Genomic DNA, 71,635 nt, shown 5'->3' with positions numbered 1-71,635 from the left:
CCAAGTGATCAAATCCTCTCCCAATTCCACAAAAGCTTTAGTGTTAAGTGAGAGTGATTTGTTGTGTTCTTTTGAGCTCTTGCGCCTGGATTGCTTTCTTTCTCATTCTTTTTTGAGATCAAACTCACTTGTAATTGAGGCAAGAGACACCAATCATGTGGTGATCCTTGTGGGAACTTTGTGTTCCAAGTGATTGAGAAGAAAAGCTCACTCGGTCCGAGGGACCGTTTGAGAGAGGGAAAGGGTTGAAAGAGACCATGTCTTTGTGACCACCTCAACGGGGAGTAGGTTTGCAAGAACCGAACCTCGGTAAAACAAATCCGCGTGTCACACTCTTCATTCGCTTGCGATTTTTTTGTGCCCTCTCTCTCGGACTCGTTTCTATTTCTAACGCTAACCCGACTTGTAGTTGTGATTAATTTTGTGAATTTCAGTTTCGCCCTATTCACCCCCCTCTAGGCGACTTTCAAAAGTCCTCTGGCAACTTGGGCCCGCGAGACACCTGGAGGAGATAGGTAATGTATACCCTGTAAGAACCCTCCTTCAGACAAACCTCGTGGCACCGAGCCCGGGGTCAGGTGTGACGGAACCTAGCAGGGGGCTGTGCGTGCCGAAGGGAAACCATTCGAGTGGATCCCGCGCTTGGTCCGAGACCAACCCGTCATAATTGAATAAAATATGGTAACACCTGAATAAAATATGGTATTCTTTTCTATCCCATTTCGAACTCTAGTGCGATCACAAATTAAATGAGTACTCATCAAGCAAAAGAAATAAAATATGAGTATGTCATAATGCAACATTCATCACTCCCATAGGGTTTTATTATTACATGTGATCAACAAAACTTTGTCTACTCACTTGAGAAAAAATAAAATGAGAGAAGAGGAAGGAGAGAAGAGGGTAACACCTGAATTTTTGAGTATAGAGAAAAAAATTCATACTCCAAAATTCAGAGTGTTACAACAACACACTTGTGTCATGCGTAGAACCGTACCGGACACATATGTGAATCTCATGTTAAAGTCACAAACCGCTAAGATATTTTGAGTAGGGATTCCTGTTAACGTACCTCACTTTCTCGTTAGGATGTAGCGCCACTCTAACATGTGTCCTATCTAGTGCATCAATGAAAAGGAAAGACATTATATACACAAACATGCTACTCAAAACCGAGATGATCATAGTAAGAACCCACTTACAGACATGTGCTTAGCTTTCTAACTATTGAGTCTTTTTTCAAAGCGTTTCTCAACATGTTTTCGTTCTATATTCGACAACCTACTAAAATGTACAAGTATGCCCAAAATTCATCAAGGGTTAGTTTGTGAACTCTATTTTCTCAAAGGATTACTATTTTACCAAGAAAAAATGAACAATTTTCACTTGAAAAAAATATGAATTCATTGGAAAAATGAGGTTCCCAAACTAGCTCTAAGTGTTGTGGATCATATTAGACAAAAAAATGGTGAGGTCTACTGGTAGGATAGATTACGCTCGAGCATTAGAAGAAATAAATTTATCGACATTTAATTTTACTAGTTAAATTTTGCAAAACTAGATATCTAATTCTTTTGGATGTCATGAATGATAAACTTCTCGTTGTCCCTAAATTTTAACTAGTAATTTGCTCGCGCATTGCGCGAGCGTTTAGTCAATACATGTGATTTTTTGCTGGCACCGTATGGTTGCACGAATGTTTATTCAATATTCAATATGTGTGAATTTTTGCGGGGCACCGTGTGTATGTGTAAGCAACCACTAATCTGGTGGACTGAACTGATCCATTATAGGACATGCTCAACTTACAACTTCTTGCATGAGGGTAGTTATGTCGCTAAAGTCGAGCGGGCTCACAGTCACAAGCTCGATAAAGAGGAGTCGATGCCAAAAAATAGTGAAATTCGTAGGACTTTCGAAAGGTGGATGAATCCCACGGCACATGATTAGCTTCGAACGGACTATACTACTTGCCTCAAACTGTTGTTACAGTGATTGCACGTAGAGCATTAGTGCCTTGTTGATCACCTGAACTGGCAACATCTCAGCAGAAGGATTCTGTAAGCCTTGTGGCTAGTCAAGGGATAGATCAACTTCTACCGCTTCTTGATTTTCCTGCTTCCTCATTCATAAACCAGACCACCGACATCCTGGCGACATCCTGGCATCGGGTCTTGAAGAATCTTCATCCTTTGGTCGATCATTAGTTGTTGGTTTGGTGTTCCCTTGTCTACAAAAATTATAGAATGTTGGCTTCTTCTTGTTGGTGTGGAATCACCTTCCCTACAAAAAAGCTATGTTATTGGCCTTCCGTTCTCACCTGTCATAAGACATGAGTCACATGACATAATTGAGCAACACATGGAGAGGCTAAGTGGGCGCAAAGCATACCATAGAAGTGATATGTGCTGTTAGTAGTCTGCCCTCTCCTGTCCTAGACATGGCGTAGTCCTTGGGGGACTCTACCCGTATTATATTCTTCCCCTTGCCTGATGGCTTCTGGTTTTGCCCGTCGTTCTCGCCGGAGCTATCGATGTCGGCCTGCTCTAGTGTGGGATTTTGGTTTAGGTTCCCCTCGCCTCCCTCCGTCTTGCACCTCTTGGCACCCAGTTACATCTACTCCCCTACCTCGGCATCTAGATCCATCCGCTCCCCTACTTGGATGAACATAGACATGACGAAATTTTAGTGACATCAGACGCGGGGTAGGAGCGAGGTCCTGGGCAGTAGGTCAGTAGTTCAAGGTTGAGCAGAGATAAAGTTCATGCACCTAGACAATAGACTCCTAACCTTCTCCCTTTGTCGTTGTGGTCGTCTTGTCCTCTTGGCACTGACATCCTTAAGCGCGGACGCCAGGTCCGACACCAATGAAGCCACATGGGAGCCGGTGAACTCGACGCAGCTGGCGGTGGACACCGACGGAGGCAGCCCGAAGAGGTCGATGAAGCGGTGTCCGCTGAAGCTGGATAGCCGCGTCGAGCGCGCCACGAACCAAGGCTACAAAACGAGTTATTATCGAAGAAGAGAGGAGGGACACAGTGGGTTGAGCGACGACACTGTCGTTGTCGCCGCTTCCTTCGCCATGTATCATGTCACTTTGTCGAACGTGGAGAAGGCGACACCTGTGTTCTAGAATAATCCAGTAACATACATGATAGAGTCGTCCATTTCTGCTACATGAAATAAAATGTAAAGCATCTTTGGCCACTGGAACGTGATTGTGCGACCGGGGAAAAGATCCAAGTGTCGCCTCTCCCTCCCACATCTATGGAGCCAAACACGCGCTCAGCCTTTAGAACCATCGCGACGTCGACATGGAGAGTTACCGAGAGGCTAGACAAGATAATGTCCACTCGATGTTTATCGTATGACTGCCAAAAAATAGCGAATTGAATACTCTAGCGGGCGAGCTCTGCTCCCTTATATATATATATATATATATATATATATATATATATATATATATATATATATATATATATATATATATATATATATATATATATATATATATATATATATATATATATATATATATATATATATATATATATACTAGTCGATTGCCCGTGCGTTGCGACGACTTACAACAACACCCATGAAAACTATCCACCAAAAAGATTTCAAAAAGTTTATTGATTGTCTTCGCTCTCCGTATAATATTTTTTTGATTTGGCTAACTGATGTTATTATTTACGTCATTCAATATGTCTTGGTACAACACGGCCAATGAAGTGGGCGATTAGAAGAGAGTTCACAAAGACTGACCGAACGAACAAAGATTATAAAGTGACATAATTCTACCATACAGAGACCAAATAAGAGAAAGTTTGTGAGCTCAAGTTTCTAAAATAAGTTACAAAAACTAAAATTTATAAAAAAGATAGATCAAAATATGAAATGATTGTTAAAGTCATGCATCAATAAAAAACTGGATGTGCTCCATATAAATTATGTTACTTCGTAATAATTACTAACGTTTAAAACCAACAAATAACCTTTCATTTTACTGTTAGTGTGACAAATCATTGTTGCTCCATCCAATTTAGCAACCTCAAACACCATGGAGTCCATTGCGCCAATGTGGCTTCAGAAACAACCTAATGCTTACAAGAGCCAAAAACGTCGTGTCGTGCTTGGGCTGTAGCCTCACCACGTAGTGCTGGTCCGGCCTCACACGATTATATATTTTTATTTTACAAAAAAACATATATACATATATATAATTTATATTCAATATTAGAAATATCTGGGCATGATGTTTTACTGGTTAGACAGTTTTATCCAGTGTCTCCTGCCCTTCTTCCATCAGGGCATGGATTCGAACCCCACATCCTCCACCGTTTTTAACATTTTACGTTGATTTAATCAAATGGGCCGATGGGCTAATGAAAGTCGTCTAGAGGGGGGTGAATAGGCAAATCTGAAATTTATAAACTTTAAGCACAATCTACAAGTCGGGTTAGCGTTAGAAATAAAAGTGAGTCCGAAAGAGAGGGCGACAACAAATCACAAGCAAATGAAGAGTGTGACACGGTGATTTGTTTTACCGAGGTTCGGTTCTTGCAAACCTACTCCCCGTTGAGGTGGTCACAAAGACCGAGTCTCTTTCAACCCTTTCCCTCTCTCAAACGGTCACCTAGACCGACTGAGATTTTCTCCTCAATCAATTGGATCACTTAGACCCCACAAGGACCACCACAACTTGGTGTCTCTTACTTTGATTACAAAGGTGTTGTGAACAAGAAATGGGGAAGAAGAAAAGCGATCCAAGCGACAAGAACTCAAATGAACACAAATATATCTCTCTCACTAGTCACTAATTGTTTGGAGTGATTCCGGACTTGGGAGAGGGTTTGATCTCTTGTTTGTGTCTTGGAGTGAAGTCTAGAGCTCTTGTATTGAATGCAATGGCTGAAAACTTAGATGCCTTGAAGTGTGGTGGTTGGGAGGGTATTTATAGCCCCACCCACCAAAATGGTCGTTGGGGAGGCTGTCTGTCGATGGGCGCACCGGACAGTCCGGTGCGCCAGCCACGTCACCCAACCGTTAGGGTTCGACAGTTGGGGCTCTGACAACTGGGACCACCGGACAGTCCGATGGTGCACCGGACAGGTACTGTTCACTATCCGGTGCGTCTTCTGGCGCGTGCTCTGACTCTGCGCGAACTATCCGCGCACTGTAGTTGTGTTAGCCAACCGTTGAACTCGACCGTTGCGCTGGCGACCGTTGCTCCGCTTGGCACACCGGACAGTCCGGTGCTACACCGGACAGTCCGGTGAATTATAGCGGAGTGGCTCTCCAAAAACCCGAAGCTGAGCAGTTCGGAGTTGATCTCCCTGGTGCACCAGACAGTCCGGTGCGCCAGACCAGGGCAGCCTTCGGTTGGTTTTGCTCCTTTCTTTTTGAACTCTATCTTGGACTTTTTATTGGTTAGTGTTGAACCTTTGGCACATGTAGAACTTATAATCTAGAGCAAACTAGTTACTCCAATTATTTGTATTGGGCAATTCAACCACCAAAATCATTTAGGAAAAGGTTTGACCCTATTTCCCTTTCAATCTCCCTCTTTTTGGTGATTGATGCCAACTCAAACCAAAGCAAATATATAAGTGCATAATTGAACTAGTTTGCATAAGGCAAGTGCAAAGGTTGCTTGGAATTAAACCAATTAATACTTTCATAAGATATGCATGGATTGCTCTTTTTCTTTTAATATTTTGGACCACGCTTGCACCACTTATTTTGTTTTTGCAAAAAAATTTGGAAATTCTTTTCAAAGTCTTTTTGCAAGTAATCAAAGGTATATGAATAAGATTTCGAGAAGCATTTTCAAGATTTGAAATTTTCTCGCCCTGTTTCAAATGCTTTTCCTTTGACTAAACAAAACTCCCCTTAATGAAATTCTCCTCTTAGTGTTCAAGAGGGTTTTATCAATTGAAAGAAGATCAAATATTTTAGATACCAATTTTTTGAAAAACTCCTCCTTAGAATATAGTTATCAATTGAGATAGAATTTCTTAGAGGAATACTTCTTTCAAAGACACCAATAGAAAAACATTTAAAATCTTTAAACTTGTTTCGAAAAATTTTGAAATTGGTGTGGTGGTGCGGTCCTTTTGATTTGGGCTAATACTCTCTCCCCTTTGGCATTAATCGCCAAAAACAGAGTCTTTAGAGCCCTTTTACTTTCTCCCCAATGGTATAAATGAATATGAGTGAAGATTATACCAAAGTGGAGAGCGGTTGCGGAGTGACGGCGAAGGGTAAATGATACCGGTAGAGTGGAGTGGAAGCCTTGTCTTCGCCGAAGACTCCATTTCCCTTTCAATCTATGACTTAGCATGAAATACACTTGAAAACCACATTAGTCATAGCACATGAAAGAGATATAATCAAAGGTATATAAGTGAGCTATGTGTGCAACGTATCAATCAAAATTCTTAGAATCAAGAATGTTTAACTCATTCCTAAGTTTGGTAGAGGTTTTCTCATCTAGTGGTTTGGTAAAGATATCAACTAATTGTTCTTTGGTGCTAACATAAGCAATCTCGATATCCCCCCTTTGTTAGTGATCCCTCAAAAAGTGATACCGAATGGGTATGTGCTTAGTGCGGCTGTGCTCAACGGGATTATCCGCCATGCGGATTGCACTCTCATTATCACATAGGAGAGGAACTTTGGTTAATTTGTAACCATAGTCCCTAAGGGTTTTCCTCATCCAAATCAATTGCGCGCAACAATGGCCTACGGTAATGTACTCGGCTTCAGCGGTAGAAAGAGCTATTGAATTTTGTTTCTTTGAAGCCCAAGACACTAAGGATCTTCCCAAGAACTGACAAGTCCCTGATGTGCACTTCCTATCAATTTTACACCATGCCCAATCAACATCTGAATATCCTATTAAATCAAAGGTGGATCCCTTGGGGTACCAAAGACCAAACTTAGGTGTATGAACTAAATATCGCAAGATTCTTTTCACGACCCTAAGGTGAACTTCCTTAGGATCGGCTTGGAATCTTGCACACATGCATACGGAAAGCATAATATCCGGTCGAGATGCACATAAATAGAGTAAGGATCCTATCATCGACCGGTATACCTTTTGATCTACGGATTTACCTCCCGTGTCGAGGTTGAGATGCCCATTTGTTCCCATGGGTGTCTTGATGGGCTTGACATCCTTCATTCCAAACTTGGTGAGTATGTCTTGAATGTACTTAGTTTGGCTGATGAAGGTGCCCTCTTGGAGTTGCTTCACTTGAAATCCTAAGAAATACTTCAACTCCCCCAACATAAACATCTCGAATTTTTGAATCATAATCCTACTAAACTCTTCACAAGTAGATTTGTTAGTAGACCCAAATCATTTGTAATAGTTTTAGTAAAGAGAGTAGGATCGGCTTTACCGACTTTGAAGCCATTAGTGATAAGGAAATCTCTTAGGCATTCATACCATGCTCTTGGAGCTTGCTTGAGCCCATAAAGCGCCTTAGAGAGTTTATAAACATGATTAGGGAACTCACTATCTTCAAAGCTGGGAGGTTGCTCAACATAGACCTCTTCCTTGATTGGTCCATTGGGGAAGGCACTTTTCACGTCCATTTGGTAAAGCTTAAAGCCATGGTAAGTAGCATAGGCAAGTAATATACGAATTGACTCAAGCCTAGCTACGGGTGCATAGGTTTCACCGAAATCCAAACCTTCGACTTGTGAATATCCCTTGGCTATAAGTCGGGCTTTGTTCCTTGTTACCACACCATGCTCATCTTGCTTGTTGCGGAAGACCCACTTGGTTCCTACAACATTTTGGTTAGAACGTGGAACTAAATGCCATACCTCATTCCTCGTGAAGTTGTTGAGTTCCTCTTGCATTGCCAACACCTAATCCGAGACTCTTAATGCGTCTTCCACCCTGTATGGCTCAATAGAAGACACAAAAGAGTAATGTTCACAGAAATGAGTGACACGAGATCAAGTGGTTACCCCCTTATGAATATCGCCGAGGATGGAGTTCACGGGGTGATCTCTTTGTATCGCTTGGTGCACTCTTGGGTGTGGCGGCCTTGGACCCTCATCATCTTCCTTGTCTTGATCACTGGCATCTCCCCCTTGATCATTGTCCTCCTCTTGAGGTGGCTCTTCTTCTTGATCTTCATTTTCATCATCTTGAGCTTGATCCTCATCTTGGGTTGGTGGAGATGCTTGCATGGAAGATGAAGGTTGATCTTGTGCTTGTCGAGGCTCTTCGGATTCCTTAGGACACACATCCCCAATGGATATGTTCCTTAGCGCGACGCATGGGGCCTCTTCATCATCTAGCTCATCAAGATCATCTTGCTCTACTTGAGAGCCATTAGTCTCATCAAACACAATGTCACAAGAAACTTCAACTAGTCCAGTGGACTTGTTAAAGACTCTATATGCCCTTGTGTTTGAGTTATAACCAAGTAAAAAGCCTTCTACAGCCTTAGGAGCAAATTTAGATTTTCTACCTCTTTTAACAAGAATAAAACATTTGCTACCAAAGAATCTAAAGTATGAAACATTGAGCTTTTTACCGGTTAGGAGTTCATAAGATGTCTTCTTGAGGATTCGGTGAAGGTAGAGACGGTTGATGGCGTAGCAAGCGGTGTTGATTGCTTCCGCCCAAAACCGGTCCGAAGTCTTGTACTCATCAAGCATGGTCCTCGCCATGTCAAGTAGAGTTCTATTCTTCCTCTCCACTACACCATTTTTTGTGGTGTGTAGGGGGAAGAGAACTCATGCTTGATGCCCTCCTCCTCAAGAAAGCCTTCTATTTGAGAGTTCTTGAACTCCATTCTATTGTCGCTTCTAATCTTTTTGATCCTTAAGCCGAACTCGTTTTGAGCCCGTCTCAAGAATCCCTTTAAGCTCTCTTGGGTTTGAGATTTATCCTGCAAAAGAACACCCAAGTGAAGCGAGAATAATCATCCACAATAACTAGACAGTACTTACTCCCGCCGATGCTTATGTAAGCTATCGGGCCGAATAGATCCATGTGGAGTAGTTCAAGCGGCCTGTCAGACGTCATGATGTTCTTGTGTGGATGATGGACACCAACTTGCTTCCCTGCTTGACATGTGCTACAAACCCTGTCTTTCTCAAAATGAACATTTGTTAGTCCCAAAATGTGTTCTCCCTTTAGAAGCTTGTGAAGATTCTTCATCCCAACGTGGGCTAGTCGGCGATGCCAGGGGCAACCCATATTAGTCTTAGCAATTAAGCAAGTATCGAGTTCAGCTCTATTAAAATCAACTAAGTATAGCTGACCCTCTAATACTCCCTTAAATGCTATTGAATCATCACTTCTTCTAAAGACAGTAACACCTATATCCGTAAAAAGACAGTTGTAACCCATTTTGCATAATTGAGAAACAGAAAGCAAATTGTAATCTAAATAATCTACAAGAAAAACATTGGAAATGGAATAGTCAGGCGATATAGAAATTTTACCAAGTCCTTTGACCAAAAACCTTGATTTCCATCCCCGAATGTGATAGCTCTTTGGGGATCATAATTTTTCTCGTAGGAGGAGAACATCCTTTTCTCCCCAGTCATGTGGTTTGTGCACCCGCTATCAATTATCCAACTTGAGCCCCCGGATGCATAAACCTACAAAACAAGTTTAGGCCTTGTTCTTAGGTACCCAAACGGTCTTGGGTCCTTTCACATTAGAAACAAGCACCTTGGGTACCCAAACACAAGTCTTTGACCCCTTGTGTTTGCCCCCAACATATTTGGCAACTACTTTGCCTGATTTGTTAGTGAGCACATAAGAAGCATCAAAAGTTTTAAATGAAACATTAGGTTCGTTTGATGCAATAGGAGATTTCTTTTTAAGCAATTTAACATGAGTGAATTGCCTAGAACTAGATGCCTCACTCTTATACATAAAAGCATGATGAGAGCCAGAGTGAGACTTCCTAGAATGAATTCTCCTAATCTTATGCTCGGGATAACCAACAGGATATAAAATATAGCCCTCGTTATCCTGAACCATGGGAGCTTTGCCCTTAACAAAGTTAGACAATTTCTTAGGGGCATTAAGCTTGACATTGTCTCCCTATTGGAAGCCAATGCCATCCTTAATGCCAGGGCGTCTCCCATTATAGAGCATGCTTCTAGCAAATTTAAATTTTTCATTTTCTATCTCATGCTCATTAATTTTAGCACTAAGTTGAGATATGTGATCATTTTGTTGTTTAATTAAAGCTAGGTGATCATGAATAGCATCAACATTAATATCTCTACATCTAGTGCAAATAGAGACATGAGTAACAGTAGATGTAGAGGGTTTGCAAGCATTTAATTCATCAATCTTAGCAAGTAACATGGCATTCTCATTTCTAAGATTGGAAATAGAATCATTGCAAACATTTAAATCCTTAGCCTTAGCAATTAAATAATCATTCTCAATCTTAAGGCTAGAAAGTGATTTATTCAACTTGTCAATTTTAGAAATCAAACTAGCATTATCATTTTTGAGTTTGACAAGAGAATCATCACAAACATTTAACTTCTCAACCTTAGCCGTTAATTTAGCATTCTCATTTCTAAGGTTGGAAATAGTATAATGGCAAATGCTAAGCTCACTAATCATTTTTTCACATTTTTCTACTTCCTGAGCATAAGCATTTTTAACTTTAACATGTTTCTTGTTTTCTTTAATAAGGAAGTCCTCTTGGCTATCCAAGAGTTCATCCTCCTCATGAATAGCACTAATCAATTCATTCAATTTCTCCTTTTTTTGCATGTTAAGGTTGGCAAAATGTGTTAGCAAATCATCCTCATCATCACTAGAGCTAGCCTCATCACTAGATGTTGCATATTTAGTGGAGGCTCTAGATTTTACCTTCTTCTTTTTGTCGTCCTTTGCCATGAGACACTTATGGCCGACGTTGGGGAAGAGAAGACCCTTGTTGACGGCGATGTTGGCGGCATCCTCGTCGGAGGAGGAGTCGGTAGAGCTCTCATCGGAGTCCCATTCCCGAAAAACGTGGGCATCGCCACCCTTCTTCTTGTAGTACCTCTTCTTTTCCTTCTTCTTTCTCCTCTTGTTGTCGCCCCTGTCACTATCACTTGATAATGGACATTTAGCAATAAAGTGACCGGGCTTATCACACTTGTAGCAAACCTTCTTGGAACGGGGTTTGTAGTCTCTCCCCTTCCTTTGCTTGAGGATTTGGCGAAAGCTTTTGATGATAAGCGTCATCTCCTCGTTGTCGAGCTTGGAGGCGTCGATGGGGAGCCTACTTGATGTAGACTCTTCTTTCTTCTCCTCCGTCGCTTTGAATGCGATGGGTTGCACCTCGAGTGTGGAGGTGGCGCCTCGCTCGATGATTTGTTTGGGGCCTTTGATCATCAATTCAAAGCTCACAAACTTTCCTATCACCTCCTCGGGAGACATTAGCTTATATCTAGGATCACCACGAATTAATTGAACTTGTGTAGGGTTAAGAAAAATGAGTGATCATAGAATAACCTTGACCATTTCATGGTCATCCCATTTTGTGCTCCCGAGGTTGCGTACTTGGTTCACCAAGGTCTTGAGCCGGTTGTACATGGCTTGTGGCTCCTCCCCTTGGTCGAGCATGAATCGACCGAGCTCCCCCTCGATCGTTTCCCGCTTGGTGATCTTGGTCACCTCATCTCCTTCGTGCGCGGTCTTGAGCACGTCCCAAATCTCTTTGGCACTCTTCAACCCTTGCACCTTATTATACTCCTCTCGACTTAGAGAGGCAAGGAGTATAGTGATGGCTTGGGAGTTGAAGCGTCGGATTTGGTCGACCTCCTCTGAATCATAGTCCTTGTCCCCTTTCTTTGGTACCTGTGCTCCATACTCAACAATATCCCATATGCTTTTGTGGAGTGAGGTTAGGTGATGCCTCATTTTATCACTCCACATAGAATAATCTTCACCTTCAAAAACCGGTGGTTTGCCTAATGGGACAGAAAGTAATGGAGTACGTTTTGAAATACGAGGATAGCGAAGGGGCATCTTACTATACTTCTTGCGCTCATGGCGCTTAGAAGTGACAGACGTCGATTCGGAGCCGAAGGTGGAGGGTGACAAAGAGTCGGTCTCGTAGTATACCACTTTCTTCATCTTCTTCTTCTTGTCACCTCTCCGTTGTGTATTGATGGAGGAAGAGGACTCCTCCTTGTGCTTGTGGCCGGACTCCCTCGAGTGTGTTCTCCCCGAGCTGCGAACTTGTCGCCGTCGGTCCCGATCTCCCTCTTGGCGGATGCTCCTGACATCACTTCGAGTGGTTAGACTCTAATGAAGTACCGGGCTCTGATACCAATTGAAAGTCGCCTAGATGGGGTGAATAGGCAAATCTGAAATTTATAAACTTTAAGCACAATCTACAAGTCGGGTTAGCGTTAGAAATAAAAGTGAGTCCGAAAGAGAGGGCGGCAACAAATCATAAGCAAATGAAGAGTGTGACATGGTGATTTGTTTTACTCAGGTTCGGTTCTTGCAAACCTACTCCCCGTTGAGGTGGTCACAAAGACCGGGTCTCTTTCAATCCTTTCCCTCTCTCAAACGGTCACCTAGACCGAGTGAGCTTTTCTCTTCAATCAATTGGGTCACTTAGACCCCACAAGGACCACCACAACTTGGTGTCTCTTGCTTTGATTACAAAGGTGTTGTGAACAAGAAATGGGAAAGAAGAAAAGCGATCCAAGCGACAAGAACTCAAATGAACACAAATATCTCTCTCTCACTAGTCACTAATTGTTTGGAGTGATTCCGGACTTGGGAGAGGATTTGATCTCTTGTTTGTGTCTTGGAGTGAAGTCTAGAGCTCTTGTATTGAATGCAATGACTGAAAACTTGGATGCCTTGAAGTGTGGTGGTTGGGGGGTATTTATAGCCCCACCCACCAAAATGGCCGTTGGGGAGTCTGTCTGTCGATGGGCGCACCGGACAGTACGATGCTGAAAGGGAAATGTGCCCTTGGGCCATTTCTAAGTATTTTGGTGATTTAGTGTCCAACAAAGTGCCTAAGTGCTAAATGATGGACAAAATACAAATCAAGTAAAAAGGTATGTTTCTAAGACTTAGTACATTGTTTTGGATACTAATGTATTGTGTCTAAGTGCTGGAAACGGGAGAAATCGAGTTGGAATTAAAGATGGCTTTGTTCAGCCAAAGTCAGCTCAGTCTGGGTGCACCGGACTGTCCGGTGGTGCACCGGACAGTGTCCGGTGCGCCAAGCTGACTCAGGCGAAATTGCTGCTCTCGGGAAATCGTCGGCGACGTACGACTATAATTCACTGGACTGTCTGGTGTGCACCGGACTGTCCGGTGAGCCAACGGTCGGCCGGGCCAACGGTCGGCCGCGTAATCCGTGCGCGACGCGTGGCCGAGCCAACGGCTAGAAGGGGGCACCGGACTGTCCGGTGTGCACCGGAAAGTGTCCGGTGCACCAACGGCTCCAAGACTGCAACGGTCGGCTTCACCAAATAAGGAAAGAGATCCGCACCGGACAGTGTCCGGTGGTGCACCGGACTGTCCGGTGCGCCAGGCGACAAAAGGCAAGAATTGCCTTCCTGGAATGCTCTCAACGACTCCTAGCTGCCATGGGGCTATAAAAGGGACCCCTAGGCGCATGGAGGAGCACATCAAGCATTCTCTAAGCATTCCTAAGCACCAAGACTTCGATTCCACGTATTTGATTCTTTGTGATAGCAACTATAGCTCCATTTGAGTTGTGAACTCGTCGGGTTGTGTTGTGAGCTCTTGTTGTGACTTGTGTGCGTGTTGGTACTCTGATTTCGTGTCTTGTGTGCATTGCTCATCCCTCCCTTACTCCGTGCTTCTTTGTGAACATCAAAGTGTAAGGGCGAGAGGCTCCAAGTTGTGGAGATTCCTCGCAAGTGGGATATAGTAAAGTGAAAGCAAAACATCGTGGTATTCAAGTGGGTCTTTGGACCGCTTGAAAGGGGTTGATTGCAACTCTCGTCCATTGGGACGCCACAACGTGGAGTAGGCAAGTGTTGGACTTGGCCGAACCACGGGATAAACCATTGTGCCATCTCTGTGTTGATCTCTTTGTGGTTATCGTGTAGTGCAAGTTCTCCTCTCTAGCCACTTGGCTTATTCGTGCTAACTCCTAATCAAGTTTTGTGGATTAAGTTTCAAGTTTTTACAGGATCACCTATTCACCCCTCCTCTAGGTGCTCTCAACTGGTATTAGAGCCGTTCTCTTCAAGAAAGGGACTAATCGCCCGAAGAAATGGATCCTAAGGGCAAGGGGATGGTGGTCAATGATAAGGAGAAGGAGTCTTTCGTCAATGATCCAAAGGAGGACAAGCCTACTGACTCGGGCTCGAGCCACAAAAGAAAAGATGGGAGGAAGAAGAAAACAAGGCGCATCAAAGAGATAGTCTACTCCGACAGCGACGAATCCTCTACTTCCCAAAAGGACGACGACAACGACTATGAGAAAAAGAAGACGGTTAATTCAAACTTCTCTTTTGATTATTCTCGTATTCCTCAAAGTACCAATGCTCATTTACTCTCCATTCCACTTGGTAAACCTCCTCATTTTGATGGAGAGGACTACGGATTTTGGAGTCACAAAATGCGTAGTCACTTGTTCTCTCTCCATCCTAGTATATGGGAGATAGTAGAGAGTGGAATGAAATTTGATAGCTCGGATAGTCCTTTGTTTATCAATGAACAGATTCATAAAAATGCACAAGCTACTACTGTGTTGTTAGCCTCATTGTGCAGGGACGAGTACCATAAGGTGAGTGGCTTGGACAATGCCAAGCAGATCTGGGACACCCTCAAGATCTCACATGAGGGGAACGACGTCACCATGCTCACCAAGATGGAGTTGGTGGAAGGCGAACTCGGGAGATTCGCGATGATAAGAGGGGAGGAGCCAACACAGACGTACAACAGGCTCAAGACCCTCGTCAACAAGATAAGGAGCTATGGAAGCACGCGATGGACGGACCACGGCGTCGTCCGCCTAATGCTAAGGTCCTTTACTGTACTTGATCCACATCTGGTAAACAATATTCGTGAAAATCCTAGATACACCAAGATGTCGCCCGAAGAAATTCTTGGGAAATTTGTAAGCGGGCGGATGATGATCAAGGAGGCGAGATACGTGGATGATGCATTGAATGGACCAATCCACGAGCCTCAAACCGTTGCTCTCAAAGCGACAAGGAGCAAGGAGGCACTACCTAGCAAGGTGGCGCAAGTTGAGGCGGGCGGACTTAATGAGGAAGAAATGGCCCTTATCATCAAGCGGTTCAAGACGGCGCTAAAGGGTCACAAGGAGCACCCCAACAAGAACAAGATGAAGGGGAAGCGCTCCTGCTTCAAATGTGGTAAGATTGGTCATTTTATCGCTAATTGTCCCGATAATGATAGTGACTAGGAAAAGAAGAGTGGAAAGTGGGAAAAGAAGAAGAACTACAAGAAGGCGAAGGGTGAGGCACATCTTGGAAAGGAGTGGGATTCAGATTGCTCCTCGTCCGACTCCGACAACGAAGGACTCGCCACCACCGCCTTCAACAAGTCATTCCTCTTCCCCAACGAGCATCACACATGCCTCATGGCAAAGGAGAAGAAGGTATGTACTCGAAACAATACTACTTATAGCGAGGATGAGTCTAGTGATGATGATGAAATAGACTATTCATGCTTATTCAAGGGCTTAGATAGAACTAAAATTGATAAGATTAATGAATTGATTGATGCTTTGAATGATAAGAATAGATTACTAGAAAAACAAGAGGACCTTTTATATGAAGAGCATGATAAATTTGTTAGCGCACAAAATTCTCTTGCTCTAGAAGTTAAAAGGAATGAAATGTTTTCTTGTGAACTATCTACTTGTCATGAAACCATTTCTACTTTAAAAGGTGTTAATGATGATTTAAATGCTAAACTAGAAGTAGCAAATAAATCTAACTCTTGTGTAGAACATGTTATGATTTGCAATAGGTGCAAAGATTTTAATGTTGATGCTTGTAGTGAACACCTAGTTTGCATTTCTATATTAAATAATGAAGTGGCTAGTCTTAATGCCCAACTTAAGACTAGCAAGAGTGAATTTGACAAGCTAAAATTTGCAAGGGATGCCTACACGATTGGTAGACACCCCTCAATTAAGGATGGTCTTGGCTTCAAGAGAGAAGTCAAGAACCTAACAAGCCATAAGGCTTCCATCTCCGCCAAGGAGAAAGGGAAGGCCCCTATGGCTAGTAGTGCTCAAAAGAACCATGCCTTCATGTATCATGATAGGAGACATTCTAGAAATGTTTATAGAAGTTATGATGCTTTTGATTCCCATGCCATGGTTGCTTCTAGTTCTTCTATTATGCATGATAGAAATTTAGCTAGGAGAAATGTTATTAATCACATGCCTAGAAGAAATGTTGTTAATATTTCTAGGAAAATAATAAATGAACCTTCTACAATTTATCATGCTTGCAATGCTTCATTTGCGATTTGTAGAAAGGATAGGAAAGTGATTGCTAGGAAACTAGGGGCAAAATGCAAGGGAGATAAAACTTGCATTTGGATCCCTAAGGATATTGTCACTAACCTTGTAGGACCCAACAAGAGTTAGGTACCTAAGACCCAAGCCTAAATTTGCCTTACATGTTTATGCATCCGGGGGATCAAGCTGGATTATCGACAACGGATACACAAACCACATGACGGGGGAGAAGAAGATGTTCACCTCCTACGTCAAGAATAAAGATTCCCAAGATTCAATCATATTCGGTGACGGGAATCAAGGCAAAGTTAAAGGCTTAGGCAAGATTGCAATCTCAAATGAGCACTCTATTTCTAATGTATTTTTAGTAGAGTCGCTTGGATATAATTTGTTATCCGTAAGTAAATTATGTAATATGAGATATAATTGTGTATTCACAAATGTAGATGTGTCTGTCTTTAGAAGAAGTGATGGTTCATTAGCTTTTAAGGGTGTATTAGACGACAAACTCTATTTAGTTGATTTTGCAAAAGAGGAGGCCGGTCTAGATGCATGCTTAATTGCTAAGACTAGCATGGGCTGGCTGTGGCATCGCCGCTTAGCACATGTGGGGATGAAGAACCTTCACAAACTTCTAAAGGGAGAACACGTGATAGGTCTAACTAATGTTACTTTCGAAAAAGATAGACCTTGTGCAACTTGTCAAGCAGGGAAACAGGTGGGAAGCTCTCATCATGTCAAGAATGTGATGACAACATCAAGACCCCTGGAGTTACTTCATATGGACCTCTTCGGACCCGTAGCCTATCTAAGCATAGGAGGAAGTAAGTATGGTCTTGTTATAGTCGATGATTTTTCCCGCTTCACTTGGGTATTCTTTTTGCAGGATAAATCTGAAACCCAAGGGACCCTCAAGCGCTTCCTAAGGAGAGCTCAAAATGAGTTTGAGCTCAAAGTGAAGAAGATAAGGAGCGACAATGGGTCCGAGTTCAAGAACCTTCAAATGGAGGAGTATCTTGAGGAGGAAGGAATCAAGCACGAGTTCTCCGCTCCCTACACACCACAGCAAAATGGTGTGGTAGAGAGGAAGAATAGGACGCTATTAGACATGGCGAGGACGATGCTTGGTGAATTCAAGACACCCGAACGGTTTTAGACGGAAGCCGTGAGCACGGCTTGCCACGCCATAACCCGAGTCTACCTTCATCGCCTCCTCAAGAAGACTTCATATGAGCTACTAACCGGTAACAAACCCAATGTATCGTACTTTCGTGTATTTGGGAGCAAATGTTATATTCTAGTGAAGAAAGGTAGAAATTCTAAGTTTGCTCCCAAAGCGGTAGAAGGGTTTTTGTTAGGTTATGACTCAAATACAAAGGCATATAGGGTCTTCAACAAATCATCGGGTTTGGTTGAAGTCTCTAGCGACGTTGTATTTGATGAGACTAATGGCTCTCCAAGAGAGCAAGTTGTTGATCTTGATGATGTAGATGAAGAAGACATTCCAACGGCCGCAATGCGCACCATGGCGATTGGAGATGTGAGGCCACTGGAACAAAAGGAGCAAGATCAACCTTCTTCCTCAACAATGGTGCATCCCCCAACTCAAGACGATGAACAGGTTCATCAAGAGGAGGCGTATGATCAAGGGGGAGCACAAGATGATCATGTGATGGAGGAAGAAGCACAACCAGCACCTCCAACTCAAGTCCGAGCGATGATTCAAAGGGATCATCTCGTCGACCAGATTTTGGGTGACATTAGCAAGGGAGTAACTACTCGGTCTCGATTAGTTAATTTTTGTGAGCATTACTCTTTTGTCTCTTCTATTGAGCCTTTCACGGTAGAGGAGGCCTTGCTAGATCCAGACTGGGTGTTGGCCATGCAGGAAGAGCTCAACAACTTCAAGAGAAATGAAGTTTGGACACTGGTGCCTCGTCCCATGCAAAATGTTGTGGGAACCAAGTGGGTGTTCCGCAACAAACAAGACGAGCACGGGGTGGTGACAAGGAACAAGGCACGACTTGTGGCAAAAGGTTATGCCCAAGTCGCAGGTTTGGACTTTGAGGAGACTTTTGCTCCTGTGGCTAGGCTAGAGTCCATTCGTATTTTGCTAGCATATGCCGCTCACCATTCTTTCAGGTTGTTCCAAATGGATGTGAAGAGCGCTTTCCTCAACGGGCCAATCAAGGAGGAGGTGTACGTGGAGCAACCCCCTGGCTTTGAGGATGAACGGTACCCCGACCACGTGTGTAAGCTCTCTAAGACGCTCTATGGACTTAAGCAAGCCCCAAGAGCATGGTATGAATGCCTTAGAGACTTTTTAATTGCTAATGCTTTTAAGGTTGGGAAAGCCGATCCAACTTTATTCACTAAGACTTGTGATGATGATCTTTTTGTGTGCCAAATTTATGTCGATGACATAATATTTGGTTCTACTAACCAAAAGTCTTGTGAAGAGTTTAGCAGGGTGATGACTCAAAAGTTTGAGATGTCTATGATGGGCGAGCTAAGCTATTTCCTTGGGTTCCAAGTGAAGCAACTCAAGGATGGGACCTTCATCTCCCAAACGAAGTACACGCAAGACTTGATCAAGCGGTTTGGGATGAAGGACGCCAAGCCCGCAAAGACTCCAATGGGAACCGACAGACACACCGACCTCAACAAAGGAGGTAAGTCTGTCGATCAAAAGGCATACCGATCCATGATAGGGTCTTTACTTTATTTATGTGCTAGTAGACCGGATATTATGCTTAGTGTATGCATGTGTGCTAGATTTCAATCCGATCCAAGGGAGTGTCACTTAGTGGCAGTGAAGCGAATTCTTAGATATTTAGTCGCTACGCCTTGCTTCAGGATCTGGTATCCAAAGGGGTCTACCTTTGACTTAATTGGATATTCAGACTCCGACTATGCTGGATGCAAGGTCGATAGGAAAAGTACATCAGGGACGTGCCAATTCTTAGGAAGGTCCCTAGTGTCATGGAGTTCTAAGAAACAAACCTCTGTTGCCCTATCCACCGATGAGGCCGAGTATGTTGCCGTAGGACAGTGTTGCGCGCAACTACTTTGGATGAGGCAAACCCTCAGGGACTTTGGCTATAATCTGAGCAAAGTCCCACTCCTATGTGATAATGAGAGTGCTATCCGCATGACGGATAATCCTGTTAAACACAGCCGCACAAAGCACATAGACATCCGGCATCACTTTTTGAGAGACCACCAGCAAAAGGGAGATATCGAAGTGTTTCATGTTAGCACCGAGAACCAGTTAGCCGATATCTTTACCAAGCCTCTAGATGAGAAGACCTTTTGCAGGCTGCGTAGTGAGCTAAATGTCTTAGATTCGCGGAACCTGGATTGATTTATAGCATACATGTGTTTTATGCCTTGATCATGTTCCTTAATGCATTTTGTTGTTTATTTATGGTGCTCAAGTTGTACAAACACTCTCCGGACCTCACAAGTCCATTTGCAAGTGATGCACATATTTAGGGGGAGATGTGTTACAACTTGACCCCTTGAGACTAACTGTGTACTTGAGTTTGCTTAATTTAGTCTCAAAGGAGGTTTGAAAGGGAAAGGTGGACTTGGACCATGCAAGACTTCCACTGCACTCCGATGAAAGAGTAACTAATTCCAAGTTCATCTTTGCACTCTTATTGCCTTTTTACTCTTAATTGAAGATTTTGGTGAGGCAATGAGGTTAAAGGGTCAAAATTGATCCCGTTTTGGTGCTTGATGCCAAAGGGGAGAAAATAAGGCCAAAGCAAGAAATGGATCAGCTACCACTTGAGAATTTTGAAAATAGTAGAATAGAGCTTTTGCTTTGTCAAAATCCTCTTATTGTCTCTTTTTGTCAAAAGTTGGTCTCTTGTGGGGAGAATGTTTGATTATGCGAAAAAGGGGGAGTTTATGAATCTTTGATCAATTTCTCGTGGAATACCTCTCTTTATGTCTCTACAAGTGAATTTGACTTAGAGATAGGAAATTGAGTTTGATTTGCAAAAACAAACCAAGTGATGGCAAAGAATGATCCATATATGTCAAATTTGAATCAAAACAATCTTGAGTTCTTATTTGAATTGATTTTGCACTTGTTCTACTTACTTTGTGTTGTGTTGGCATAAATCACCAAAAAGGGGGAGATTGAAAGGGAAATGTGCCCTTGGGCCATTTCTAAGTATTTTGGTGATTTAGTGTCCAACACAAGTGCCTAAGTGCTAAATGATGGACAAAGTACAAATCAAGTAAAAAGATATGTTTCTAAGACTTAGTACATTGTTTTGGATACTAATGTATGACTCAGGCAAACTTGCTGCTCTCGGGAAATCGTCGGCGACGTACGGCTATAATTCACCGGACTGTCCGGTGTGCACCGGACTGTCCGGTGTGCACCGGACTGTCCGGTGAGCCAACGGTCGGCCGGGCCAACGGTCGGCCGCGTAATCCGTGCGCGACGCGTGGCCGAGCCAACGACTAGAAGGGGGCACCGGACTGTCCGGTGTGCACCGGACAGTGTCCGGTGCGCCAACGGCTCCAAGACTGCAACGGTCGGCTTCGCCAAATAAGGAAAGAGATCCGCACTGGGCAGTGTCCGGTGGTGCACCGGACTGTCTGGTGCGCCAGGCGACAGAAGGCAAGAATTGCCTTCCTGGAATGCTCTCAACGGCTCCTAGCTGCCTTAGGGCTATAAAAGGGACCCCTAGGCGCATGGAGGAGCACATCAAGCATTCTCTAAGCATTCCTAAGCACCAAGACTTCGATTCCGCGTATTTGATTCTTTGTGATAGCAACTAGAGCTCCATTTGAGTTGTGAACTCGTCGGGTTGTGATGTGAGCTCTTATTGTGACTTGTGTGCGTGTTGGTACTCTGATTTCGTGTCTTGTGTGCGTTGCTCATCCCTCCCTTACTTCGTGCTTCTTTGTGAACATCAAAGTGTAAGGGCGAGAGGCTCCAAGTTGTGGAGATTCCTCGCAAGTGGGATATAGTAAAGTGAAAGCAAAACACCGTGGTATTCAAGTGGGTCTTTGGACCGCTTGAAAGGGGTTGATTGCAACTCTCGTCCATTGGGACGCCACAACGTGGAGTAGGCAAGTGTTGGACTTGGTCGAACCACGGGATAAACCACTGTGCCATCTCTGTGTTGATCTCTTTGTGGTTATCGTGTAGTGCAAGTTCTCCTCTCTAGCCACTTGGCTTATTCGTGCTAACTCCTAATCAAGTTTTGTGGATTAAGTTTCAAGTTTTTACAGGATCACCTATTCACCCCCCTCTAGGTGCTCTCAGGTGCGCCACTGGACACTGTCCGGTGCGCCAGCCACATCACCCAACCGTTAGGGTTCGACTGTTGGAGCTCTGACAGCTGGGACCACCGGACAGTCCAGTGGTGCACCGGACCGGTACTGTTCACTGTCCGGTGCGCCTTCTGGCGCCTGCTCTGACTCTGCGCGAACTGTTCGCGCACTGTAGTTGTGTTAGCCGACCATTGAACTCGACCATTGCGCTGGCGACCGTTGCTCCGCTTGGCACACCGGACAGTCCGGTGAATTATAGCGGAGTGGCTCTCCAAAAACCTGAAGCTGAGCAGTTCAAAGTTGATCTCCCTGGTGCACCGGACACTGTCTGGTGGCACACCGGACAGTCCGGTGCGCCAGACCAGGGCAGCCTTCGGTTGGTTTTGCTCCTTTCTTTTTGAACCATATCTTGGACTTTTTATTGGTTAGTGTTGAACCTTTGGCACATGTAGAACTTATAATCTATAGCAAACTAGTTAGTCCAATTATTTGTATTGGGCAATTCAACCACCAAAATCATTTAGGAAAAGGTTTGACCCTATTTCTCTTTCAGCTAACGGGCTGGCCCGACACAGTCAACAGGCCGACATGACGTTCCTGGGCCAGAGTTGTGGCTTGCTGGCGTCTGGCCCGTGCTGGGCCGCCGTTTGGCCATCTATAGGCGTGCAACGGGTTAATTTGAAATAGCTATGAGGATTTATTTGTAAAAAGAGACGCGGGACGACCGTTGAAACTGATGATTTAAGTATACTAGTCGGTTGCACGTGCGTTGCGACGGCTTACAACAATACCCATGTAAACCATCCACAAAAAAATCAAGATTTTTTATTGATTGTCTCCACTCTCTGTATAATATTTTTTTGATTTGGCTAACTGATATTATTGTTTACTCCATCAAATATGTCTTGGTACAACACGACCAATAAAGTGAGCGATTATAAGAGAGCTCATAACGACTGACTGAACGAACAGAGATTATAAAATAACATAATTCCACCATACAGAGACCAAATAAGATAAGTTTGTGAGCTCAAGTTTCTAAAATAAGTCACATGAACTCAAACTTATAAAAAAGATAGATCAAAATATGGAGTGATTTCTAAAGTCAGGCATCAATAAAAACTAGATGCGCTCCATATAAATTATGCTACTTCGTAGCAATTATTAACGTTTAAACCCAACAAATAACCTTTCATTTTACTGTTAGTGTGACAAATCATTGTTGCTCCATCCAATTCAGCAACCTCAAACACCATTGAGTCTATTGCGCCAATGTGATCTCAGAAACGACCTAATGCATGCAAGAGCCAAGGACGTCATGTCGTGCTTGGGCTGTAACCTCGGCTTGTAGTGCTGGACCGGCCCGACACGATTATATATTTTTTTATTTTACAAAAAACGTATATACATATATATAATTTATATACAATATTAAAAACATCTCAGCATGATGTTCTACTGGTTAGATAGCTTCATCTAGTGTCTCCTGCCCTTCTTCCATCAGGGCATGGGTTCGAACCCCACCTTCTGCACCTTTTTTAATATTTTACGCTAATTTAATCAAATGGGCTAACGGGAATGGGCTAAAGGGCTAGCCCGACACAGTCAGCAGATCGGCATGACGTGCCTGGCCAGAGTTGTGGCTCGTGGGCGTCTGGCCCGTGCCAGGCCTCTGTTTAGCCATCTATAGGCGTGCATCTGGTTAATTTGAAATAGCTGTGATGAGTTATTTGTAAAAAATGACGAGGGACGACCGTTGAAACTAATACTTTAAATATAGTATAGAAGTATAGATATAGATTGTAACACCCCTGGTGTTACCATAACTAAAACTTGAGCATGGCATCATAAGCATTGGCATTGCATATGTTTGATACACCTAGAATGCATTCACTAGGCAAAAAATTTCAAACAAGTTGTATTGTTTAAGTGTTTTGCAAATAGGCCCCTGGATAGGAAATTTAACCCTAAATAGGGATTAAAGGGGTAAAACCTAACCCAAGTTGAGAAAACCTAAAAGCTTTAGGGTAAAAGTCATAAAATGACCCCAAAAACAAAGTTGAATCACATTTATACCCCTGGGATACCAGAAACCCTAATTGAAACCCTGGAAAACCCTAAAACTAAACCCTAGGGGCTTATGTGCAAAATTAGTCCATTTTGGGCTAAAGTGCAAAAACCAACCCAAATAAGTATCTTAAGTCACATGGTTCACATTTGGGAAGATTTACAAGCCAAACCCTGAGTTTTGGGCTTATTTGCAAAAGAGTCACATTTGAACTCTTTTGACTAAGTCTAATTTCAGTGTATTGTGCTCATCTTTGTGACCTTGTAACTTCTAAACAAAGGAGATTTTGCCCTAGGTCACCACACCAAATTTGAAGATCTATCAAAGGAGAACAACTTTGCTTAAGAATGTGAGCTCAGTTGTTAAGAAGAATTTAGAGATAATTAAGCCTGAAGTTTGGCTGTCAGGCTGATTAAGTCTGAAAATCAGGCTGACAGTGGACTGACATCAACATCAAGCCCAAGTTTATGCCTGATCTACTGGCCTTTTGTGACAACACCATATAGCAAAGATGTAGTTGGTATAATGCTCTCTAAGTTTGCTGCAATGCTTGACTTGTGTTGTCACAATGAATTAAGAGAAAATCTCGCTCCAAGTTGGGCTGTCAGGCGACTGAATCAAGTTTTAGCCATGGTACAGTGCTCTGTTGAAGATCAGACCGCCAGCGCCAAAAGATCTCGCCGCCAGTGGCCCGTCGCCGTTGATCGATTGCTTGCTGCGATTCGTGCGCCGTGGCCATGGATAAGCACAAACCAGTAAACATCTCAGCGTCTGGTCCACTCAAGCTCGGTCGCGGCTAAGCATGTCGTACTTCCCCCCCAGCCGTCGGTCGCTCGAATAACCCTCACCGCCGTCGTGCTGTCACCGTCGCGCACCACGTGCCTTAGCGCTGGCTCTCGTCACGGTGAATCATGCGGTGCATGTCCGGTGATCACCGGAGTTACTGCCACGCCATAGGACACGTAACCACGCGCGCCAGGCTTCTTCCTCACCTCCGGCCGCCAGCTCGCCGTGGGCAAATTGTGAGCCACCGCTCCCGGAGTCTTTAAATTGAGCCCACCGTTAGCTCCGCAACCTCATCACGTACCCCATCGTCTAGTATCACCCCCAGTCCTGCAACCGTGAGCTCCAATTCCAAGTTTTCCCCAACCCTGTTCCGAAACACCGCATGATCGAGCTCACCGCGGCCAGCCCAATTTAGGTCAGTTCATGTTTCTCTGTTGCTTGTTCTAGCATCCCTAAGTTCTTCTCAAACTCCCCGACCCTTTAGATCGAGCTAAACCGCCATTGGTGACTCGGAACACGTGATTCTATTCGAGGTCTCCGCTGTCACCGTGGTCAGAAGCATTTGGGTAGCCATCCTTGCAATTGATTTGGGGGAAATGCTCGGGGTAGTACTGATTTTGTGTCCGCTGCTCGGAGAACCCTGCTGTTGCCCTAATCGGCCGGTGCTAGTGCTCGCCGGAGCTCGGCTGTGCGCGAGCGCCGTCGTGGACTTCCAACCGTGAATAGGTAGAAGTGCAGTGGTCTTTTTGTAACGGTCAGTGACTCTGTTAAACAGTGAGAGAACCTGTTTGCGATTAGTAAAAACCTCGAGGACCCCTGCGCAAAGTCTCCACCGCGGGCGCGGGCGCACGCACAATTCTGCTGTAGTTGGGCCGGTTTGGGCCAGAATCAGCCCAGGACTGTGCATCGCTTTTCTTTTTCTTTTTCTATCAGAGTTCAAGTAATTCTAGAAAATGGTAGAAAAATCCTAAAATTGTGAAACCAATTTTCCTAGACTTCTTATTTTTCATAGTATTTAATAAAAATAGTTTCATGAATTTTAGTTTAAATAAGGAATTTTAAGGCATTTAAAATAGCTTAAATCAATAGTTCTGGATTTTTAGAAAACAAATGGCAATTCCAAAAATGCCCAAAATTTTTATATGAGTTTTATACACTATTTAGAGACCTTGGGTAGAATTTGAATTGATTTGGACCTTGTTTGATCACCAAAGCCAAAACCACCCCCCTGCCCTATGAACTCCTTTACCGACTCCGGAAACCCTAAGTTCTCGGAGTTCCGTGAAGGAAAGTTGTATTCAAGACCTAGTCAATAAGTTTATATTATCTTTGCATCCTCATGAGCATCCCATGGCATCCATTCTTATACATATATATGGTGATGTTAGAACGTGAAGAAGAGATAGAAGTCACCGAAGACAGGACACCACCACCTTCGGATTCGCAAGCAGGCAACTGCTTCTACTTCGATATCTGTGGATCCGAACCCGACTCACCTGTAAACGAAGGCAAGCCCCGGTGCATTTGCCACCTCCCTTGATATTTTTAAAATCTTTCTCACTTGCTTGATGCATTAGGTGATAGGAGTTGATTGCTAAAACAATTCCTGCATTACCTTCCTTGAATTTGATTACCTTCCTTGATCACCCGTTTTACAAAAGATTTTGATGCTTAGCCTTGCTTTAGAAAACAACATGTTTTGTTTTTACAAAATATGATGTGGCAAAAGTGGGTGGGATGTTTTCGAAAATAAAACTTGATAATGGATCTATCAAAGGCCTTGATAGGTTCAACATCGGAAAAGATGTACCTCTGCCAGGTACCAAACTTTGGGTTTGAAATAATTAAGTTGAGACCGGGCGGGTGACTTGCACGAGAAGAGAGTCTCGGTGTAGTGTCTCCATCTGAGTCGATTAAGGACCTTGTCGATGTAGGCTTGATGATTGAGGACCCTTTAACTGGTCACATGCCTCGTCATGGGTAAGCCTTGCCTCGGGCAGACTAAGGCCAGAATAAGATAACACGAAATGGGCGTGGAGCGGTGGCGAGAGTAGCGTGTACCCTCCGTGGCAAGAGGCTGGACGGTGGTGTATCTGTGTTCTCGGTTTGCGTGAACCTGATCTGGTCTTAAGAACCCCGGTGGCGGGTTGACATATGCAAGGGTTAAGTGCTACATATGTCGTGTGATTGGAGATCCTCAGCTGAGTATAATCGATTCGGATCGCCGTACCTTCGCGGTTATGAAGACTTGGTCACTGCCCTACATGTAGCATTCCACTAAAGATGATGGGCTTTTGTTAAGAAATTGGCTAGTGCAGTACCAGTGATTGAACTAGGGTAGAAAGAACTCTAGTTGCAGGTAATTGTACTTAACTTGACTAATAAAATTGGATTTTTAAGGATCCACTTTAGTAAGCATTTCTGCAAAACAGAGTCTTTGATTATTGAAAAGCCTTACCTTGACTCCCATATAACCAGCATACCCTTGAGAGTCTTTTCTTTAGTCGGGTAAGACTTGCTGAGTAATTCCATACTCAGGGTTTATCCCTTCGTTGTTTTTAGGTGAGGAAGTAGCAGATTTTTGCTGCTTCTGTGCCAAGTGGTTCCCAAAGAAGAAAAACAAGACTGAAGTGCGGGAGGACTCGGTCCTCCACTTAGGATCTTTTGCTTATAACTTATCGGGAGGAGTTTGTGCCTCCCTTGGTTTGTATAATATTATTACTCAGCACTCGCCTTTTTAGTTCTGGTCTGTAATAAAATAACTTAAGCTTGCTTTTAAAATAAATGTAATTTATGTAATCGCTTCCGCATCTCTTTATCTCCGATGTTCTGTAATGTCTGCAAGACGGGTGAAACGTTCCTGGTAAGGTAAGGAAAGATACCGAACTTGTCAAGTGACTTAGGAACATCTACAGGGTGTCTGAAGTCTGTTAGACAAGGACAACTGTAGGTGGGCCTAATTATTTGGGAGGTTCCGTCACAGCTGGTATCGGAGCGTAGCCCTTCTTTGCAGATATTATGAGGCATCTTCAAAAGGATTTTCAAAAGTCTTACCTAAAAACACTTTTCTCTTCTTACCTAAGTATTCTGAAGAGTCTATCTTAAAGACCAGATAGGAAGAGTGCAATGTATAGAAGGTTGAATCAACTAAGGTTGATTCTGTAATTATACATGCATCATGCTAAGAACTATACTAATAAAATTTTCCCCCTTAGAGAAATGCTGTCGCGCACCAGAAAGACTGCGCGCAAATCTTTTAGACCCATTGGCATACCCCGCCATTAACTTTCCCCAAGACATGAAGAAAGTAGCAGTGGTAGCAACGATCCTATCAGGATCTGGAAGCACAAGTCGAACTGCTTCAGTCAGAACTCCGTCGCAGAAATGATCTATGGGTCGCGGATGCAGCCATCCGCTACTTGCAAGACCAACTCGCGAAACGAGATCTAGCGCTCGATTGGACGGTTAACTCTCGTCCACTCGCCTGGGCTAAGGAAGCCAAAGCTTGAGCCCGCGTGGAGGAGCTTAGCTTAGCCACGGGTAACTTGCAGGTCTATTATAATACACTACATGAAGAAGTTCATGGGTTGTATTCACAACTGCACCCGAACGTCCCTGCGGATCTTGTCGGGACAGAAGTCGGACCTTCTCATGTAGCGAGAGAAGCACTTAATGGTGAATTGGACCTTTTTAGGCCCCTCCCTCTATGAAGTTGGTTGATGAATGGTCTTCCTCGCCCGACAGTAAAGCTACCAAAAGTGAAAAGAAGTGGCTTATCAGGTGCCCTTAACATTGGCCAGACAGGACTTTCCTACTAATATGGTTGTTCTGAAAAGCCAAGACATGGATGTCATCTTGGGCATGAACTGGTTAGCCCAGCAAAAAGCAATTCTCAACCCTGATCTAAGAACCATCAGGTTGAGTTATGACCAAAAGAGAGTTGATGACTTGATTGCCTAAACCAAGATTAGGCTATATTCATATTTAGTGAACCATGACCTGACCCAAAAGTCGAATTTTCCGTTATTACTCCATGACCACACCCATACAAATAAATGCCTAGATAATTTCCTTGTCGAACCTAAGGTGTACCTAGACTTCAAACAAGAATCTCAAGTCATGTCCCCCTTTAGAACCATTCTCTTGTTCAGTTGATACAGGTTGCAGTCTCTAGTATATTGGCCTCTCCTTGTGGATCGTCATGTTGCTTTATTAACCCAACCTAGAAAAGACATGTCCGACCATTTTCTTGAATTTGATGCCTTTGGTTCCTTCATATCTATCGAAGCCATACCAACTTAAGCCTTGACCTTGTGATCTCTGCGATGGGCATAGAAATATGCTTGGGCTGAATTAACAGTCTCCCATCATACTTCTTTCATCAAGTTTAGGTTATGGCCATGCCTTGTTCACTTCCTTGGGCCATGATCTATTTGGATCTCTACTTGTAATCGTTCTTACAGGTGGAGTCTCTTTTGTACCTTGTCATCCTTGACCAATCTATTTGAGCTGTGTGAGATTCCTTATTGGTTATGTCTGGTATTGGCGTTATGACTAAAATTGATGATGCCACGCCAAAACCGAGGGCCTCTTGTGGGTATACACACAAGGTTGTGCTGCTCGATGCACGCTTGTATCACAGTTAGTAGTCATAATCCATTATGAGATTATATCAATATGTTATCTCTACGCAAATTGTTCTTATCACGTGAGATCCATTATTGGTGCCAGTTTTGTAATGGTGTCATGGTTAAGGACTTATGGTACCGCGGCGAAATTGAGAGCCTCCTGTGAATGTACACACAGGATTCTGCTGCTTGGCGCATGTTGGTATCAAGGTCTCTGGTCATGATCCATTGTGAAACTACACTAATGTGTGACCTTCCGTGAACTCCTTCCTTAAAACAATTTCTTGTTGTTTGTGAAGAGATCAAGCAACATCTGTCATTTCCATTGGATCAAAAGGGCATACCACTTTCATGTGTGGTCTTATTTCTTTTGATCTTGGCAGTGACTACTCACACAAGTTCCCTTTGCATCCTTTGTGTAAAGGTGAAGCCTTGGATCTTTTTAGTGTTGGAGAAACAACTGATTAGCTCTCAAAATAGAGATCTGTATCCCCTGCTGCTGAAATGCAGGAGTTTGTTCATTCGCTCTCTTATTTAATCCATGTATTCCCTAACCAAGTGGATAATTCATCTCGTATGAGAAAAACGGATGAACAACATGACCAAATGGATCTTTAACCAAGTGCGGGATTTCTTGTTAGCAAATGTGAACTCTCAACCCTTGGTTTACCAATGGTACTGAGAGGATTTACTTAATGTCAAAAGTAGTTCAACAAGTTGGTTTTGACTAACTTGTAACTGCCCGTTGAACGAATGCTGAGTTTAGAGATCGTTTTATCGAGTTGTCTAAACTTACTTTGGTTCAACCCACCCTAAAGAAAGTACTTACCAAAATGAGATTAAGTCAGCCAATAGCCACCTAATCATCGCTCTAGTCGTGCCTCGACCGCCTCACGCGTGTTTTTCCTGCATGTGTGATCATGCCGATCCATGACTAGTGCTGGATAAAATGGACTGGTTGCAAAGTCCGCATTTTTAGATCCCTCCGCTGGTGATTTTTCTTGAATCTATATCACCTTTCGTGGACTTGGATTCCTTGGCTAACACGAGTTAACTGGGATGTTATTCGACATTCACACCCGTCTCGTGTGCTATGAATTTACTGTAACCACTTGTTGGTAAACCTCTTTCTATGTGTTTTACCCAAGATGGTGCATCTGATTCTATTTGGGTAAAGTTGCGTAATTGCCGCTTGCCCAATAGACTCAGATAGTACAGTGTCATCAGAAGAAGCAAATTGCACATATGGAACCTTATGTGTTCTTCTGGCTGACATCACCTTTATTAGTGGACAAAGATGCAAATTGAAATTGCACGCTATGTGGCTAGATGTGGCATTTGTAAACGTGTCAAGGCCATATACATAAAGAATGCTGGTCCATTACAATCTTTACCTATCCCAGCATGGAAATGGGAAGATATTGTATGGACTTCATTGTGGGATTACCCAGGACTACAAAGGGCTATGACTTTATCTGGGTTATTGTTGATCAGCTTATGAAAATTTCTCATTTGCTGCCAGTCAAGACAGATTACCCAGTTACTGTCTATGCCCAATTGTACATTGCTCGTATTCTTAGTCTGCACGGTGTTCCAAAGATTATAGTGTCGGATCGTGGACCTCAATTCGTATCCAAATTCTGGGAAGAACTTCATAAATCCCTGGGTACTAAACTGCTCCACAGTTCGGCCTATCATCCTCAAATCAGTGGACAGACTGAGAGAGTCAATCAGATACTTGAAGATATGCTGCAGACATGTGTTCTGGACTTCTCACAGAAATGGGATGAATGTTTGCCCTTAGCGGAATTCTCATATAATAATAGCTATCAAGAAAGTATCAAGATGGCACCCTTTGAAGCTTTATATGGACGTCGATGTCGTACTCCGCTAAATTGGTCTGAACCTGGTGAAAGGTGCTTCTTTAGGCCTGATATGGTGAAAGAGGCCGAGGATAAAGTTCAGAAAATTATTTATAATATGAAGAAGGCACAAGCTCGTCAAAAGAGTTATGCAGACACACGGCGAATGCCTTTATATTTCCTGGAAGGAGACTATGTTTACCTGAAAGTCTCACCAATGAAAGGAGTATCACGTTTCGGGGTTAAAGGGAAGCTTGCACCCAGGTACATTGGTCCATTCCTGGTACTTGAGCAATGTGGACCAGTGGCATACCGACTCCAACTACCCGAAACCTTGTCTGCTGTGCATAATGTGTTCCATGTGTCACAATTGAAGAAGTGTCTTCGGGTTCCCGATCGAACCATTGAAGTAACAGATGTTGTCCTTGAACCAGACTTGACATACTCTGAACACCCTATTCGGGTCTTGGATCAAAAGGACATAGTTACCCGGAGAAAAACTCTCAAGTTTTATAAGATACAGTGGAACCAGCATTCTGAAGATGAGGCTACATGGGAAACTCAAGACTTCTTGAATAAGAATTTCCCAGGCTTTCTAGCCTCATGTAATTTGTAAAGTGTATATAGTTATTGCAATAAAGGAATGAACCCCCACACCACCCCTGCCTTGTACCAGAAATAAGGAAATGAAAGTATTCCGCGTTTCCTTTTCCATTACTTACCCTAGGACTTTTAATCTCGGGACGAGATTCTTTTATGGGGGAAAGGATGTAACACCCTTGGTGTTACCATAACTAAAACTTGAGCATGGCATCATAAGCATTGGCATTGCATATGTTTGATACACCTAGAATGCATTCACTAGGCAAAAAATTTCAAACAAGTTGTATTGTTTAAGTGTTTTGCAAATAGGCCCCTGGATAGGAAATTTAACCCTAAATAGGGATTAAAGGGGTAAAACCTAACCCAAGTTGAGAAAACCTAAAAGCTTTAGGGTAAAAGTCATAAAATGACCCCAAAAACAAAGTTGAATCACATTTATACCCCTGGGATACCAGAAACCCTAATTGAAACCCTGGAAAACCCTAAAACTAAACCCTAGGGGCTTATGTGCAAAATTAGTCCATTTTGGGCTAAAGTGCAAAAACCAAGCCAAATAAGTATCTTAAGTCACATGGTTCACATTTGGGAAGATTTACAAGCCAAACCCTGAGTTTTGGGCTTATTTGCAAAAGAGTCACATTTGAACTCTTTTGACTAAGTCTAATTTCAGTGTATTGTGCTCATCTTTGTGACCTTGTAACTTCTAAACAAAGGAGATTTTGCCCTAGGTCACCACACCAAATTTGAAGATCTATCAAAGGAGAACAACTTTGCTTAAGAATGTGAGCTCAGTTGTTAAGAAGAATTTAGAGATAATTAAGCCTGAAGTTTGGCTGTCAGGCTGATTAAGTCTGAAAATCAGGATGACAGTGGACTGACATCAACATCAAGCCCAAGTTTATGCCTGATCTACTGGCATTTTGTGACAACACCATATAGCAAAGATGTAGTTGGTATAATGCTCTCCAAGTTTGCTGCAATGCTTGACTTGTGTTGTCACAATGAATTAAGAGAAAATCTCGCTCCAAGTTGGGCTGTCAGGCGACTGAATCAAGTTTTAGCCATGGTACAGTGCTCTGTTGAAGATCAGACCGCCAGCGCCAAAAGATCTCGCCGCCGGTGGCCCGTCACTGTTGATCGATTGCTTGCTGCGATTCGTGCGCTGTGGCCATGGATAAGCACAAACCAGTAAACATCTCAGCGTCTGGTCCACTCGAGCTCGGTCGCGGCTAAGCATGCCGTACTTCCCCCCCAGCCGTCGGTCGCTCGGATAACCCTCACCGCCGTCGTGCTGTCACTGTCGCGCACCATGTGCCTTAGCACTGGCTCTCGTCACGGTGAATCATGCGGTGCATGTCCGGTGATCACCGGAGTTACTGCCACGCCATAGGACACGTAACCACGCGCGCCAGGCTTCTTCCTCACCTCCGGCCGCCAGCTCGCCGTGGGCAAATTGTGAGCCACCGCTCCCGGAGTCTTTAAATTGAGCCCACCGTTAGCTCCGCAACCTCATCACGTACACCATCGTCCAGTATCACCCCCAGTCCTGCAACCGTGAGCTCCAATTCCAAGTTTTCCCCAACCCTGTTCCGAAACACCGCATGATCGAGCTCACCGCGGCCAGCCCAATTTAGGTCAGTTCATGTTTCTCTGTTGCTTGTTCTAGCATCCCTAAGCTCTTCTCAAACTCCCCGACCCTTTAGATCGAGCTAAACCGCCATTGGTGACTGGGAACACGTGATTCTATTCGAGGTCTCCGCTGTCACCGTGGTCAGAAGCATTTGGGTAGCCATCCTTGCAATTGATTTGGGGGAAATGCTCGGGGTAGTACTGATTTTGTGTCCGCTGCTCGGAGAACCCTGCTGTTGCCCTAATCGGCCGGTGCTAGTGCTCGCCGGAGCTCGGCTGTGCGTGAGCGCCGTCGTGGACTTCCAACCGTGAATAGGTAGAAGTGCAGGGGTCTTTTTGTAACGGTCAGTGACTCTGTTAAACAGTGAGAGAACCTGTTTGCGATTAGTAAAAACCTCGAGGACCCCCGCGCAAAGTCTCCACCGCGGGCGCGGGCGCACGCACAATTCTGCTGTAGTTGGGCCGGTTTGGGCCAGAATCAGCCCAGGACTGTGCATCGCTTTTCTTTTTCTTTTTCTGTCAGAGTTCAAGGAATTCTAGAAAATAGTAGAAAAATCCTAAAATTGTGAAACCAATTTTCCTAGACTTCTTATTTTTCATAGTATTTAATAAAAATAGTTTCATGAATTTTAGTTTAAATAAGGAATTTTAAGGCATTTAAAATAGCTTAAATCAATAGTTCTAGATTTTTAGAAAACAAATGGTAATGCCAAAAATGCCCAAAATTTTTATATGAGTTTTATACAGTATTTAGAGACCTTGGGTAGAATTTGAATTGATTTGGACCTTGTTTGATCACCAAAGCCAAAACCACCCCCCTGCCCTATGAACTCCTTTACCGACTCCAGAAACCCTAAGTTCTCGAAGTTCCGTGAAGGAAAGTTGTGTTCAAGACCTAGTCAATAAGTTTATATTATCTTTGCATCCTCATGAGCATCCCATGGCATCCATTCTTATACATATATATGGTGATGTTAGAACGTGAAGAAGAGATAGAAGTCACCGAAGACAGGACACCACCACCTTCGGATTCGCAAGCAGGCAACTGCTTCTACTTCGATATCTGTGGATCCGAACCCGACTCACCTGTAAACGAAGGCAAGCCCCGGTGCATTTGCCACCTCCCTTGATATTTTTAAAATCTTTCTCACTTGCTTGATGCATTAGGTGATAGGAGTTGATTGCTAAAACAATTCCTGCATTACCTTCCTTGAATTTGATTACCTTCCTTGATCACCCGTTTTACAAAAGATTTTGATGCTTAGCCTTGCTTTAGAAAACAACATGTTTTGTTTTTACAAAATATGATGTGGCAAAAGTGGGTGGGATGTTTTCGAAAATAAAACTTGATGATGGATCTATCAAAGGCCTTGATAGGTTCAACATCGGAAAAGATGTACCTCTGCCAGGTACCAAACTTTGGGTTTGAAATAATTAAGTTGAGACCGGGCGGGTGACTTGCACGAGAAGAGAGTCTCGGTGTAGTGTCTCCGTCTGAGTCGATTAAGGACCTTGTCGATGTAGGCTTGATGATCGAGGACCCTTTAACTGGTCACATGCCTCGTCATGGGTAAGCCTTGCCTCGGGCAGACTAAGGCCAGAATAAGATAACACAAAATAGGCGTGGAGCGGTGGCGAGAGTAGCGTGTACCCTCCGTGGCAAGAGGCTGGACGGTGGTGTATCTGTGCTCTCGGTTTGCGTGAACCTGATCTGGTCTTAAGAACCCCGGCGGCGGGTTGACATATGCAAGGGTTAAGTGCTACATATGTCGTGTGATTGGAGATCCTCAGCTGAGTATAATCGATTCGGATCGCCGTACCTTCGCGGTTATGAAGACTTGGTCACTGCCCTACACGTAGCATTCCACTAAAGATGATGGGCTTTTGTTAAGAAATTGGCTAGTGCAGGACCAGTGATTGAACTAGGGTAGAAAGAACTCTAGTTGCAGGTAATTGTACTTAACTTGACTAATAAAATTGGATTTTTAAGGATCCACTTTAGTAAGCATTTCTACAAAACAGAGTCTTTGATTATTGAAAAGCCTTACCTTGACTCCCATATAACCAGCATACCCTTGAGAGTCTTTTCTTTAGTCGGGTAAGACTTGCTGAGTAATTCCATACTCAGGGTTTATCCCTTCGTTGTTTTTAGGTGAGGAAGTAGCAGATTTTTGCTGCTTCTGTGTCAAGTGGTTCCCAAAGAAGAAAAACAAGACTGAAGTGCGGGAGGACTCGGTCCTCCACTTAGGATCTTTTGCTTATAACTTATCGGGAGGAGTTTGTGCCTCCCTTGGTTTGTATAATATTACTACTCAGCACTCGCCTTTTTAGTTCTGGTCTGTAATAAAATAACTTAAGCTTTCTTTTAAAATAAATGTAATTTATGTAATCGCTTCCGCATCTCTTTATCTCCGATGTTCTGTAATGTCTGCAAGACGGGTGAAACGTTCCTGGTAAGGTAAGGAAAGATACCGAACTTGTCAAGTGACTTAGGAACATCTACAGGGTGTCTGAAGTCTGTTAGACAAGGACAACTGTAGGTGGGCCTAATTACTTGGGAGGTTCCGTCACATAGATAGTACAATGCTCGTGCGTTGCAACGACATAATATTAGTCTTAATATCTCATAACTGGAAAGTTGTATGTGTTTGGAGCACCAGAAACAGGAAAACATTCTCAGTTCATTTTTGAACTAAACGACGACAAATAAAAAAGAACAGATGGAGTACTTAGGTAACCGGGCATGTAATAATAGTCTTCTATACAGTCAGAGCAATCCCTTACTCTCCTTGGCTAATTTTGGGTGGTGAGCTCGAATCTGCTGACAGTGATGTAGTCATCTATTCGATGGAAGACCTACTAAAATCCCCACCGCACTGCTTAGCTACCTTGACTGGAGGAATTTCCAATCTTATGACTGAAAGAATTTCCAATCTGCTACATATGCATGAGAACAGGAGTATGGCATGCCTTGAGCATAAATGAACAAGAAAAATCAAGTCACAGGTATCAACTTGAAAGAGATAGTAGGTTGTGTGTCCCGAGAAAATACAGTATGTTTATAAACCTATTTAGATGCAAGCAATATGCATCTAGTCCTAAATAGTAGGTTGTGTGTCCCGAGACAATAGGACTTTATTTCGTACCTTATTCTCGAGATTCACCAAAACTAAATGGTTGTCAATCCCACCATGAGTTCATATCCTTTTGCAGTCAAGCTCTTATAACAATGTACTCATCAGTAATAGATTGAAATTGTCAGGCACAATTGATAATGTTGCAGAACTACAAATTATAAATGTAGTCTGCTATAGTTTACAAGGATACATAAGTACAACACCCCATAAGCTCTACAAAATTTGAAAGAATTAGCAAGAAGTAAGTTTTTAATGCCATCAATAGGAGCTATTTACTATTAGCAAGGGTTATTATCAGATAATTTGTTGTACACATGTGACTACCAAAAGTCACTGCACACACACATACACGATGCTTAGTACAGCAGACAAAATCAGACATAAGAAGGAGAAAGTAAGACAGGGCCGAAATCCAAGATATCCCATAAAAATAAATTTAATATAAAGAAACAGGAATCCAAGATGTTCCATAAGGTATAAAAAAGCATATGCTCTGGTGGTCCTAAATTCTCTCAACTACAAAGTGATAGACGACGACTACCCATTTTCATTAAACCATATTTATAGTATCAGAGTTTCATTATCTATTCCAATTCATGCTATGTGTTACTATACTATAACATAATCCTGAATGCACATATTTCAACCACTAAAATAATAGACCTCCAGACCTATTTATAGATGTAGTAAAAAAAAGCATCCAGATCTACAATGGGTCCAATCCTATGATCGGTGCACTATTAACCTTGATATGCTTTCTACCAACCAATTGCTTGAGACAACATCACGACAATGGCCGACTAAGGGCCAAATGGCTGCCCATATGCATTATTGAATTGTAGAAAGGGTGTGCTAACATGTATCTAGTGCTAAACCTGACCTCCTTTGTTGAGAATTTAGAATTGTGCTAATAAATTTTGTGTAGACATTCATTCAGGGGAAAAAAGAAATCTCTACTATCTGATAAATTTGAGAGGAAAAAAGACTTACATGATATATGCAACTAAAAGCATATACTGCCTTCTTGGTCCTCTATGGCACTTCTAATTCAACTTGCATGTAACTTCAAATGGTGTGCTAACATGTATCTATTCCTAAACCTGACCTTTCTTGAAAATTTAGAATTGTGCTAAGAAATTTTGTGCAGATATTCATTCACGGGGAAAAAATCAAATCTGTACTATCAGATGAAGTTGAGAAAAAAAGACTTCCATAATATAGGCAACTTCATTCAATATCCTGATGGTACCCAGTACCCACCACCCCCTCCCCTGCAGCTAAGTTTTTTATGTAAGCCTCCACATGCAAACATAATTATCTTTTCTAGATAGTATCATTTCTGGGTAATCATGCCCTCATGCACATGTTTTCTAATTTCTAATAACGATGCCAACTTTATCTTCTTTTGGGAAAAAAAAGCATTGATATATTATGTGCATGTATTATGTCATGTATCCATCCATGCACACTAATGAAACAGATATTATAGAAAGATCATGAAATCAAAGTCTGGTTGGGAGGCTTTTCTATGATCGGATAGTGAGAATCACACCAAGGTAATACGGATATTTATCTCTAATGTACACAACAAGGCAGCATACCTCTATAATAATTGGCTTGCCATCTTTGGTAGCCTTATTCAAATCGCCATACCTAGCAGAAGGTAGCATGAAGTTTAGGGCCAACATTATTAGGTAATCAAGAGAAATAAAAAAGTAAGTGGTAAAACAAAGTGCAACTAGATTGTACACAACTAAACAGATGCTAAACGACAATCTTGCACATGAGGTAGACACGACCGTCGTCACCCTTCTCTACCGCGACTTCCAGTTGCCCCTCGTCCCTTTCTCCAGCCCTTCTCTAGCAGTCCCTCATCATCCCTTTCTCCTGAAACAGTAGATACTTGCACCCACATCAGAATAAGAAAAGATGCGGCAGTGACACATATTTATACCTGAACATCCTGTGTACGGACGAACCAACAGAGTGGCTAGGCAGGCGCTCGCAAATGGGGAGGGTGTGCCCATCCTTATCCACAGCAGCGAGGCGCCGTCGACGCGAGATATGGGATGGGGGTTGTGGCTGCAGCAGTAGGCAAACATGCATAATGGGGGTTGTGGCCATAACAGCAGGTAGGCGAGGCGGGCGGGTGATGCGCGACACCGCCGGCGCAAGATGCGGGTGCGGCGGCTGTTGCGCGAGATCGACGGGGATGGCGCGTGCGGCGACTGTTGAGATGCGCGGGATCGGCGGGGACGGTGCCACCCGCAACAGGCGGACGTGGATGCCGCGAGCTCGGATTGCTTGAGAAAATTGTGCGGCGACTGTGAACTCTGTTGAGATGCGCGACGGGTTAATTTGAAAGAGGTATAAGAGTTTTTTTGCAAAAAAAATGACGCACGACGACCGTTAAAACTGATGCTTTAAGTATAGTATAGAATATATAGTATATATTATATAGATATATAGATATAGGAAGGAATATGCCATATCGCCATTTCCACTAAGTCCTTGACCCCTTGGCCTTCGATCACTGATGGCTGATTAGCGGAATCTAAAGAAGTACGCCTCCCAGCCTCAGTTTACGCTATTTATATTATGCGCCTGCTAGTCAGAACCCTCAGTCCCTCACCATACCTCCGAGGCTCCGACCAAAACACCAGGGTCCCAGTGCTCTTGGCTCTAAGATGGCGGCGCCGGAACCGGAGGCCAAGCTGGAAGCCGTAACCCCATCTCGGTCCTACGAGCTGCCACCGGAGTCCGAATCCGACGCCCCTGCCTCCACCGGCACCCAGGAGCTAAAGCCGTGGGAGCAGCACGCCGCGGTGATCAACCTCCCGCGCTACGACTACCGCGCATCAGGGTCCCTCCTCCTCCGTTCGCATTCCGGCTTCCTCATCACGTGCCCCATCAGTGCGTTCCCTTTCCAACTATACGGATTATTTCCCGATCGAAACTTGTGTTGTTGGATTGATTCGTGGATTCATGTATTGTGAGGTCTTATTCTTGCTACAGCTGTAATTAGTGGAATTTAGTTCCGGACAATGGATGCCTCAAACTAGCTTCTGTCTTATCTTAGCGTCTGTGTGCGAGTTCCTTTGATAGGGATACATGTTGTAAAGACTTAGGCTTTGGTCTATCATACAAAAGCGTTGAACTACGATATTAGACGAATTTTGACATGTTCGCATGAAGCTTCCATTATGCACTAGTAAGATCCATACTGGTGGGCATAAGCAATAAACATAGTAACATACATTGGCCAGTGAACATTCCCATGATTTATAGTATCAATTTATAGCCGCCTACATCGCATCATGTAATGAATGGTTCATGACTCCCAAGAGTCGATACTGTCAAGTAATCAAATTCACAAGTGTCGTCATTCGTCAAAGTAAGTTTAGTTGGTGGGTCACCTGTAACTTCTATTTAGTGAACTTAGCTCTGTGCTCTCAGTTATTTCATGTTTGCAGTACAACCTCAATTGAAAAATTGCAATGGGAGCAGATGAAAATTCTACAGAAAAAAGTGATAATGTATCATTCACTTGTATTGCAGTATCATTTATGAAACTTTGACTACTAAAGAAGAGTTTGAATCAGTATTGATGGCACATGGGCATTCTTACAAACCTGATGTGCTTTTTTATATTCGTACAGAGCGTGAAAAAAGTGCAACCAAGGAAGCCATTCCCATCCTTGAAGAGGTCATTGCTCATTATGTTGCTCCATAGTATTTAATTGTGTTCCCAGTTGATAATTCTAGTCCATGAATTTTATCTTAGAGAACGTCGCTATTTCAATCTGCGTTTTATTTTAGCAATATACCAAATTATGTTGCATTTCATTCACTATTTGATGCACACCCTCAAACTCAATGAAGTTTTATATTTTATTATTTTCCCACCTAATAGTAATTACTGGATTACCGGTTCCACCTTCTGTTCATATGGCTTTCTCATGCTATATGCTTGAGTGTGTAGGTTTTTTTTACTTCTTTTGAGTTGCACTGTTTGCAACTTCATTATGTAGTCTTTTCTCCAACGATTGAATAGCTCAGGTATGACTATGAGCATTAGCAGTTTCAGGGACATTTACAAATTCAGTTTTACATCTTTTGTTCGAAATTCTTTTCAACTCTAGCTTCCACACAGTACATGTTAAAATATGCTGATGTGAAAGCTTCATTTTGTCTTTTGTTCAGTACCATGCAAATTGCTGTGTTTCTGAACATGCAGAACCATGTGATGTGAAAAATGCAATTAAGAAAAGAAAACTGTGCTCGGAGGCATCAGGAAGTTTAGAAGAGGCAGTAACGAATGGGAATAGTAGCAGTGTTTCAGAATCAATTGGTTAGTATAAGTTATCTGATTGTATCCTTATACTTATAAACATTATAGATCCAGAAAGGCTTTCCACTTGTTATTTTCATATCTTGTGTGCTTCTTGGCTTCATGGTAGGAAGCACCGGAAACACAAGCTCACCCCAGTCCAAGGTGAATGACAATGTTGACAGGGCTTCAAATCTCTCACTGGTTAAGCTATCAAGAAGTGGCTTGCTCTTCTTTAAATTTCCTAGTGGAGGCGTTCATGTAGTTGAGATGCTTACTGAAATACTTCATTCACTCAGATCCGGGAAACTCAAATCTCCACAGTAAGGATCCAACTTCATTGTAAGAACTCATCTTCTGAAGTGCTGACATTTGAAGCATCTTCTGAAGTGCTGACATTTGAAGTTGACATGCTGCTGCTGCCATGTAGAAATGTCTAAATGACCACTACTATGCATTATCTAAGTTTTCTGGAACTGGAAAAATAGCCATTGACACTCATCTACAGTACTTTACTGAAAATGTTGCCAGCCTTGATTCAGTATTCATTCTGTATTTTTTATTTCCTTAGTGATTCTACATGGCATGCTTTTCTTGCCTATCCTTTTCTGCTTATTGGCTGAATGAGACTAGTGTTGAATGATGTTCTAGAAACACCCTGGTTAAATGAGATGTTGATTTAGGGCTAAACATGCCATCATTCATATTGCTAGATTTGTGCAAACTGTGTTACCACTCTTCTTTTCATAAGGGCTTGTTCGGTTAGGCGTGGATTGAGGGAGATTGGAGGGAATTAAATCCCTCCCTATCCATTTTTGAATAGGAAGGGATTTAATCCCTCTCAATCCACCTGCAACTGAACAGGGCCTAAAGTGGAACAGCAATATGATTTTCTTTCTTCCGGCCAGTTGCATACGTAAAAATACTGCGACATCACTGATTATAGGCTACTCCTACTGCGTATAGTTAAAGGCTTAAAGTTCTGGTGTTTTAGGGTCTAAATTAAACTCTGAATTGACAGATGGTGCCACCGCATATTCCCAATTCAAGAAACTTGCATTCTATCAGAAGAAGACCTGCATGCCACTGTGTCAAAGTTATTCCTTGACTTCTCGAGGAGCAAGACAAACGAAGACAAGCCTATAAAGGTAGAAATTGCGTCATTTATCATTGTTTACCCATTTTGTTAATGTTTAATGGAGTCAAATTCATACTATTTTCTACTGCAGCACTGCAATGTATTATGCAGCATTTGTATAGATATCCTTGCGGTTGGGTCTCATACACTGATTCATGTATTGTTTAAGTTCTCTTACATTTGTTGTAATACCAGGCTCTAGTAGCACTTGCTCTATTACCTTCATCACTATGCATCAAAATCACTCCATCCTTTTGTTAATGATTGAAATTTCACTTTTGCAATTAAAGAGCATCACTAGCTGTAGTACACTGTGCATTGTCATGAAAACATTTTATACAATTATACTGAACAAGTTTTTATGTATTTTACAGTTTGCGGTTGCCTATAATAGAAGGGGCATTGATGAGACAGAGAAGAACAGTAATGAAGGTTCAAACCAGCAGACTTTGATGGATAGGGAGCAATGTTTCAAAGTGGTAGCTGCTGCTGTCAAATCCGTTGCTGAGAACTCAGTGGTTGATCTTAGATCGCCTGAGGTAACCTTACCCGACAATTGTCAACAGCTTGCATAGTTACTCGCTACTGGTTGGATGACAAACAACATCGTACTTGTTAAGATCCAAATTGGAAAACAACAAAGTTTTGAATGCTGACTAGTGAATCTAAGGTCTTATTTTTTCCATGCCATCATGATGAAAGCTGCTATAAGTTTGGTCAGGTGTTGACATCTGACATACTGCAGCTGCAGCATGTTTACTTTCTGTTTCAGGGCATATGTCCGAGAGTCAGAGAAGACCCTTTCAGGTTTCTCTAGTAGCTACTAATCTAACTGTTTGTTTCTTGGAGTTACCAAACTTAAGAATACCTAGACCTTTTATTATATCTACTTGAAAAATATGAACTTTTATTCCTCCGGTTTGCTTATATTAGTTTGAAATATTTCACCTACTGTTCTTTCCCATATGCAATATACATGAGGTGCGAAGAAGACTAAGATTTATGTTTCTTTAGAGCAAATCCAAGAATCTATTTATATGCTTCCGTATTGGCAGGAATAGAGACTTAGGGCTAGTTTGGGAACCCTATTTTCCCAAGGGATTTCCATTTTCCAAGGGAAATTAGTTTTTTTTCACTTGGGAAAATAGGAACCCCTTAGGAAAATGGAGTTCCCAAACTAACCCCAACAGCTTCTTTAGTTAGATCTCCAAATATTGTTGTCCTCTATTCTTGATTTGTCGCTAACCAAAGGTGGTGGAGCTGGTTATCTAAATACGCGCAAGATATAGAGAAACCATTGTATGGTTCAAAGATACTCCAAATAAGGATTTAAAGAGTGTGTTTAAGAAAGATTTTTGGAGATGCTCTTACCTTAACATATATGAGGAGACTAGGACTTTGAGATAATTTATGGGCTATGTCAAGTTGCTTATGCATCAATTCTCATTATTTTTTCTAGCTTTATGGTTTGGTAAAGTGGATGACATGTTCCTAAGAGCATGTTTAATAATATAGCCGACCATTAGTTGTAAGGATCTTTGTAGCCTGTCACTTAGTCCACTCATATATTAGTTAGCTCTTCACTATTACCCCACCTGTGACCTGTCTCTCTCACAAAATTTTTTAGTTTTTTTGTGTCTAAGTGAAAGTAGCCTAGAGGGGGGTGAATAGGCTACACCTGAAATTTTTCACTAAAAACTTCGAGATAGTGTTAAATTCAAGTTGCACTGGTGCAAACTGGTTCAGCTGATTTTGTTTACAACTGAACAAGTTGAACCTGCTCAACTTAGATTAGATAAATAGTTAAACAAGTGTGACAAAGTAATGAGAGATTTTTGCTTAAGACTTGCTCTAGATAAAACCCACTCAAATAGGTGATAAATCGATGTGAATTGGTTTCACACGATTTGCACACAATATAATCGAATATGAATTAACCAACAATTTAAAGCACTTTTCAAGAGCACACTAAGAACACACGATTTAACCCGAGGTTCGGCAACCACCACAAAGGTGTCCTACTCCTCGTTGAGGAGCCCACAAAGGGCCGGGTCTTTTCCAACCCTAATCCTCCACAAGCCGACCACCAAGGTCAAGGCAATCTCTTCTCAAATTAGCTCAACGAGCGGGTGATACAAACTTCTTGGGGCCGTCCACAAATTTGGAGACTCCCAAGCAACCTCTATCCGTCAAGGAACTCAAGGTTCAAAGAGTAACAAATCCGCACAAGATTCAAGTTTGCGATGAGCTCAAGAGATGAAAAGAAAGGGAGAATCGAGATGAAATCAACAACGAGTTAGTCCGACTTCACCTCACACCAAGAGTCCTTCAATCAATTGAAGGAGATGCGAATTCGGGTGTGAGGTGGATTGAATGCTCTTGTTTGAAAGTTGGTCAGCCAAGAATTCGTGGAGAGGGCAGAGGTGAATGAAGAGAGAGAGAGTGAGGGGTATATAAAGGAGCCCTCAAAAGCTGGTGGCCGTTGGGGAAAACAGACTAAACACCGGTTGATCCGGTTTCCACCAGGGTGGTTCTCTATTCACTGGCTGGCTGAGCCGGAGAGTGGACCGGTTCCAAATCCGGTTGAACAGGCCCAAAAATCGGTTGAACCGGTTTTCCAAAAGTCTGCACACGACTTTTTCTGACATGACAGACTGACAGGTCAGAAAGTGGCAGAGTGAACAGTGCAAAAACCCGTTGAGCCGGTTTTGAGTCCGGTTGAACCGGTTTTTCAAACTGGCTCACAGATTTTTAGAAAACTGAAGAGAACTATGGGGAAATCTTAGTGGGAAGTAAAAGTGATTTTTCCAAGAGCATTCATGATCTAGTAAAATGTTTTCTTAGAGGATTTGAAAAGGTTTGGAGTGAGCTCATCGCATTTACTTACTTAACTATTGCGGATCCCTCTTAATTGAACGACGATTCCTATGACTCAAGAATTTGTAAAAGTAAATTGTCGTTGTTCCCAAGCACTTGAAGCACGTTATATGATATAGAATTTTAATCCGCTGTGCTTTTCGATTTGCGTACATATATGATCTGTGCTTTCTCCTGTCTGTAGAATAACTGTATACATACTAGGAGCAAACTTGTTAGAATCTCAGTTTGTTTTGTCATTTAATCACCAAAACTCTCAGTTAGGGTTGATTACACTTACACTAAGCCGGTTTGGTTTTTTTGTGTCTAAGCCGTTTGTAAGTTTACAATCCACTTCTCCCCCTCTCTCTTCTTCTCCACCTCAGCATTTAGCCTACTTACAAGCTTTTATTATGCTTGCTCAAATGTCCAGGTTGCGGTACTCGTTGAGATGCTCCCGGTTTCCGGGGTACCTCTTGGATCTTCGGTGGCTGGGGTGTCTGTTCTCCCAGCCGAACTCATCTCGACCAAACCTCGCCTTTGTGTCAGGTCTTTGGTGCCTGATGCAAAAGCAGGAAAAAAGAAGTGAAATACGGTGGCGCCTCGTCAACCAGAGTATCTGTAATGGGAAACTGCCGATGCAGTTTTTCACATGCCTATTTGTACCAGAGTACCATCGCCTTAATTAAGCCTTGTTTTTATGAGGACATGAAACCATGATCAGGGCTTGTCCTTTTTTACATTAATCAAGGCGAGTTTTTAATAATCATAGAAGACACTGGTATGCCTTCGACAATGTATCATCCTTTGCCCCCGCACAAATAGTCGTCTGTCTGCCTTTGGGGATGTCAAATTGTGTTTTGTGGCAGCATAGAAGGGAGTTCATTCAGTTCTTGCCTTCTTGTACTTGTCGTCCTTTTTTTTAGCAGCGTGCCGAAATGTCAAAACTGGCCGGCCATGATGGTCTCTCCACTGTTTGTCTCAGAACTTTGTCCATCGTGTGCAGCCACAAAGCATGATGCATGTTGCTGAAGACACCAGCCTCTGAGACGGCTTTTGTTCCGGCCTGGCCGCCTTGCTTTTCCCCCTGTGATCTACTGTGCCGCTCATCATGGTAATAATTTGTCCTTGAGGCGAGATGCCGTCAGTTTTCAGGCTTTTGGGGAAGTGGTAAATGGCCGTGTGATTTTGACAAAAGGGTTGATGCCGTTCCCTTTCACCCAGCCCAGCATCAAAGGCGAACACGGAAACTGGCGAGTGTGTTTTTTGGACGAGACGCGCAGGATGGGATTTGTCAATCCTTGAGCCAGCCAGCAGCAGATCAGTGGTCTGCATCGAGCTAGCTTTGCCCCTGGCTCTTAGGCTTTTGACAAACACCAGCTCAAATGGAGTAGACATGGACAACACACGCACGCATATGAGACGACTGATGTTTAATCATTCTGCTTGTTTCATTCCAGCAGGGAGGGTGCCAAGGACATCATGCATACTTGCGTAGTCATGGCTCATGAGTACATTGCTCCTATACTTGTATAGGAAGAGGTAAATTTTAGTCGTCTCTACAGTTAAAGCTCCTGTTTGAATATACTGAATGGACTAGAACTAATAGTTAACTGCTAAAATTAGATGAAAATATCCAAATAATGTAGCTAACAGTTTAGGTATTAGTTACTTTTAGCTGAAGACATCTAAACACCCGAGGCTAACTATTAGCTGTATCTCAACTACCTTTACCTAGTAGTTTAGCTGGTTCAACTCAACTAAAATCAGCTAATAGTTAGCTAGCTAATTTTACTAGTCTTTTTTAGCTAGCTAACTATTAGCTCTATTGCATTCAAACAGATCCTAAATCTCCCTAAATCTATGCTGAGACATGTATGGCTCATACAAAATTACAAGAGGCATGCAACATGATGTAACCTCAATTTACCCCCAAATCGTCCGTGTACTTTCTGAAACAACATCGCCACACAATCCTTGATTTGAATGCTTGCAACAAAGTAGAAACGTTTTAAGGAATTGAAGAATCTTCTTTGCTCAGGAAATCCCTGCAGGAACAGGAGCTGCCAGCCAAAGTAAGGGGCAGAATGGGAGGTTGACAGCAGCACTGTATTCGTAATAGGACACCTACATTTGACCAACATGGATCACTGACAGTGTCCTAATAAGGTCCTGTTTCGATCTGGGACGTTAATTAGCTAGCAGGAGCAAGTCAGCTAGTAGTTTTTTATTAGCAGTGTTATTAACCCACCTATCAGCTAACCGTCGTTTGATCCTTTTTAAATTAGCTATTAAGAGCAACTCCAAATCATTATAAGCTATTAAGAGCAACTCCAAGAGATTAACAAAAAAATTAGCTAAATTTATTGATTTAGCTATTCTCTAAAATAGATTTCACGACAAAGGAGTAGACTAGTCCAATAGACTTTGTAAATTCAGAACTCTATATGATGAGTGAAGTAGGCTACCCAAAAATAAAGAGCAGATGTGCAGAGATGGAGAGTTATTAAATTTGAAGAGTCACTCATAGAGTCTATTAGAGACGTTTCTTCTAGTAATAACTAAATCTACCTTTACGGTCTTTTATAACTGAGACAATTTGGATCTACTGATGCTAGTTTTAGCTGCTAGCAACAATTAGCAGGTAGGACCCAAACACCTCCCAAGTTTGTGGGAGGTCTTAAACATGGTCCACACTATTTCTCTGTTTGAGGCTTCCATTTTGTTGGTCACTTCCAGCAGACAATTTCGCCTTTACCATTAACACTAACACAGAACGGAACATGTGAACTGCCATTCTTCAGATCTTCATTAGAACACACAGTTCTAGACTCTAGACGGGCAATCACCGCAGGCTGTGGCGCTGGCATGCACGCCGCCATTGATATCCAAACGGAATCACATCGACAGCATGCAATGCATCATGGAACATTGAATGTACAAAATTCAGCACGGGTGATTAAGCTATGATCCACATATGGACAGGGAAAGGTCCAGGTTAACTCTCTGCCTGGCGAATACGCAACTGCCTGACGGCCCTGAGCGCGCACTCAAGCCGGTCGACGACAGCGGCGGCGGGAGGGCGCAGGCGCCTCCTTCGCTGGACCAAGAGACAGCGGCCACAGCCTTTGGGTCAATGGAGTCTGGCCGCCGCGACGGCGAGTGTCTCCTGGCCGCTTCGTCTCTAGTCGCAGTGCCGAACAAGAAGCGTCCGTCGTCTCCGCACTTGATCTCCTTGGACTTGGAAGATAGCTGCCTCGCCACAGGGCTGAGACGATTTGCCATGGGCCTGCCGGTCTGTCGTAGAACAAAAAACACAGCGTCAGTCAGAGCTCAGAAGGAGCAAGTCGTTGAATTAATTTCTTATCAGAGCTGCAATTAGGACGCAACTAGCTAGTCCTTATTGAATGTGGCCACATCTGATAATTGAGATCGTTTCTTTGCAGTAGTGAAAACTGCAAGGACCAACAGTGTAGTCGACAAGGAGTACAGTGCGCTCATGTGCTTCATGAGAATTCAGACGCGAACGGCCGGTACGCTCGCTGGCCCGCCCTTGCACACCTCTTCCTCTTTTCTCGTCGGCCGGAGCAAGGCACCAGAGAAGCTTTAATGGGGGCTTGTTTGTTCTTTCTGAATCTGCACCTGTACTGCACGTCTGCAGCATCGTCCGCCCCCGTCGTCATCATGGCAACGCTCTCGCTCGCTGCAAGGGGGTTGGAGTGCTGCAAAAGCCCCTTCTTTTGGCGTATCATTGTCTTGGACGAGTTCGAAGCGAATGCATGCATGAGGGCTCAGGTTCTCAATAGCCGTTTCTGGTGCTCCTCTGATGCTGCTACTAGCAACAGGCGGCAGCAGCACCACTCATGTTGCGTCTGGATCGTTTCTGGCTTTAGCCTACAGCCTACTCTACTACAAGCCAAGAATAATTCTTCTCAACCAAGAGCAGCAGGACAGCTGCTGAGGCTAACGAAAACTAGCAAAGGATGTAGGAGTATGCTGTATCAGTGTATCTATCTATCGTAATGCATTTCAGCTAACATGAGTCCTGATCCTGAATACGGACGATGGCTTATCGTGCCCTCGCCACGCTGCGAGAACAGGTACGTACTCCATTATAAAGCGAGGCATGCAGATGAGTGAGACGACTTGAGAGACGTGTGAAGAGAAAGATCAGCGTGCAAAAGCAGTTAAGACAAGAGAGGAGAGATATCTTCTTTTGATAACCCTCTTTTTACCCAATGCTTCTTTTCAGTAGCTTTTCTTTTATATATATACCATTTCTTTTACCTGCCGTACCTTGAAGGGCTCGGTTCCTCGCACCCAGAATCCCAGCTCGCGCAGCGTGGAAGCGGCCGTGGCAGCACGAGCGGCAGAGGCGGCACCGCTGCTCTGCCACTGCCATGCGAGGCCCTCGGTTATCCTCCTGCTCCTGCTACTGCTGCTCCCCATGGGAATGGGAATCGCTCGCGTGTAATCATCGCCGCAGCGCCGGGTGCCAGGAGCCCCCATGTCACTGTTCCCCTGCACGCTTTCGTGCGTGGCCGTGGCCGTGGCCGCAGCTTCTGGCCCTGCCTCCGCCCTGTTCACCCGAGCAGGCAAAAGACGGTGTGTGTGCCAAAGGTTAGGGATTTTTATCATTCTGTTGGAATGGTAGATATGGATGAATAAAAGCGGCAGCTAGCAGAGGCGGTAAAAACCTTTTCATGTGTGGGCAGCAGACGAATTCTTTGGGGCCTCCCTCCTCATCAATGGCGAATGAGTAGTGCTCCACCAGATGTCCTAGCCGCCGCGGTTGCACCTCTAATGGCAACGACCGACATGGAAAAGAGGAGAGGTAGTAACCCAATAAATAAAGGTGGTTTAGGGCACTAAAAAAAGCGGTTCGGCTTTCCAGTTTCCATTTCGCACCACGCGTGTGCAAGTGTGGGAGACAACAGAACATATGCATATGCATGGCACATGCCGAGCAATCTTGCAGCTAATGATGGCTGTTTAGCGGTGTCAAGACGACGGTCCTGTGTTTTAGCTAAGGATCTTAACCCCAAATCCCAAGGAAGAGGCTCCATCAACGGGAAAAACTAAGAAGATCGCTCTAGTAAGAAATTGAGCTGAGAGGAACAGGAACAGATAAAGACAAAGACACAGTATAGTAGCATCTCTCTCACCTCTCCTCCTAATGTCTTGTCCTGAGCTTCTGTACATCTGTTTCACCGAGAGCAAAGGGAGCCGAGTTAGTTTAAGTAACTGGAGCTCCTGGTCATGATTGTAACCAGTTCGTGTACATCGCTGCGTGAAGATGAGAAGAAGCGCGCGGACCGACCGACTGACCTGAAGGTGGCTCTTGACATGGGCAATGGTAAGCCCTCCGACATCCATGAGCTGGAGAATTAGCTTAGGAGTAGCTTCTGCATGCAGTCGACATCGACCACGAAGAGAGCACATGAATGAGCCCAGGGCCATTTTGGCCGACGAGGAAAGAGAGATATAGAGAGGACACCAAACCAAAGACATGTATGTATGTATGCATGCATGCTTAGCGTGAGAGGTGAGAAGACAGGAACAGAACGTACTGTCCTGTCCGCCAAGGCAGTCGACGGCTCGGACGAAGTTGCGATGGAGCTCGCTGGTCCACCTGAGCCGGGGCACCTTGGACCTGTTGTACCGCCTCGTCGCCGCCCCGTTCCTCCCGCCGCCGCCGGCGCCACCCATCTCGGCCACGCGCGCTCGGCTAGCTGCTGGCGAGCTCGGACCTGCTTCTTCCTTATCAGTCAGTCGCCTCGCCCCTCTCCCGTGGTGCCAGTGCCACTGCCACACGGTGTGGTAGCGCTGTGGCCTTGGTAGTCCTTCATGCGTTGCTAGACAGCTCCTGCTCTACACTGCATGGCCTTGGTCTCTTTCATGGCTTCAGGCTTCAGCGGCCGGCCGGCCGGGGCTGTCTATATATCGTTGGGCGTGTTCTACCCTCTCGCTAATAGCTAGACTGTACAGTAGATTATGAGGACAAGCTAGCGGTTAGCGGCTAGCGGAGCAGGACGGGTGCATCGGCCCCGAGTGAATAGTGATCCCACGCGTCACGAGAGATGGCCATCATTAGCAGGATTCATGGAGTTCAGGGGTATCGCAGAAGAATAGTGGTGTTTGCAAGCTAGAAATGCCACCTACTATACCTCGTTGCAACATTACTCAGCTCCTTGTACTCCTACTCCTACAAGCAAGTAGGACACGCTGCATGCAACGTCTTCTACTCGATTACACGTCGCAGCCTTTCTCAATCTCAGCTCAGCGTACATGCCGCTATCACAGGTCACAGGCGGCACGTTCCTCCTGCACATTCTTTGGCTAGTAGCTTTACCCAGCCGCTCTCTGGTCTACTACGTATCCATTTTCAGATGCAGACAAGGGAGAAAAACAAGCGGAGGTGGCGACCAAGAGCCGAGCAGAGCATGAATGGGTAGCTGTGCGACAGACGACCGCCGGTGCAATGGGCAACGGCAGCACGTGCATCCTGCTGAGCTGAGGACTTCATCTATCACCGGTTAACTTAAAGTGCTGTTTGGTTGTGGATTTTGAACGGTAACGTAAATGTTATCGGGTAATGTTATCTGGTAATAACACTGTAAATGAAAAAGAAGTAAGACATCACTTAGATTGTTTGGTTCAGCTCAGATAAGTGCTGGTATTCCATCACACTATCTATAAGTCCGTATTCGATTATAGGGTAATAGATTACATTGTGGCTCAAACAAACATGATACGATGCAATCAGTTGCCGCGGTAATATAACCGGATCACGTTACATTTCACCGAACCAAACATCATCTAAAAGTAACAGAAGAGGCCTTAATCATAGAATGATGATACATGTCATTATCGGCTCAAGTTACAAAATAGCAGCGATACTAACATTGTAATAAGACAGGAGCCAACAAAGTTATATAGGCTATCGCTGCCGGCTTTTGGTTTGAACAGGTAGTAATAATGGCTTTACGGTATCTCACCTCCGCCCCCAACGCATTTATTCTAGAAAACGCCTCTTGCTTTATCCACCTCTCTTTTCATTGTTGCGGTTTTTTACAAAAAAAATAAAAAAAACGCGTGTAGGGTTTTTGGATTTTTAAGGATGGAAATAGTAGCTTTCATGTTTTAAGGTTGGTAATAAGCATATATCTACTTCTTTGAATTTGTAGTTTTCTTAATAATTTTGATGACTAGCTTTTGCTTAACTTTTATGTGCTAGTTATTTGTCAATTTTACAGAGTTCTTTTCAATTAAATTTTGACAAAAGGCATCCGAGTAAATGGTGAACCCATATTGAGAAAGGTTAGTGACTATGAACCTATTTAATTTCTAGCAAATGAAATGGTGGTTTTGATGATTGTTAGTTAGAATGTCATGCATGCGTTAGTTTTTGTATGTAGCAGAGACGTAGAGTTTTTCTTCAATAGGGCTACCAATTTTAACGTTGATAAACACACGAATGCCACATATATCAACCTTTTTTTGAACTACAATATTATTCATCATAAGAGCTCTAGGGTTTTCATTTTCTTATACTTAGTCTCCCCATTTTGAGATGGAATAATATATTGTTCTTCAAGAGAGGGCTACCAGCAGTTTTAAGAGTGTGTTTGGTTCAAGAGTGTGTTGGAGTAGAGCCACTCCATTCCAATTCCAGGAGCGGAGCCGTTCCGCTCTGTGTTTGGTATTGTAGAACAGAGCGGTTCTATTTTTTGTTTGGTTCCGGAGTGAAGTAGAACGGATCGACTCCATTCTTTGTTTGGTTCAAGAGTGGAACTAGAGTATAATTTCAAATTGTAACACACTATGATCAACATACAACAACTCATTACCATCACAATGTTCTCAACAATGCGGTTACATATGAGCAGCCACATTCAACACAAAATACTCAACATATGAGCAGTCCAATATAGTGTGATTACCAACTACATTGTCAACAATGAGCAGCCACAATCAATGTTCAATATGGCAGCAATCACCATCCCAAAATACAACCACCATGACATGCAAGAATATCCAAAGAGCATTGTTCATGGATACAAATGCATGTCTCAAAATCATCCATACCACAAGAGTCCATGACTACTCAATAGAATCATCCAACTAGGTCTACTTAAGTACCTAGGAAGCCTACATATTCTTGTTCATGAAATCGGTCATCATTGTGATCTTGTAAAGCACGGGCACATTCATGAAACCATTTGCAAGATTAGGATCACCAAGCATATGAGAGTAGTACCTAGACTTGTGCTCAAGCTCAAATCCGGGAAGGCTGTCCACCGCTTCAAACAATCCGTTTGGCAAACCTTTACTTGCTGCAGCCTTTTCAATAGCATTAGCTATAGTTTCAGCACCACTTTGAAAGGCTTGAACCAAAGGGAAAAATGGTATAGCATCATCAAGAATTTTGAATAATGCATGATGCAACCAGTAGGATAAGCTCATCATCACCACCATCTTCTATGACCCAATTGTGAATAATGCATGATGCAACCATAATTTCTACTTGGGTTGAGAAAGGGAAAAATGGTATAGCATCATCAAGAATTTTGAATCGCCTTTTCAAAGAACCAAATGCACGCTCTACTGTAATTCTAAGGGATGAGTGCCTAAGGTTGAACAATTCTTTCTCATTTTGAACAGGGTTCACACCCCACTCATTCAAGTGGTACCTTACACCACGAAAAGGAGGTAGAAAGCCTCGTTTAGCTCCATAACCGGCATCAACTAGGTAAAACTTGCCTACCATATAAGAACATGTATGTGAGCTATAGAACTAGATACATGACACGTGTAAAGAAATGTGGTTCACAAATTTATGGTACCTTCGGAAACTCGAAGACCATTTTGTCGTTCTAAAGCATCTCTCAAAATCAGCGCATCATGGGCAGTTCCCTCCCATCCGGCTATGACATATGTGAACCGTAGATCGAAATCTACGCATGCCATTACATTTTGAGTAGTGTGACTCTTCCTACCATGGAAAGCGGCCTCCATTTCCTTAGGAACTGAAGCTCGGACGTGAGTGCCATCAATTGCCCCAATACAATCCTATTTAGCAATACATTGGGAGAAACTATAAGCATTAAACTCTCTCACAAAGATTGTGTGATTATTGGGTATATGCCTACCTTAAAGTAAGGGTCCCAACGATGATTCCCTTGAATTTTAGCCGGTGTAGCGGATGATGGTGGCGTAATGAAGTCCGTGCGTAGCTCTCCAACAGCGTGAAGTACTTTGTTGAAATACCTACTAACGGTTTCTCCGGACCTACCAAAATTGGTACGAATGACCCTATTCCTAATATTGTGCCCAATTGTGTGTAGGAACATAGCTACTTGCTGCTCAACACACATGTGTATGGTGTCCTCTAACAAGCCACGGTCCCTAAACAATTTACAAAACCGGAAGAAAGACCCTCTATTGAGTCTAAGCATGTCAACACAAGTGACATCATTCCTCCAAATTTTGTCATTAAGATATTCAAATCTTTTCCTATCCCTCTCATCAATAGGTCCATAGGTAATTTGTCCTACCGGTGCATGAGCATGACGGTTCGTATTTGTAGACCTAATAACCATCGCCATCATACAAAGCATCATGTGAGCAGCCGCAACATACACAAGAATTTCATTGTCATTGTCCATCTAGAATTACACACAACAAAGATGATATTATCAAGACATAAAGCACATCAAGATACAATATCAATAGCAAAATAGAGGTACGGTAGTAATGGTAATACCTTGCGTTCCTGTGTAAAGTTCTTGGACCAAAATGAAGGTGCAGAAGACCTGTTAAAAGAGAAAAAATTAACAATCAACGTTCAATATCGCAATATGGAAGAAAAATTAACAATCAACGCAGCGCTTCCTGTCGTCTCCCCAACCAACCCGCCGCCCCGCCGTCCCAGCAACCCTGCCTGCGCTCCGCCGCCCCAGGCTGCCGCCCCTGCCTATGCCCCGCCTTCCAAGGCCGCCCGCCGCCCCTGCGCTGTGCGCCTGCGCCCCGTCGCCCCAGGAAGGGCTGCGGCGCCCCGGCGACCAGCGGTCAAGCCCAGCGCCCCGGCGCGGCACCGGTCTGCCCGCAGCCCCTGGCCGCCCTGCCAGCGGCTCCACCCAAGGCCGCCCAGCCAGACCCTGCCGGCTGTCGTCCTGCTGATGGCTGCCTGGCCGGACGGAGGGAGCTGATGGCTGCCTGGCCGGACGGAGGAGGAGGAGGAAGGGCTGGACGGGATGAGGAGGAAGGGCCGGCGGCGGTGCTTACCTGTGGCGGCGCGGGAGGAGATGTTGCGCGGGAACAGCGCGCGGGAGAAGGCACAGACGCGCGGGAGAAATCACGCGAGCGCGCTCGGGACGGAGCCGCTCGGTCCGCTCATTTTGGAGGTCTCTCGCGGTCCAGCATCTTTGAAGCATATTCGCTTGTTGGAACCGTTCCGCTCCAGCTGCTCCCTAACCAAACAACCGTATATTGTGGATGAAATCGCTCTATGCTACTTCACTCTCCATCCAAACAACACCTTAATGTTGCTGGGCACATGGAGTAATAACCAACCTGGCTCAGTGATATTAATAGATTTTTTTACATGACTTCATAAAAGTTGACTTAAGACAAAACTGAGACATGTATGGAGTAATAAGTTAATAACCAACCCGGCTCAGTGATATCATCATGCATTAAGTACTACTTGCAGAGTTGCAGTCCTCTGAAAGCAACAACAGCAAATAGAGCAGGCTAGTTGCTATACAGCCACGTTTGGTTCTGTACAGCAAATAGTACTAGCAACTAGATAGCCAGAGCATACGGCGCGCAGTACGTATGCCGGCCGTGGCTGTGATATGGATACGGCGATCTCAGCTCTGCTTTGACCACTCGATCCATGTCCCCGCCGGGCGCGGCATATATGCGGTGCCCATGCAATGCGAATTCAGAACCGCGTCGCTGATCATGCATGTAGCGTTGTCATTGCACGTGCTGGGTGCCGGCCGGACTGCCGGTCGTCGTTGGTTTTAAATTCCTCGCAGCTGCAATATATAAGGCTATAAGAGCAACTCTAAAAGGATGTTAAAAATTTTACCTCAAAAATTGATTATTAAGAGCATGCTAAAAAAATTTAAGAGTGAATTATGATGGGTACTCCAACAGTTCCTTTAAATGTGACATGTGGCGCAATCTGTATAGTCGTCGAGATGCCGTGGATGATCCGATGCGTTGAGGAATGGATTGGGGAGGGATCGAACACACCAAAATATGAGGGAGAGGAGGCTGTGGATGCGGGACGCTAATTTTTTGAGGAAGAATGAGGGAGCTGTTGGAGTAAGAAAAACCACTATTCTTGACTAATATCTGTTTTGGGGTTAGTTTACACGTTCTTTTGGAGTTCCTCTAAGCTGTGTCAGCCGTATTATGTTACAGGTATCCCGTCCAACGTACGTACCAGCATGCATGGCACTAGCTACGTCCGGCGAGGCGTATCGTCCTAGACAGGCAGCGGGTCTGTACTAGTATCTCAGCGGGTCCGTACTAGTATCTACCGTCCGTGTCTATCAGTCCCAGACGGAAGCGGGAAGCCCCTTCAGGCTATCCGCAACCGTTACCTCTAAATTTTTCTCCCTATATCACTTTTCTCCCCTATTTTTCTCCCTATTTTTTCATCTCCCGCAGCGGTTCCCCCTAAATACTCCCCTATACTCCACTACACCTATAAAATATCATTTTCTATATCAACTATCAATTTTTTACCTACTAACAATTACTCGTGGACCCACATTACAGTGTTTAGGGTGATGAACAGTGACACGCTAGATCTGAGGGAAGAGAGAAGGGGGCCGGCACGTAGGGGACGCTGTAGGGGGCACCGCTGCGGCCGTGGAGTGCCCCTACAGACGGCATGCAAGGGAAGGGGGCTGCGTAGGGGGCTCCATTGCAGTTAGTCTCAGCCCTGCTTCTCCGGCCAGTAGGCAGATCTCGAGTGGAACAAGGCGGTCGTACACTCCTGGACCTTGAGCAGCCACAGGACATAAACGTCCCGGATTTTTTAATGTAAGTTTTTTTTTATCATACACCGTTTTAACAATATAAAAAAACTAGATTCGGGACCTAGGGATCTGTGCCCATAGATCATTATACCGAGATAAAATAACTCAGTGTTATAAGGATATGTACAACCTATAGATCCTAGCTATAACGTTTTCAAAATACAAGATACAACTAAGAGACTTATAATAAAACCATGAGTCAATCTATATCATAAATGCAGTTAAGAGATAATAAATATAGAAAGTCGTGAAGAGACGTTGTCGGTACCCTGAATCAGGGGTACCCCTTACTATAGTATGAAGACGCGATGCCCGTACGCCGTTCTCTAGCCACACGGTGAACAGCACTCGTCCCCACCACATGGGCAGATCAAGGGGCACCATATGGCAAGGAAAGATGATACATCCAGGATGTATCAGTCGAGCCGGACCTCAGCGAGGGAGCGCCGGACCCCTGTACGCACAACTCGGACCCCCCCCCCCCCCCCCCCGATTGTGGCCCGGGACTCCCGAGTAAGCGTGTCGGGTCCCTTGGATGGGGTCCAGCAGATCCCTCCGAGTAAGGTCCGGGCCGCAACAAGGTCCTGGGACAGGGGAAACCATGGCATGAGCAAGGGACCGGTACTAACACGTGGCCGAGCTTTACTCTGCGCATGCGTTCCCCGCTCAGGCGGAGACCCGATGTGGCCACGTGGCTCGTTGCCCGTGACATAAGCCAGCGGACGGAGCCTGACGTAAGGCCCCTAGACCGCGCAGACTCTGCATTTATTACGGAAAGGATGCGCCGCCTGTCCACCCTGCTGACAGGTGATGTGCCCACTCAGCATTTATTGCGTCCTGTCCACTCCGCTGGCAGGCGGCGCCAGGGCCACCCTGCGGACGACTCACTTGTCCAGTTCATTGTCGAAACAGTGCGCCCGTGTTGTACGGTGCACTGTGCTCATCATCCCTTATACGAGAAGCTTCCCCCTGCGTCGAGGATACGCAGATCTCGGGTGTCAGGGCACAAGAAGATTGCCCCAGCAGCAAATATTAGTAGCTCCAAGTACTACTTCCGCAATGTTCCTGGGCCCACATGTCGGGGCTCAACACTCTTGTACACGCCCCTTTTGCTATAAAAGGGGAGGCATGCAACATTACAGGGGGACACTTAGACCCAACTTAGACTCTTAATTCTCAAGCTTCACAGCAATCCAAACATACAGTGAAGTAGGGTGTTACGCTCCGGCGGCCTGAACCACTCTAAACTCTCGCGTGTTCATGTGCTTGATGTTCGCTTAACAAGACAGGCAAAACGCTTAAGCCCTTTCCTCATATTAGGATTTAGGGCGAGTTGTCGGTGTTTCGGACTCGGGGGGGGGTCCCTGGACCGACCAGTAAATTTGTCGCTGCGTGCCCCTGCCTAGATGGGTTGGCGCGAGATAGAACACAAGGGGAAAGCGCGGCTCGTATTATCTCGCACCAGGGGGGTGTGCTCGTAGTAGAGGTTACAAGCGTTCGCGAGAGAGAGAGAGTGAGCCTGTTCGTTGTTCGTTCCCCCGCGCGACCCCCCGCATGAAGGCCCTAGACCTCCCTTTTATAGATGCAAGGAGAGGGTCCAGGTGTACAATGGGGGTGTAGCTATGCGCTAACGTGTCTTACAGCGAGGTGCCTGAGCCCTGTGTACATGCCAACGTGGCTGTCGGAGAGGTGCTAGAGCACTGTGTAAGCGATAACGTGGCCGTCGGAGAAGTGCCTGAGCCCTGTAGAAATACAGTTGTCGATGTTGCTGGGATCCTACTGACGTCTCCTTGCTTCCGTAGGGGGCTGAGAACCACTGACGTCATGGACGCACGCGGAGAACCATCATTACCTGTTACCGGGGCGAGCCAGATGGGACGCCGGTCTTGTAGCCTGAGCTAGCTAGGGGTAGGGTAATGATGTATCCCCTGTGGCGCGGTCGGTCCTAGCCCAAGGTCGGGCGAGGCAGAGACTTCTCCTGAGGCCGAGGTCGGGGTCGGGTGAGGACGTGATTCCTCCTGAGGCCAAGGCTGAGGCCGAGCCCCGGGGTCGGGCGAGGCGGAGACCTACTCCCGAGGCCGAGGCCTAAGGTTGGGCGAGGCGGAGCTTCCTGTTGTGTCCGAGGCTGAACTTGGTTGTTGTCAGTCTCACCCTGGTGGGTGGCACAGCAGTCGGAGCGGGGCGAGCGACGCTGTTTTCCTGTCAGGTCGGTCAGTGAAAGGGCGAAGTGACTGCGGTCACTTCGACCTTGCCGACTGAGGCACGCGTGTCAGGATAAGGTGTCAGGCGATCCTCGCATTGAATGCGCCTGCGATACAGTCGGTTGGCGAGGCGATTTGGCCAAGGTTGCTTCACAACGAAGCCTGCCCGAGCTGGGCTTCGGGCGAGTCGAGGGTGCGCCCACCGCCTGAGGAGGCCCTCGGGCGAGGCGTGAATTCGTCCGGGACTACAGTTCTGGCCCGAGGCTGGGCTCGGGCGAGATTGTGTCCCTTGGTAGACGAGACCTTGACCTGAACCGCGCCCATCAGTCTTTGCGGTTTGTGCTGATGGTAGTTACCAGTCGTGTTTAGGAGTGTTGGGGTACCCCTAATTACGGTACCCGACAGTAGCCCCCGAGCCTCGAAGGGAGTGTTGGTACAAGGGCAATCCTCTCTCCGGGACTACAGTTCTGGCCCGAGGCTGGGCTCAGAGCCGCGAGGCATCCCATGACCCTCTGTACTCCTTTCAAATCTTTGATAGGCCCCATGTTGGTGATGGCCGCGATTTTCTCCGGGTTGGCCTCGATGCCCCGCTCGGAGACGATGAACCCCAGGAGCATGCCCCGGGGGACTCCGAAGACACACTTCTCGAGATTGAGTTTCACGCCTTTCGCCCTCAGACACTTGAATGTCGTTTCAAGGTCGGAGAGGAGGTCGGAGGCTTTCCTCGTCTTGACCATGATGTCATCGACGTAAGCCTCGACCGTTCGACCGATGTGCTCTCCGAACACGTGGTTCATGCACCTTTGGTACGTTGCACCTGCATTCCTCAAGCCAAATGGCATAGTAGTATAACAGTACATGCCAAAAGGTGTGATGAAAGAAGTCGCGAGCTGGTCGGATTCTTTCATCTTGATTTGGTGATAACCTGAATAGGCGTCGAGGAATGACAGGGTTTCACATCCAGCAGTGGAGTCCACAATTTGGTCGATGCGAGGCAGAGGGTAGGGAACCTTCGGACATGCCTTATTCAACCCGGTGTAGTCGCCGCACATCCTCCATTTCCCACCTTTCTTTTTCACAAGCACAGGGTTAGCTAACCATTCAGGATGGAATACCTCTTTGATGAACCCTGCGGCCATCAGCTTGTAGATCTCCTCGCCTATGGCTCTACGCTTTTCTTCGTCAAAACAGCGCAGAGGCTGCTTCACGGGTCGGGCACCGGCTCGGATGTCCAGTGAGTGCTCGGCGACATCCCTCGGTATGCCGGGCATGTCCGAGGGACTCCACTCAAAAACTTCAGCGTTTGCGCGGAGAAAGTCGACAAGCACTGCTTCCTATTTGGGGTCGAGCTCGGAGCCGATCCGGACTTGCTTGTCGGCGTCGTTGCTGGGGTCGAGAGGGACGGACTTAACCGCCTCAGCTGGTTCGAAGTTGCCGGTGTGGCGCTTCGCATCAGGCACCTCCTTGGAGAGGCACTCTAGGTCGGCGATGAGGGCCTCGGACTCGGCGAGGGCCTCAGCGTACTCCACGCATTCCACGTCGCATTCGTACGCGTGGCAGTACATGGATCCGACGGTGATGACCCCGTTGGGGCCTGGCATCTTGAGCTTGAGGTACGTGTAGTTGGCGACGGCCATGAACTTGGCATAGCACGGTCTCCCCAGCACCGCGTGGTAGGTTCCTCGGAACCCAACCACCTCGAACGTGAGGGTTTCCCTGCGGAATTTGGAGGGAGTCCCGAAACAGATGGGCAAATCGAGTTGCCCAAGGGGCAGGACACGCTTTCCAGGGACGATCCGGTGAAAGGGCGCCGCACCGGCCCGGATCATGGACATATCGATCTCCAAGAGTCCGAGGGTCTCGACGTAGATGATGTTGAGGTTGCTGCCTCCGTGCATGAGGACCTTGGTGAGCCTAGTGTTGCCAATGACGGGTCAACAACGAGCGGGTACCTTCCTGGACTCGGCACGCAGTCGGGGTGGTCGCCTTGGTCGAAGGTGATGGACTTGTCGGACCAGTCTAGGTAGACTGGCGCCGCCACCTTCACCGAGCAGATCTCCCGGCGCTCCTGCTTGCGGTGCCGAGCCGAGGCGTTCGCCACTTGCCCACCGTAGATCATGAAGCAGTTGTGGACCTCGGGGAACTCCTCTTCCTTGTCGCCCTCCTTCTTGTTATTGTCTTGGTCCTTGCTACCTTCCGCCGGGGGCCCAGCCTTATGGAAGTAGCGCCGAAGCATGACGCATTCCTCAAGGGTGTGCTTGACGGGACCCTGGTGATAGGGGCACGACTCCTTGAGCATCTTTTCGAACAGGTTGGCCCCTCCGGGAGGCTCCGAGGGTGCCTGTGCTCGGCAGCTGCGACAAGATCCGCGTCAGCGGCGTCGCACTTTGCTTGCGCCTTCTTCTTGGCCTTCTTCTTCGTGCCCCGCTGGGCGGATGCCTCGGGGACGTCTTCCGGCTGCCGTCCCTGAGGCTGCTTGTCCTTCCGGAAGATGGCTTCGACTGCCTCCTGACCAGAGGTGAACTTGGTGGCGATGTCCATCAACTCACTCGCCTTGGTGGGAGTCTTGCGCCCCAGTTTGCTTACCAGGTCTCGGCAGGTGGTGCCGGCGAGGAACGCCCCGATGACATCCGAGTCGGTGATGTTGGGCAGCTCGGTGCGCTGCTTTGAAAACCGCCGGATGTACTCTCGCAGGGATTCCCCTGGCTGCTGGCGGCAGCTTCGGAGATCCCAGGAGTTCCCAGGGCGTACGTACGTGCCCTGGAAATTCCCAGCGAAGGCCTTGACTAGGTCGTCCCAGTTGGAGATCTGCGCGGGAGGCAGATGCTCCAGCCAGGCCCGGGTAGCGTCGGAGAGGAACAGGGGGAGGTTGCGGATGATGAGGTTGTCGTCGTCCGTTCCTCCCAGCTGGCAGGCCAGCCGGTAGTCCGCAAGCCACAACTCCGGCCTTGTTTCCCTCAAATACTTGGTGATGGTAGTCGGGGCCCGGAACCGAGCTAGGAACGACGCCCGTCGTATGGCCCGGCTGAAGGCTTGCGGACCTGGTGGTTTGGGCGAGGGACTCCGATCCTCCTCACTGCCGTAGCGTCCTCCGCGCCTGGGGTGGTAGCCTCGACGCACCTTCTCGTCGAGGCGGGCTCGACGGTCGCGGCGGTGGTGCTCGTTGCCGAGGCGATCCGGGGCTGCAGCCGTCGCGTCCCGTGTGCGCCCGGTGTGGACCGAGGCCTCCCGCATGAGTCGGGAAGTCGTTGCGCGATGCTCCGGGGGCACCCCTGCCTTCGGGAGGCAGAGCTTTCGGCCCGTCGGACCGCGTCATCCTCCAGGAGATTCTTGAGTTCTCCCTGGATACGCCGCCCCTCAGTGGTGGATGGCTCCGGCATCACTCGGAGTAGTATTGCCACTGCAGCCAGATTCTGGCCGACCCCACTAGAGGTCGGTGATAGTCGCCTAGAGGGGGGGGGGGGTGAATAGGGCGAAACTGAAATTTACAAATATAAACACAACTACAAGCTGGGTTAGCGTTAGAAATATAAAAGAGTCCGTGAGAGAGGGCGCAAAACAAATCGCAAGCGAATAATGAAGTGAGACACGTGGATTTGTTTTACCGAGGTTCGGTTCTCTCAAACCTACTCCCCGTTGAGGAGGCCACAAAGGCCGGGTCTCTTTCAACCCTTCCCTCTCTCAAACGGTCCTGCGGACCGAGTGAGCTTTGTCTTCTCAAATCAAAGCCGGGAACAAAACTTCCCCGCAAGGGCCACCACACAATTGGTGCCTCTTGCCTTGATTACAATTGAGTGTTGATCACAAGAGCAAGTGAGAAAGAAAGAAAGCGATCCAAGCGCAAGAGCTCAAATGAACACGACAAATCACTCTCACTAGTCACTTAGGGTTTGTATGGAATTGGAGAGGATTTGATCTCTTTGAGTGTGTCTAGAATTGAATGCCTAGCTCTTGTAAGTGGTTGAGAAGTGAAAAACTTGGATGCAATGAATGGTGGGGTGGTTGGGGTATTTATAGCCCCAACCACCAAACTTGACCGTTGGCTGGGCTGACTGCTCGATGGCGCACCAGACAGTCTGGTGCACACCGGACAGTCCGGTGCCCCCTGCCACGTCATCACCGCCGTTGGAATCTGACCGTTGGAGCTTCTGACTTGTGGGCCCGCCTAGGTGTCCGGTGCACACCGGACAGGTACTGTTTGCTGTCCGGTGTGCCAGTATGGGCGCGCCTGATTTCTGCGCGCATTAAATGCGCGGCAGAGAGCCGTTGGCGCGGAGATAGCCGTTGCTCCGGAGTCGCACCGGACAGTCCGGTGCACACCGGACAGTCCGGTGAATTTTAGCGGACTAGCCGTTGGAGTTTCCCGAAGCTGGCGAGTTCCTGAGGCCGCTTCTCCATGGCGCACCGGACACTGTCCGGTGTACACCGGACAGTCCGGTGAATTATAGCGCGAGTGCCTCTGGAAATTCCCGAAGGTGGCGAGTTTGCGTTGGAGTCCTTTGGTGCACCGGACGTGTCCGGTGGCACACCGGACAGTCCGGTGCGCCAGACCAGAGATGCCTTCGGTTGGCCATTTGCTCCTTTTGTTGAATCCAACTTTTGGTCTTTTATTGGCTGAGTGTGAACCTTTTACACCTGTATAATCTATACACTTGAGCAAACTAGTTAGTCCAATTATTTGTGTTGGGCAATTCAACCACCAAAATTATTTAGGAACTGGGTGAAAGCCTAATTCCCTTTCAATCTCCCCCTTTTTGGTGATTGATGCCAACACAAACCAAAGCAAATCTCAGAGTGCATAATTGAACTAGTTTGCATAATTTAAGTGCAAAGGTTGCTTGGAATTGAGCCAATACTTACAAGATATGCATGGATTGTTTCTTTCTTATATAATATTTTGGACCACGCTTGCACCACATGTTTTGTTTTTGCAGAATACTTTTCAAAGTTCTTTTGCAAATAGTCAAAGGTAAATGAATAAGAGTTGTAAAGCATTTTCAAGATTTGAAATTTTCTCCCCCTATTTCAAATGCCTTTCCTTTGACTAAACAAAACTCCCCCTCAAATAAATTCTCCTCTTAGTGTTCAAGAGGGTTTTAAGGTATTGAGTTTTGAAAATACTACTTGCTCCCCCTTTAGAACACAAAGAGATACCAATTTTGAAATTTTCAACCAATTGAAAATCATATGTTAAAATTAGGGTGGTAGTGCGGTCCTTTTGCTTTGGGCTCATATTTTCTCCCCCTTTGGCATGAATCGCCAAAATGGAATCATTAGAGCCCTTTGATGACTATTTTCTCCCCTTTGGCAAATGAAACATAGGAGTGAGGATTATACCAAAGACGGAGAGAGGAGCGGAGTGACGGCGAATGATGAATAGTAGAGTGGAGTGGAAGCCTTGTCTTCGCCGAAGACTCCAATTCCCTTTCAATATACCTATGACTTGGTTTGAAATACACTTGAAAACACATTAGTCATAGCATATATAAAAGAGACATGATCAAAGGTACATTGATGAGCAATGTGTGCAAGTTTAGCAAAAGAAATTTCTAGAATCAAGAATATTAAGCTCATGCCTAAGTCTGGTAAAAGATTGTTCATCGAGTGGCTTGGTAAAGATATCGGCTAATTGATCTTTAGTGTTAATGTATGAAATCTCGATATCCCCCTTTTGTTGGTGATCCCGAAGAAAATGATACCGAATGGCTATGTGTTTAGTGCAGCTATGCTCGACGGGATTGTCAGCCATTTTGATTGCACTCTCATTATCACATAGAAGAGGAACTTTGGTTAATTTGTAACCGTAATCCCGCAGGGTTTGCCTCATCCAAAGCAATTGCGCGCAACAGTGGCCTGCGGCAATGTACTCGGCTTCGGCGGTAGAAAGAGCGACCGAATTTTGCTTCTTTGAAGCCCAAGACACCAAGGATCTTCCCAAGAACTGGCAAGTCCCCGATGTGCTCTTCCTATTAATCTTACACCCCGCCCAATCGGCATCCGAATAACCAATCAAATCAAAAGTGGATCCCCGAGGGTACCAAAGCCCAAACTTAGGAGTATAAGCCAAATATCTCAAGATTCGTTTTACGGCCGTAAGGTGTGATTCCTTAGGGTCGGCTTGGAATCTCGCACACATGCATACGGAAAGCATAATGTCCGGTCGAGATGCACATAAATAAAGCAATGAACCAATCATCGACCGGTATACCTTTTGATCCACGGACTTACCTCCCGTGTCGAGGTCGAGATGCCCATTTGTTCCCATGGGAGTCTTGATGGGCTTGGCATCCTTCATTCCAAACTTGCTTAAAATGTCTTGAGTATACTTCGTTTGGCTAATAAAAGTGCCCTCTTGGAGTTGCTTTACTTGGAATCCTAAGAAATACTTCAACTCCCCCATCATAGACATCTCGAATTTCTTTGTCATGATCCTACTAAATTCTTCACATGTAGATTCGTTAGTAGACCCAAATATAATATCATCAACATAAATTTGGCATACAAACAAATCATTGTCAAGAGTTTTAGTGAATAAAGTAGGATCGGCTTTGCCGACTTTGAAGCCATTTGCAATAAGGAAATCTCTAAGGCATTCATACCATGCTCTTGGGGCTTGTTTGAGCCCATAAAGCGCCTTAGAGAGCCTATAGACATGGTTAGGATACTCACTGTCTTCAAAGCCGGGAGGTTGCTCAACATAGACCTCCTCCTTGATTAGTCCATTGAGGAAGGCACTCTTCACGTCCATTTGATAAAGCTTGAAGCCATGGTAAGTAGCATAGGCCAATAATATGCGAATTGACTCAAGCCTAGCTACGGGTGCATAGGTTTCACCAAAATCCAAACCTTCGACTTGTGAATATCCCTTGGCCACGAGTCGAGCTTTGTTCCTTGTCACCATACCATGCTCGTCTTGTTTGTTGCGGAAGACCCATTTGGTTCCTACAACATTTTGATTAGGACGTGGAACTAAATGCCATACCTCATTCCTTGTGAAATTGTTGAGCTCCTCTTGCATCGCCATCACCCAATCCGCATCTTGGAGTGCTTCCTCTACCCTGTGTGGCTCAATAGAGGAAACAAAGGAGTAATGTTCACAAAAATGTGCAACCTGAGATCGAGTAGTTACCCCCTTATGAATGTCGCCAAGGATGGTGTCGACGGGGTGATCTCGTTGGATTGCTTGGTGGACTCTTGGGTGTGGCGGTCTTGGTTCTTGCTCATCGTCCTTTTCTTGATCATTTGCATTTCCCCCTTGATCGTTGCCGTCATTTTGAGGTGGCTCATCTTCTTGATCTTCTTGTTCAACATCTTGAGCCTCGTCCTCATCTTGGGTTGGTGGAGATGCTTGCGTGGAGGAGGATGGTTGATCTTGTGCATGTGGAGGCTCTTCGGATTCCTTAGGACACACATCCCCAATGGACATGTTCCTTAGCGCTATGCATGGAGTCTGTTCTTCACCTATTTCATCAAGATCAACTTGCTCTACTTGAGAGCCGTTAGTTTCATCAAACACAACGTCACAAGAAACTTCAACAAGTCCTGAGGACTTGTTAAAGACTCTATATGCCCTTGTGTTTGAGTCATATCCCAGTAAAAAGCCTTCTACAGTTTTAGGTGCAAATTTAGATTTTCTACCTCTCTTAACAAGAATAAAGCATTTGCTACCAAAAACTCTAAAATATGAAATATTGGGCTTTTTACCGGTAAGGAGTTCATAGGATGTCTTCTTGAGGATTCGGTGAAGATATAACCGATTGATGGCGTAGCAGGCGGTGTTGACCGCCTCGGCCCAAAACCGGTCCGGTGTCTTGTACTCATCAAGCATGGTTCTTGCCATGTCCAATAGAGTTCGATTCTTCCTCTCCACTACACCATTTTGTTGTGGAGTGTAGGGAGAAGAGAACTCATGCTTGATGCCCTCCTCCTCAAGAAAGCCTTCAATTTGAGAGTTCTTGAACTCCGTCCCGTTGTCGCTTCTAATTTTCTTGATCCTTAAGCCGAACTCATTTTGAGCCCGTCTCAAGAATCCCTTTAAGGTTTCTTGGGTATGAGATTTGTCCTGCAAAAAGAACACCCAAGTGAAGCGAGAATAATCATCCACAATAACTAGACAGTACTTACTCCCGCCGATGCTTATGTAAGCGATTGGGCCGAATAGATCCATGTGAAGGAGTTCTAGTGGCCTGTCACTAGTCATGATGTTCTTGTGTGGATGGTGAGTGCCAACTTGCTTCTCGGCTTGGCATGCGCTACAAATCCTGTCTTTCTCAAAATGAACATTTGTTAGTCCCAAAATGTGTTCCCCCTTTAGAAGCTTATGAAGATTCTTCATTCCAACATGGGCTAGTCGGCGGTGCCAGAGCCAACCCAAGTTAGTCTTAGCAACTAAGCAAGTGTCGAGTTCAGCTCTATCAAAATCTACCAAGTATAGCTGACCCTCTAACACTCCCTTAAATGCTATTGAATCATCACTTCTTCTAAAGACAGTCACACCTATATCAGTAAATAGACAGTTGTAGCCCATTTGACATAGTTGTGAAACGGAAAGCAAATTGTAATCTAATGAATCAACGAGAAAAACATTGGAAATAGTATGGTCAGGTGATATAGCAATTTTACCCAAACCTTTGACCAAACCTTGATTTCCATCCCCGAATGTGATTGCTCTTTGGGGATCTTGGTTTTTCTCATATGAGGAGAACATTCTTTTCTCCCCGGTCATATGGTTTGTGCACCCGCTGTCGAGTATCCAACTTGAGCCCCCGGATGCATAAACCTACAAAACAAATTTAGTTCTTGACTTTAGGTACCCAAACTGTTTTGGGTCCTTTGGCATTAGAAACAAGAACTTTGGGTACCCAAACACAAGTCTTTGACCCCTTGTGTTTGCCCCCAACAAACTTGGCAACGACCTTGCCGGATTTGTTAGTCAAAACATAGGATGCATCAAAAGTCTTAAATGAAATGCTATGTTCATTTGATGCATTAGGAATTTTCTTCTTAGGCAACTTAGCACGGGTTGGTTGCCTAGAACTAGATGTCTCACCCTTATACATAAAAGCATAGTTAGGGCCAGAGTGAGACTTCCTAGAATGATTTTTCCTAATTTTGCTCTCAGGATAGCCGGCAGGGTATAAAATGTAACCCTCGTTATCCTGAGGCATGGGAGCCTTGCCCTTAACAAAGTTAGATAAGTTCTTTGGAGGAGCATTAAGTTTGACATTGTCTCCCCTTTGGAAGCCAATGCCCTCCTTGATGCCAGGGCGTCTCCTATTATAAAGCATGCTACGAGCAAATTTAAATTTCTCATTTTCTAGGTTGTGCTCGGCAATTTTAGCATCTAGTTTTGCTATATGATCATTTTGTTGTTTAATTAAAGCCATATGATCATGAATAGCATCAATATCAACATTTCTACATCTAGTACAAATAGTGACATGCTCAATGGTAGATGTAGATGGTTTGCAAGAATTAAGTTCAACAATCTTAGCACGAAGTATATCATTCTTATCTCTAAGATCGGCAATTGTAACTTTGCAAACATCAAAATCTTTAGCCTTAGCAATCAAATTTTCATTCTCCAATCTAAGGCTAGCAAGAGAAGTGTTTAATTCTTCAATCCTAGCAAGCAAATCATCATTATTATCTCTAGGATTGGGAATTGAAACATTACAAATATGAGAATCAACCTTAGCATTTAAACTAGCATTTTCATTTCTAAGGTTGTCAATCATCTCACGGCAAGTGCTTAGCTCACTAGACAATTTTTCACATTTTTCAACTTGTAGAGCGTAAGCATTTTTAACCTTAACATGTTTTTTATTTTCCTTGATTAGGAAGTCCTCTTGGGAGTCCAAGAGATCATCCTTCTCATGGATGGCACTAATTAGTTCATTTAATTTTTCTTTTTGTTCCATGTTAAGGTTGGCAAAAAGAGTATGCAAATCATCTTCCTCACCACTAGCATTATCATCACTAGAAGATTCATATTTAGTGGAGGATTTGGATTTAACCTTCTTTTTGCCGTCCTTTGCCATGAAGCACTTGTGGCCGACGTTGGGGAAGAGGAGTCCCTTGGTGACGGCGATATTGGCGGCGTCCTCGTCGTCGGAGGAGTCGCTAGAGCTTTCGTCGGAGTCCCACTCCCGACAAACATGAGCATCGCCGCCCTTTTTCTTGTAGTACCTCTTCTTCTCCTTTCTCCTTCCCTTCTTGTCGTCACCACGGTCACTGTCACTAGATATAGGACATTTAGCAATGAAATGACCGGGCTTACCACACTTGTAGCAAACCTTCTTGGAGCGGGACTTGTAGTCCTTCCCCCTCCTTTGCTTGAGGATTTGGCGGAAGCTCTTGATGACGAGCGCCATTTCCTCATTGTCGAGCTTGGAGGCGTCTATTGGTTGTCGACTTGGAGTAGACTCCTCCTTCTTCTCCTCCGTTGCCTTGAATGCAACGGGTTGAACTTCGGATGTGGTGGCTTCATCAAGCTCGTTGATCTTCCTCGAGCCTTCGATCATGCATTCAAAACTTACAAAATTCCCGATAACTTCCTCGGGGGTCATTTTAGTATATCTAGGATTACCACGAATTAATTGAACTTGAGTAGGGTTAAGGAAAATAAGAGATCTTAGAATAACCTTAACCACCTCGTGGTCATCCCACTTTACGCTCCCGAGGTTGCGCACTTGATTCACCAAGGTCTTGAGCCGGTTGTACATGTGTTGTGGCTCCTCCCCTTTGCGAAGCCGGAACCGATCGAGCTCCCCCTCGATCGTTTCCCGCTTGGTGATCTTAGTGAGCTCGTCTCCCTCGTGCGCGGTTTTGAGCACATCCCAAATCTCCTTGGCGCTCTTCAACCCTTGTACTTTGTTATACTCCTCTCTACTTAGAGAGGCGAGGAGTATTGTTGTTGCTTGAGAGTTGAAGTGCTCGATTTGGGCCACCTCATCCTCATCATAGTTCTCATCCCCTACGGACGGTACCTGTGCACCAAACTCAACAACATCCCATATACCTTTGTGGAGCGAGGTTAGATGAAATCGCATTAAATCGCTCCACCTAGCGTAATCTTCACCATCAAAAGTTGGTGGTTTGCCTAATGGGACGGAAAGTAAAGGTGTATGTTTGGAAATGTGAGGGTAGCGTAGGGGGATCTTACTATACTTCTTGCGCTCTTGGCGCTTAGAAGTGACGGAGGGCGCATCGGAGTCGGAGGTCGATGTTGATGAAGTGCCGGTCTCGTAGTAGACCACTTTCCTCATCCTTTTGTGCTTGTCGCCTTTCTGATGCGGCTTGTGAGAAGAAGATTTTTCCTTCTTCTCTTTGTGGTGAGAAGAGGAAGAATTTTTCTCCTTCCGTTTGGAGGAGTCCTTCTTCTTCTCCTTCCTCTTGGTGCGGGACTCTTCCGATGAAGTGCTCCCGTGGCTTGTAGTGGGCTTTTCGCCGGTCTCCATCTCCTTCTTGGCGTGATCTCCCGACATCACTTCGAGCGGTTAGGCTCTAATGAAGCACCGGGCTCTGATACCAATTGATAGTCGCCTAGAGGGGGGGGGGTGAATAGGGCGAAACTGAAATTTACAAATATAAACACAACTACAAGCTGGGTTAGCGTTAGAAATATAAAAGAGTCCGTGAGAGAGGGCGCAAAACAAATCGCAAGCGAATAATGAAGTGAGACACGTGGATTTGTTTTACCGAGGTTCGGTTCTCTCAAACCTACTCCCCGTTGAGGAGGCCACAAAGGCCGGGTCTCTTTCAACCCTTCCCTCTCTCAAACGGTCCTGCGGACCGAGTGAGCTTTCTCTTCTCAAATCAAAGCCGGGAACAAAACTTCCCCGCAAGGGCCACCACACAATTGGTGCCTCTTGCCTTGATTACAATTGAGTGTTGATCACAAGAGCAAGTGAGAAAGAAAGAAAGCGATCCAAGCGCAAGAGCTCAAATGAACACGACAAATCACTCTCACTAGTCACTTAGGGTTTGTATGGAATTGGAGAGGATTTGATCTCTTTGAGTGTGTCTAGAATTGAATGCCTAGCTCTTGTAAGTGGTTGAGAAGTGGAAAACTTGGATGCAATGAATGGTGGGGTGGTTGGGGTATTTATAGCCCCAACCACCAAACTTGACCGTTGGCTGGGCTGACTGCTCGATGGCGCACCGGACAGTCCGGTGCACACCGGACAGTCCGGTGCCCCCTGCCACGTCATCACTGCCGTTGGAATCTGACCGTTGGAGCTTCTGACTTGTGGGCCCGCCTAGGTGTCCGGTGCACACCGGACAGGTACTGTTTGCTGTCCGGTGTGCGAGTATGGGCGCGCCTGACTTCTGCGCGCATTAAATGCGCGGCAGAGAGCCGTTGGCGCGGAGATAGCCGTTGCTCCGGAGTCGCACCGGACAGTCCGGTGCACACCGGACAGTCCGGTGAATTTTAGCGGACTAGCCGTTGGAGTTTCCCGAAGCTGGCGAGTTCCTGAGGCCGCTTCTCCATGGCGCACCGGACACTGTCCGGTGTACACCGGACAGTCCGGTGAATTATAGC

The 71,635-nt window shown here is 45.1% G+C and overlaps 2 protein-coding genes and 1 long non-coding RNA gene across 6 annotated transcripts; 1 reads left to right on the top strand and 2 right to left on the bottom strand.

Moving 5' to 3' along the window:
• Positions 1-1,762: 1,762 nt before the first annotated feature.
• Positions 1,763-3,163, bottom strand: LOC109939588 (uncharacterized). Its single transcript, XR_002262073.2, has 2 exons — positions 2,392-3,163; positions 1,763-2,283 (listed from the first exon to the last, which is right to left on the bottom strand). It is a non-coding gene; the product is annotated as an uncharacterized lncRNA (long non-coding RNA).
• Positions 3,164-39,101: 35,938 nt separating this feature from the next.
• LOC100217057 (uncharacterized) lies at positions 39,102-45,787 on the top strand. 2 transcript variants are annotated; one of them, NM_001143428.1, is given in 7 exon segments: positions 39,145-39,420; positions 40,167-40,213; positions 40,711-40,858; positions 40,968-41,160; positions 41,859-41,985; positions 42,350-42,514; positions 45,265-45,719. In NM_001143428.1, coding segments are annotated over 7 exon segments (1,062 nt in total). In that variant the 5' UTR covers positions 39,145-39,194; the 3' UTR covers positions 45,421-45,719.
• A 1,811-nt stretch (positions 45,788-47,598) lies between these two features.
• Positions 47,599-50,991, bottom strand: LOC100285002 (uncharacterized). 3 transcript variants are annotated; one of them, XM_035968084.1, is made up of 6 exons: positions 50,402-50,991; positions 50,160-50,236; positions 49,997-50,033; positions 49,529-49,631; positions 49,128-49,410; positions 47,599-48,128 (listed from the first exon to the last, which is right to left on the bottom strand). In XM_035968084.1, the coding sequence occupies exons 1-6, from the start codon at positions 50,538-50,540 to the stop codon at positions 47,796-47,798; spliced, it is 972 nt and encodes a 323-aa protein (XP_035823977.1). In that variant the 5' UTR covers positions 50,541-50,991; the 3' UTR covers positions 47,599-47,795. The 3 variants fall into 3 exon arrangements, with proteins under 3 accessions (XP_035823977.1, NP_001359086.1, NP_001359085.1); NM_001372157.1 differs by having other exon boundaries at positions 47,624-48,128; positions 49,119-49,410; positions 50,402-50,729; NM_001372156.1 differs by having other exon boundaries at positions 47,715-48,128; positions 50,160-50,716.
• Between the last annotated feature and the right edge of the window lie 20,644 nt (positions 50,992-71,635).

Source organism: Zea mays, chromosome 5, assembly GCF_902167145.1.
Source record: "Zea mays cultivar B73 chromosome 5, Zm-B73-REFERENCE-NAM-5.0, whole genome shotgun sequence".
NCBI lineage: Eukaryota > Viridiplantae > Streptophyta > Magnoliopsida > Poales > Poaceae > Zea > Zea mays.
This window is presented reverse-complemented; position numbering and strand designations above follow the sequence as displayed.

Excerpts from the sequence above, each read along its gene's own strand:
- LOC100217057 (XM_023302418.2), top strand. The coding sequence starts at position 39,195 with ATGGCGGCGCCGGAACCGGAGGCCAAGCTGGAAGCCGTAACCCCATCT. Across the intron at positions 39,421-40,744 it reads CCTCATCACGTGCCCCATCA|AACCATGTGATGTGAAAAAT; the intron begins GTGCGTTCCCTT and ends CTGAACATGCAG. Across the intron at positions 41,986-42,349 it reads ACGAAGACAAGCCTATAAAG|TTTGCGGTTGCCTATAATAG; the intron begins GTAGAAATTGCG and ends TGTATTTTACAG.
- LOC100285002 (NM_001372156.1), bottom strand. The coding sequence starts at position 50,540 with ATGGGTGGCGCCGGCGGCGGCGGGAGGAACGGGGCGGCGACGAGGCGG. Across the intron at positions 49,632-49,996 it reads ACAAGACATTAGGAGGAGAG|AGGTGCAACCGCGGCGGCTA; the intron begins GTGAGAGAGATG and ends CGTTGCCATTAG. Across the intron at positions 49,411-49,528 it reads TGCTGCCCACACATGAAAAG|GGCGGAGGCAGGGCCAGAAG; the intron begins GTTTTTACCGCC and ends TCGGGTGAACAG.